The following is a 72,089-nucleotide window of genomic DNA, read 5'->3' as shown; positions in this document are numbered from 1 at the left end:
TAGTATATATTGAATGTATATATGTGTGTATATTTTCAAATTTCAAATTCAAATTAAAACATACAAACTTAGATAATTTGATAAAATTGCATGCTTAGATATTCATAAACATACAAACTTAAATTGATAACATTACATAATTGAAATTTAAAACTATACAAACTTAAAATCTTAAATTGATAAAACTACATAAATAGAAATTAAAAAAATAAACTAAGTTGTTCTTACTAACTTCTAGTCAACTATTGAATGTATGTGAGTATAGTCGTTAAAGATGCATTTTAAATAGCATATATTGAATGTATATATTAGAAAAATATCAAAATTTGAATTATGCATTTGTTTTTACATTTGGACCGGTAAAACAGCCCATTAATCAAATTCAGGTTGGGTTGACTTGGCCCGACCCGATTAGATTGGCCAAAAAGGTAGGTGGGCCGTTGTTGGGCCGTCATCACTAAAAATACTGTTGGGCCCAGCACGGACCGACCAATTAAGTGAGGCGACTGGATCGAGCTCGGTAAAAAAACTGGATCGATGCCGGGTTGATCCAGACCGCCCCGATTGACAAGTTTACCATATTGATAGTGGAAAGGATTTTTCAGGTGCTTAAATATAGTAGCACTTTTTCATGTTGTTAAAGGGTTGAGAAGAAGAAATGTCTCGGATCATTATCGACGCCATCATAGCTCACTCAAGTACTCAGTTCGGCTTCAAATTTGGATATGAATTTTTCATTTATCCAGAGACTATCTTTTTAGATAAAGTTCATCTAAACTAATTGTTTAGAAATTATTCAATCGAAACTTATTACCCAAAATTTTTCCTCCATGTGCAGCCACACAAAGCCTTGTGCAGACCACATGCATAACACACACCAAAGAATTGCATTCAATACACTAATTTGGATGTGCAGCTGATGTGTGGCCGCACAAGTCGATGTGTGACAACATATGCCCCGTTGCTCCCAAACTAGTGTAATTTTTTAGAATATTTGCTTCTTTTTTGAAGCAGTATTTGTTGGCTATAAATATTGATTCATCCTCAAATATTAACTATTTTATTTTCTATTCTTGTACATTTCTTCTACTCTAAAATATGTGATTTGTTGTCGTTAAGTGAGTTCATCGTTCATCAGAATTTGAGGTACTGCTATTCTGCTATAAAAAAATCATTTTATATTGATACAGTATATTCCATAACCTCGGATAATTGAGGAAAGTAATTTCCTTAAGGACACACTGTGAATGTCCCTCGATTTTCATCCTTTCTTTTTGTTTTACTATTTTTTGGAATAGTGTGAACTTTTGTTTTAGGCCTCATTTGTTTGCACTTAATGGAGGTCTGAATCTTAATGGTTCAGACTTCAGACCATTAAGTGCATTTGTTTTTTATTAAGGTTTAAACTCTTAATAGGTCTGAATAGGTCTTAATCATTCAGATTTAGAACCAAGTCTTAATAGGTCTGAAGGGATACTCTGGTGTTGGATAATATTCATCATTCTATTCATAATCAGTAGTTATCACCACTAACCACCTCTGCCACCGTCACCATTTTCAACCACCAATCACCTGTACCATCACAACCATTATCGATAAAAAAATACCACTACCAACCATAATTGTCAACCTCTACCATACCTACTACCTCTTTTATTTTGATTATATTCACCACCACCACTGCCGTCAACAACACCACAATCAGCAACCACTAGCAGTCAATCCTTACTACCAACCAACTCATGTATCACAACTAGCACCACCACTAACTACCACTAATACATCACAACCTCTACACATTCTTTGGCCACCACCACCATTGTCACTAGTAATGCCACCTCTACCACTAATTCAACCAGTGCCATTGCTACAATTTATCTCTACTAACAACTATCTCCGCCATCATAACAAATAATATCTCCAACTAGCATCAACACATCGTCAATCATCATGCATTTATGTTTTAGCCAACACAATCAACACCTTAAACTACTAACATCAAGCAATGTTACATCACAACAACCACCACCACCATCAATCACCACCATCATAACAGTCACTACAGTATCAACCATCACAATTATCACCACCAACAATATTAATCACTAACATCAATCATTGTCACTGTAACCACCATTATAAGCCATCTCCACTATAACTAACAAACATAAATATTTTTTCTCAATCAAATACTAATAATTTTATTTTATTAAATTACATACTTTTTTAATATATAATTAATTTTTTATTTTAATTTTATTTTTTGTTTTATTATGTATACAAATAAATTTTTTTTACACATTCAGATGTTGAAAAATAAATAGCCTTAATCAGTCATTTTTTAGATCTAGAGACAATATCTTAATCATTCGGATGTGCATTCAGATTCAGACGCCTGAATCTTAAAAAGAACAAATGGAGCCTTAGTGTTCATATTTATTTGAATACAAATTTAGTTTGGATAACACTAGGTCTGTCCTTCCTTCTTGACTTCTTAAAGTTGTATGTATTTATGTAAATTTTTATGTTAATCCTTGACAATCTTAGTGTTAATTAACTAGGGTTAATCATAATACAACCACGTTCTTACTTGGGGTGGGCTAGTGAAACCGTGCGTTTTCTCTCTTCAAAATCTCACTAATATTGTCTGTGAATTATGTAGGTATATCTCCTTGGAGTATGTCTTATATTAGTGCTATATATCTGTGAAGAATCAGGCAGCAGTTCATCAACATGACCGCTTCTTCACCTTCTTCAATCCGTGATTTTACTTAATCACCCCTAATTAATTATTATAAGTCATTTATATATATTAAAAATTAAAATATTTATAAAAAGAAAAGAAATAACATTTATGATATTTTTGTTTCAGCTGTTTCAACCCGTGACTTTACCATATCACCACTAATTAATTATTATAAGTTATTTACATATTAAAAAATTAATAATATTTAATAAAAAAAAGTAAATAAACATTTATAACCTATATGTTTCAGCTGCTTCAATTGTGATTTTACTATATCACTTCAAATTAATTATTTTAAGTCATCTACATATTAAAAAATTAATAATATTTAATCTAAAAAATAAAATTGACATTTATGACATATCTGCTTCAGTTGTTTCAACAATAATTTTACTATATCACCCCTAAATATTAATTATTATAATTTATCTATGTATTAAAAAATTAAAAATATTTAATAAAACTGGTAAATAGACGTAAAATGATAAACTAACTCTTGATGTTTTAAATTAACTTGACGTCTTATATGAGGCCCGCTTAAATTTTTTGCAAATATTTTTTTATACTAGTAATTTTGCTATATGACTTTTAATTAGTTATTATAAATTATTTAAGATATTTCTGCTTTGCTTCAATTGTGATTTTACTATATCACACTTGTGCCACTTAAATTGAAATAGAAGAAAAAAATATTATAAATCACAATAATTAAAAGCTTAAATTAATTTTAAAATATAATTAACTATCAATGCCATCAAAATTTTGGACAAGGAGAGTAACATATATTATTTGAAAATTACATAAAACGTATTATATATTACAATTGTTAACAACTTAAAATATCTAAAAAAAAATTATTTTGTTATATATTTTAGAAAATACTTTAAAATACTATAAATTTTAATAATTAACAACTTTGGCTGACTCTCAAAATTATACCAGCGCCATTTAAATAGAAATTGAAGAAAAAGTATTATAAATGATAATAATAAAAAACTTAAATTATTTTTAAATATAATTGACTATGTACCGTATATTTTTTAAAAATTAAATAAAAAGTATTAAAAATTTTAGTACTATAGATAAGTGTGAAGAAGTAGGCAACACTTCGTCGACATGCCTGCTTCTTCACCTGTTTCAGTTGCTTCAATTCATGATTTTACTTTATCACCCCTAATTAATTATTATAAGTCATTTATATATTAAAAAATTAAATATTTAATAAAAAAAGTAAATAACATTTATGACATTTTTGCTTTAGTTGTTTTAAGCTATGGTACTATATCACCCCTAATTAACTATTATAAGTTTTTTACATTTTTAAAAATCAATAATATTTAATATTAAAAGTAAATAAACATTTATAACCTGTATATTTCGGTTGCTTCAACCATGATTTTACTATATCACCTCTAATTAATTATTATAAGTCAGCAATGTATTAAAAAATTAATAATATTTAATCTAGAAAAAATAAAATTGACATTTATAGCATGTCTACTTCAGTTGCTTCAACAATAATTTTACTATATCACCCCGAAATATTAATTATTATAAGTTATCTATGTATTAAATATTAATAATATTTAATAAAAAGAATAAAATAGACGTAAAATAATAAATTAACTCTTGATATGTTAAATTAACTTGATGTCTTATATGAGGTCCAATTAAATTTTTTTCGCAAGTATTTTTTATAGTAAATTTGTTATATCACTTTTAATTAGTTATATAAGTCATTTAAGATATTTCTGCATTGCTTCAATTATGATTTTGTCACACGATGAATATTTGGGAGAGGGTGTGGAGCAGAGGTTGAGAAAGATTGTATCTATTTCGGAGAATCAATTTAGTTTTATGCCTGATCGCTCCACGACTGAGGCAATTCACCATGTGCGGAGACTAGTAGAGAAGTATAGAGAGAGAAAGATGGATCTTCATATAGTGTTTATTGACTTAGAAAAGACGTATGATAAGGTCTCTAGGGAGGTTCTTTGGAGATGCTTAGAGGCGAGGGGGTCCCGGTGGCGTACATCAGAGCGATTAAGGACATATATGAGGGAGTAAAGACTCGGGTAAGGACAGTGATCTGAGCAGTTCCCGGTCTTGACAAGGTTGCTCCAAGGATCAACTCTTAGTCCATTTTTATTTGCTTTAGTAATGGATGTGTTGACGCAAAATATACAAAGTGAGGTGCCTTGGTGTATGCTTTTCGTAGATAATATAGTACAGATTGATGAGTCGCGACAAGGGGTTAATGATAAGCTGGAGTTTTGGAGACAAACCTTGGAGTCTACAGGTTTCAGGTTGAGTAGGACCAAGACAGAGTACTTGGAGTGAAAGTTTAGTGACTCAAGGAAAAAGGAGGAGGTGGTAGTGAAGTTGGATTCTCAAGAGGTTTGCAAGAGGGATAGTCTCAAGTATCTTAGATCTACGATTCAGGGAAATAGAGAGATAAATGAGGATGTCTCTCACCGTATTGGGGCAGGTTGGATGAAATAAAGGCTCGCTTCAGGAATTTTATGCGATAGAAAGGTGCTCCTTAAGCTGAAAGACAAATTCTATAGAGTTGCAGTCCTGCCTGCTATGTTGTATAGAGTGGAGTGTTGGCCGGTTAAGAATTCTTATATCCAAAAGTTAAAGGTGGCGGAAATGAGGATGTTGTGTTGGATGTGTGGATTCACAAGGGCTGACAGGGTTAGGAATGAAATTATACGGGAGAAGGTGAGAGTGGTGTCAGTGGAGGATAAAATGCGGGAAGTGAGGTTGAGATGGTTTGGTCATGTGATGAGGAGAGGCACAGATGCCCCAATTCATAGGTGTGATAGGTTGGCCTTGGGAGGTTTCAAAAGGGGTAGGGATAGGTCGAAGAAATACTGGAGAGAAGTGATTAAACATGAAAGGAACAGTTACAGCTAATTGAGAATGTGACCCTGGATAGGAAGATATGGAGGAAAAGCATTAGGATAGAGGGATAAGGGTATGGATGAGTCGTAGGCAGTATTTAGGTAGCCTTTGGTGTCCTTTGTTTGGCAATGTACAAAAATTTTATAGATGTCGTACCTATGTTATTTTATCATGTTCTATGCTTTTGATGATTTTGTATACTGCCTTTTATCTTTAGTCGGGGGTCTATTGGAAATAGCCTCTCTACTTCTTTAGAGGTAGTGGTATGGTCTGTGTATACTTTACCCTCCCCAGACCCCACTATGTGAGAATATACTGGGTTTGTTGTTGTTGTTGTTGTTCAATTGTGATTTTACCATATCACCCCTAATTAACTATTATGATCATTTAAACATTGTGTCACTTAAATTGAAATAGAAGAAAATGTATTATAAATCACAATAATTAAAAGCTTAAATTATTTTTAAAATATAATTAACTATCAATGCCACCAAAAGTTTGGATAAAGAGAGTAACATATATTATTTGAAAATTACATAAAACGTATTATAAATTACAATTGTTAACAACTTAAAATATCTACAAAAAAAATTAATCTGTTATATATTTCAAAAAATACTATAAATCTTAATAATTAAAAACTTTGGTTGACTCTCGAAATTATACCAGTGCCACTTAAATTGGAATAGAAGTAAAAGTATTATAAATCATAATAATAAAAAACTTAAATTATTTTTAAAATATAATTGATTATCAATGCCGCAAAAGTTTGGATAGGGAGAGTAACATATTTTACTTATAAATTAAATAAAAAGTGTTACAGATTACAAATAGTTAACGACTTAAAATATCTGAAAACATATTAAAAATATGATTAATTATCTAAATTCTATTTGTGTCACATAAATTGAGATAAGAAAATAATATATATTGACACGGGTCAGTCGATATCTAGTAAATAAATATAGCAGAACAAAGAGGACATAAAACATTTATCTATTAAGTAAATAAAAAATATTTAAATAACTAAATTTATAGTTAATTTTAAAATTATTACTCACTACATAAAAGAGCTAGTTAGTAAAATGAACTTTTATGACATGTCTACTTAATCTGTTTCAATCGTAATTTTATTCAGTTGTCTGCTTGCTCCGTAATTTTACGATATTACCCCTAATTAATTATTATACGTCATTTACATATTAAAAAAATAATATTTAATAAAAAAAGTAAAATAGACATTTATGGCATGTCTGTTTCAGCTGTTTCAATCGGAATTTTACTGTATCAGCGCTAATTAATTATTATAAGTTATTTAAGTATTACAAAACTAATAATATTTAATAAAAAGGTAAAATAGACATAAAATGATAAATTAACTCTTAGTATTTTAAATTAATTTGACATCTTATATAAGGCTCACTTAAATTTTTTTGCACAAGTATTTTTATAGCAATTTTGCTATAAAACTTTCAATTAGTTATTATGAGTAATTTAATACATGTCTGCTTCGCTACTTCAATCATAATATTTGGTTGACTCTCAAAATTATATCAGTATCGCTTAAATTGTAATAAAAAAATAAATATTATAAATCATAATAATTAAAAACTTAAATTATTTTAAATATATAGCTGACTATCAATGCCATAAAGGTTTGAACAAGGAGAGTACTATAAATTACAATAGCTAACAACTTAAAATAGTAAATTACAATGTTAAAAAAAATTATAAATTACAGTAGCTAACAACCTGTTTGCAATAATTTTTCGTAGTGCTGAGAATTATCTGCAAGCAAAAATAAAATAAACAAGAAGGAAATTTTATTTAAATGAATCTTGTGATTACAATTCTGTTGTTCTCTTGATTCTTCTCTCCTAAGCTTTATCCGTGATTCGAGGGCCTTCCGTAGCATGTTTCTCGAATGTAGGATGATATGAACCTCCTAGAAATTTGTTTGGATCTCCAGGAATGTCAGACAGCACTTCATCTTGTCGAGTTGATCTCCGAGCAGAACTCCGTTAGTCAATTCTTTGAAGAGTTGTGTAGTCAACGCAGAGCTTTCTCCAATGCTTCCAGAATGACCTCAGAAAATTTTGTAACTCTCCTATTATAGTTGTAGGGGGTAGACAATCTAAGTGTAAATAACCCTTTTTGCCTCATTCTGATTTGTCATTTAGTTTTCAAGCTTATCACAAATGTTATGTGACAAGGTTGCCTGTGTTGGCCAAAAATATGTCATTTGGGACACTTGGCGATGTTTCATTCACTCTTGAACTTGACTTGGATTGCCACATCATTTGATTGTGTGGCCTTGTCTTATTGGTCTTTAATTTGATTAGGATGTCACGTCACTTGACACATGGCGTGAGTATGGGCCTCAATGTGAGACGGACCTTGATGAGTAATAAAATGGGCTAGTAATTTTTTACAGTCCAAAATAATTTTAGACCTAATAAAATATGGATCAAATTCAAATTTTATATGAATTTGACCCAATAAATTTTATGTATCTATAGATGCCCCTACTTCAAGGCTCGTCGAGGTGTTTAATTTGTCAGACCTATTAGAGATAAGATTTGAAGTATTTGTGGAGCCCTCTTTTTTTTTGTCAGACTTTGAGCATTTTGTGAAAATCCGACTCCTTGAAGTCATGATAATTTGGGTAGAATAATGTGAATCCCTTCCTTAGGAGTGGAAATTATGTTTAAAACTAAATATATCCAAATTATGTAGGATTTGGGTATTAGCCTTCTATCAAATTTTAATAGGATTGCATAATGATGTTAACCTACTTCAAAAAGGATTAGGAATTTGACTTATTTTGGACACTTGGATGTTTCAGTTCTTCTTGAATACAACTTGTTTAGGAAATTCCTTTTTGAAATCAAACCGGGGCCCTTTAGAGTCTACAAAAGGACATCACCAGCCTATTAAGTCATTGTAATTTAGCGTGAGCCGCAATTCAACTCGCATTTTTCTCCTCTTTATGCTTTTTTTTCACAATTGAGTTTTTGAGCACTTTGGGGCGTCTATGGGAGAAGCTTCATAATGCATCGTGAAGGTGTCTAAATCATGAATACCTTATAGTGTTGGAAACTAAACTCGTGAAGCTACATTCTACACAAAAATCACGCTCATATTATCTCTAGATCTGTTCAGGTATACTTTCAAAATCAGACCTTCAATTTTGTTTCATCACTTTTTTTTTATTTTGTGTAGTCTCACGAAAATTCTTACATCTTGATTTAAGATTATCAAAATCAGGAGCCATTTTTTGCGTTGAAAACTAGACTCGTAGAGCTACGTCTTACGTGGAAATCACAAATATATTATGCCAGAATCGTCCCAGATATTGCTCCAAAATTAGTCTTCTAATCTTGTATCGCTGATTTTATTAGTTTTGCACAGCATCACAATAAATTTCAAATCTTGATGTAGAAGTATCAAAATTAGGAGCCATTTTCTGCATTGGAAAGTAGAATCGTAGGGATACATCACATATGGAAATCGCAATCAAATTATGCCAGAATCATCCTAGATATTGCTTTAAATCTAATATTCTAATCATGGCTCACTGATTTTATCAGCTTTGCACAACGTCACGATAAATTTCATATCTTGATGTAGAAGTATTAGAATCAGGTGCCTTTTTTGCATTGAAAAGTAGACTCATAGAGATACGTTGATTGCGAAAATACAATTAGATTGTGCTAGAATCGTCCCAGATATTACTCCAAAACCGGTCTTCTAATCTTGGCTAGTTGATTTTATCAGCTTTGCATAGTGTCTCAAAAAATTCTGTATTTTGGTATAAAGGTATCAGAATCAAAAAATGTTTTTTGCGTTAGAATATGGACTCACAAATCTACGTCTCACGTGAAAACCACCATCATAAAACTTCTATATTTTTTTTAGGTACTTTTTTAAAGTTGCAGCCTAAATTTTGTCATGATCTATTTCTCATCAGATTTGGATACTTCATGAATTTCATCTTCTACTTCAAGTTTTGGGCTAAATCACTTGTACAATATGTTGAAGGCCAGACTCGAGCAATATTCAATATAGTACAAGTCTTTTTCATGTTTAGAAGATTTCATTGCTTAGAAGGTAATAATGAATCCTTTTTCTTTAAAGACGACATCTTCAAAGGACTCCACGTATGCATTCAAGATTTATACTTTATTTCTTTTTTTTTCTTTTGTTTTTTTTATATTTTTTTAGAGCCGTTCATACTTTAGACTCATGCGGGCCAGAAATGTTTGACTTCCAGTTTAAGCTCGTGCATCAAAAAGTATTTTGACTTGCAGTTTAGATCGTGTGTCAAGGAGCATTTTTGACTTGTAGTTTAGGTTCGTTGTAGAGGAGCATTTTAACTTACGGTTTAGGCTCATGCGTCGAGGAGCATTTTAACTTATAGTTTAGGCTCATACGTCGAAGAGTATTTTGACTTGCAATTTAGGCTCGTGTGTCGAAGAGCATTTTTGACTTGCAGTTTAGGCTCGTGTATCAAGGAGAATTTTGACTTGCATTTTAGAATCGTACATCAAGGAGCATTTTGACTTGTAGTTTAGGCTCGTGAATCGAGGAGCATTCTGGAAAAAATTCTTGTAATGTAACTTTTCTTCCAACCCTTTGTAATGAAGTATTGTTGCACTTCAATTTGGTATTTATTGCCCATGGTTGAAGCATATTTGCATTTAATTTTGTGTCGACTTTTAGAAGTTGGATTTTAGAAGCTCTTTGACATTTTTTTTCTTTTGCAAGCGATCAATGTCCAAGTATCACCCTTCTTTCTATTGGAAAAGTCATTTTGCATGGATTTGCTTGTTGTTTTCTTCAAGGCTGAAACCCTAATTGGGTCAAAGCTCCCAAATTGTAGCATGCTGATTTCTTCAACTTTTGGTGATTCCACAGAGTGCATGGCTTGTAGAGCTTTTGAAATTAAACCTTTCATATGGTGCAGTTTGGCGCTAACATGATTTGCATCAACTGTATAGCCATCATCAATGATGATCTTTCCCTCTTGCATCAATGTCATGATCTTTTTCTTCAGGATTAAGCATTTTGTAGTGTGATGACCAACAATGCAGTGAAATTTGCAGTACTTAGAATCGTCGACTTTGTTTGACTCTTCAGGTCGCTTGGACTTAGGGAGTTCAATGACTTGTTTGACTAGCAACTTGTCTAGAATCCTAGGAACATCAGAGTCAAAAAAAAGGATATACCCTTGCTTGTAACTCTTTCAAGATTGGTTGATTTTCCACTTCTTGCATTTATGGCTTTGGAGCTTTTTCTTTCAGTTTGTCTTGTGGAGGCCATTTTAGAACTCACAGTTGTTTCCATAGATTCCCCAATTTGGTCCCCTAATGAGTCGTTGAATTTTGTGACTTCTTTTCTAGGATCAAAAATAGGTGACGTCATTCTATGACTAATAGGTGGCATAATTCTATGACTTGCAATGCTTAACTCCATGTCATGAGCGCACATAGCTAATTCTTCAAAAGTTTGAGGCTTAATTCCTTGGAGGATATACATAAGGCCCCAATGCATCCCTTGAATGCAAACGTCAATCGTGGAAGTTTCAAAAAATTGATCCTTACAATCAAAGATCAATATTTGCCAGTGATTTATGTAGTCCACTACAGGATTATCTTTACTTTGTCTTGTATTTGTCAACTCCATCATGCTGACCGTACGACGGATGCTGTAGAAATGATTAGGAACTGACTTTCTATTTGCTCCCAACAATCAATTGATTCAGACTCCAAGTCTGTGTACCAATTAAAAGCATTGCCTTTCAAAGAGCAAACATACTGCTTGACAAGAAGATCGCTATGTGTACCAGCACTGCTATAAGTCTCAACAAAATGAGTGATGTATTGCCTTGGATTTACTTTTTCATCAAATTGTTGAAACTTTGGTTGTTGATATCTAATTGGCATAGGTAAGCCCTCGATTCACTTAGAATACGACTTTGAGTATTCTGTGAAACTTTGTGATGGACCAGCATATTGTGCCTTAATGGTGTTTACAATCATATCTTGCAGTTATTGAACTGTTAGAGTAGCCACTGAAGTAGATTGATCAGTGCAGTGATTGTCACTGAACTTGATGAGAGATTCACCATCAACTTTTTCTCGCGGTGTAAGATTATAATTTGACTCTCTAGGATTGTAGAGATCCAACTTGCTCATAAGTCAGGTGATTTGATGATTTTTATCATCACCAGAATTCTTCCAGGCTTCAATGATTTCCACCACCATTGCAAACTTCTCATCCATGTTAACTACATCAACCATGAAGGTGTTGACTTTCGTCGAAGTTGGAGAATTCGTTAAGTCTTCTTATTCTCCAAAGTTCCAGACAGTTTCAGACGGTTCATCTAATAACATACATGCAAAGTTGCCACCAGGGGTTGTAGTTACAATTGAAATTTGAGATTTTCTTCTTTTTATCTTCTCCAAAAAGTTGAAGTATTGGGATCCATCCAAAGCACAAGTGTTGAGATTGCGTCGATTGATGGACCAATAAGTTTGATCTCAGTAGATGTGCTAGTAATAGACTTCTTGCAATAAACTTTATTGATTTTTCTGAAGTTCATTGCAGTAGTTGAATTTGTGATTTTTCAATTTGTAGAAGAAAGAGATGAAGAGCAGAACTGGTCCCACTGGGCGTGCCAATTTGTTCACAATAAATTTTTGTTGTGCTGAGAATTAACTACAAGAAAAAATAAAATAAACAAAAAAATAATTTTATTTAAATGAATCTTGTGAGTACAATTCTGTTATTCTCTTGATTCTTCTTTCCTAAGATTTTTTGGTGATTTGGGGGCCTTTTGTAGCGTGTTTCTCGAATATAGGATAATTTGAACCTCCTATAAATACGTTTGGATCTCCAGAAATGTCAGACAACACTTCGTCTTGTCGAGTTGATCTTCGGGCAGAACTCCGTTAGTCAATTCTTTGAAGAGCTATGTAATCAATGCAGAGTTTTCTCCAACGCTTGCAGAATGACCACAGAAAATTATGTAACCCTCCTATTTATAGTTGTAGGGGGTAGGCATTCCAAGTGTAAATAACCTCTTCTGCCTCATTCTGATATGTCCATTCAGTTTTCAAGCTTATCACAAATGTTATGTGACAAGGTTGCTTGTGATTAGCCAAAAACATGTCATTTGGGACACTTGGTGATGTTTCATTGGCTCTTGAACTTAACTTGGATTACCATATCATTTGATTGTGTAGCCTTGTCTTGTTGTTCTTTAATTTGATTGGGATGTCATGTCACTTGACATGTGGCGTGAGTTTGGGCCTCAATATGAGATGAACCTTGATGAGGAATAAAATGGGTTTATTATTTTTTATAACCCAAAATAATTTTAGACCCAATAAAATATGAATTAAATTCAAATTTTATATGAATTTGGCCCAATAAATTTTACGTGTCTACACAACCTAAAAAAGCTAAAAATATATTAAAAATATAATTAACTATCTAAATTTTATTTTCATCAAATAAATTAAGATTAAAAAATAACATATATTGGGCCTGCGCCTTGTTATCTATTCTTTAAGATAATCTAGGCCTAAGAACACACTGCTCATATAGGCATTGCACCATGCAAATTTAAAATTTCACCCACATGTTTGCACAATTCACAATAGATGCATAATGCATTGCATTAGACAAATTTGAAATTTCTTCTATATGTTGGTGTGACACACGGACCATAGAGCCTAGCTAACCTAGGACTTTCTCAATCTCAAGTCGCATCATTGGAATTATCCTATGTGATGGTCATCCAATGCATGGTTTGAAAAGAAATCAAAGAAAACAAAACGTTGTTGACCAAGCAATTTACAAATCACTTGGTGGCCACCGATTTGTAAGTTGCTTGGTGTCCAGCGATTTGCAAATCGCTTGGTGTCCAGTGATTTCCAAATCAATTGATATCCAGCGATTTGCATGAATTTTTTTCATTATTAAATGAACATTTTCTTCTTATTGTGAGTTATTCGTTTCAGTTCTAAGCTCTTCACTTCCATTTCAGCTATTCTGCTAACAAGAAACTGCATATTTGATAATGAAAAAAATCCATACAATTCATCGGACGCCAAGTGATTTGGAAATCACTAAACAACAACTTGAAAATCACTAGATACCAAGCGATTTGCAAATTATTCAGCCAACATCATTTTGTCGCCTTTAGTTTCTTTCCAAATCAAGTGTCCCTTCTAAAATTTTTAGTCAAAAAGTTAGCCTTTTTGGCTTCGAACTCTTCACTAATTCCATATCATTTCACGCGTCCTCTGTAAATTTTTTATTAGATCAATTTCGATAGGGAAAATGCTAACCAGAAAGTTGCTGCATTATGAGCCAAACAACATTGTGCAAGCTAAGTATCAAAAAAACAACGTTTTCATTATTCATTAGAAATACAACCCAACAACTAGACAAATAGCTAGCACAAAAGAAATAATAATTGTTTCATTATTATGACTAGATCTTGTAATGCAACAATGCAGAAGTTCCATCTATGCCTCTATTATGGACGTAATTAGTGTAGTCTTTCACTGTGTGGCACGATATTTTGGAGGATTATCTTCTGATAACAATTCAGTAATTGGTCCATACAGCTTGGAAGATTGCCATGGACTTTCACCAAAGAAGCACACAATTGACATTCTTCATTTCATCTTTGTTTGAAATTTCTCTGTGCTGAACACTTACATACTTATCATTCCAAAACAATAAGCTGAAAAAATAGGCAGGTTCAGTACAAAATTAAAGAAAGTGTTTGAAAATGTATAGATGATTTTCAAATGGCTTCAACAATAAAAAAACCATGCATATTTGGGTGCACCAAATTGTTGGGTTTGAAATCGAGAGGGCGTCATGCGGAAGCTATTAGTTACAAACTATCGCAGTGATGATTCAGACGACAAAGAAAAACATACTAAAAAATATATTATTGATGTAATTTGGTCAAGTGACCTACATATTGAAAACTAATATAAAAAAAACATTAAAAACTATTAGGAGAAAATCTCCCCCTAAACAAGACTCTTTAAAGACTACATTGCATATGCTATTGTGTTATAGTATGAGAAGGGGTCTTCTAATTATAGATGTCCAAAACATTTCCTCCAAGAAAGAGGTTAGCCAAATATGGAAAAGAATTATATTTTTTCTTTCAGGAAAAGTAAAAGTAATTATGGTAAATTTTATTTTCCTTCTAAGAAAAAGTAAAACTTAAATATAATAAGATAATTAGGGAAAAAACTCTTAACAAATCTCCCCTTTTTGGCTTGATTTTCTTTAAAATATTCTTGCTCATCCTTCTTCTTGTGCATGATCTTCGTTCTTCAAATATATTCTTCATATATCATTGCTTCTTACCATGATTAAAAATTAATACGGGTTGAAAATTGGAGCCTATAAACATGGGTTAAAAATTAATTTTGGTTTTAAAGATAGATAAGCAGCAGGATTGTTGAAATTTTGTTTGAAATATTTTCTCCACATGTAGTTTGACAAAAATCTTCATTATTATCCAAATTGTTGCAGCTTGATTTTGAAACCTCTTTGAACCTGTTTAATCTCATCTCACCACAACATTGGACCATTGAACCTTAAGCTCTGATACCACTTGTTGGGTTCAAAATCGAGAGGGCGTCATGTGAAAGCTATTAGTTACAAACTATCATAGTGATAATTCAGACGACAAAGAAAAACAAACTAAAAAACATATTATTGATGTAATTTGGTCAAGTTACCTACATATTGAAAACTAATATCAAAATAACATTAACAACTATTGAGAGAAAATCTCCCCCTAAACGAGACTCTTAAAGACTACAATGGGGATGCTCTTGTGTTATGGTATGAGAAGGGGGTCTTCTATTTATAGATGTCCAAAACCTTTCCTCCAAGAAAGAGGTTAGCCAAATATGAAAAATAGTTATATTTTTTCTTTTAGGAAAAGTAGAAGTAATTATGGTAACTTTTATTTTCCTTCTAAGAAAAAGTAAAACTTAAATATAGTAAGAAAATCAAGGCAAAAACCCTAACACAAATAACCTATAATATTAGAAAGAAAGAGTACTGGCCTGCAGAAAATCTCCAATGTTGACAACAAGATCACCAGGTATTGGAGGAACATAAATCCATTGATTCTGGCGAAGAACTTAGAGTCCTCCAATATGATCTTGTAGAAGCAATGTGATCATATCTAGAGGCGGAGCCAGGATTTCAAGTAAGGGGGTTCAATATTCAAAGAAAACTTAGTTGAAGGGGGTTCAACACCTACTATAACCACATAAAAAAATAATTTTAATCATGTATAAGTAGTATATTTTTCCATCGAAGGGGGTTCGTCCGAACTCCCTAAAGAGGGTTGGCTCTGCCTCTGATCATATCAGGGTCAAAATATTGAATGGTGCCCATGGTGAGTTTTGGTTGAGGGAATGGTGGACAATAATTTCATGAATAACTAAGATGACAACAATCCATAAACTCTTTGAGATAACTACGATCGAGACCAAGACCTTTCGACTATAATTCAAGGAAGGAGAAGCCCAATTTCATCATATCCTTGGCGAGTACTCAATTAGTATTTCCCTTATAAATTCATAGAAATAGGACATATCATCAAATATTTGAAATAACATAGTATACTTGATTTTTCCTAAGTTGCACGGATTCTTCACTTTCAATGCCACACCCATGTCGGATTTTTCAAAAATACATTATTTTTTGAGAATTTAATGCTATTTTCCTTCTACGGGTACTAGAATCTGTATTAATACAACAAGAACTTCATAACAAGTTCACATATGAACAAGAATAGTTTTGAAGTTCTTTAACACCTTTTACACAAGATTATTACTAATCTATCCAAGAAGTGTATTAGATATCAGAAAATAGATGAAACAGAAATTTTAGACCAAGTCCCTGAGTTCACGGAGTGTCCTTAAGGAATAATTTCCCTTACTGTACCCGAGGTTATGAAATTTTTCTCCCAGGATAAAATGAGATTCAATCCAATTTTAGCGGTACCTCAAATAATTGAATTCCACGAACGAACTCAACGGTTTGAATGATCACACAAAATATTTTGAAGAGAAGAAGAGTTTTGTATTCTGAAAAATTTCATACCTAAACCTGTGAATGAAAGCAGGTTTATATAGCCAAAACATGCCTCTTCTGGAAAGAGGCAATGGTTCACTTCAAAAGTTGCACCTTTTCTAGGAAATTATGTCTGTTTGTTCAAGGATTATGTCTATTCCGAGCAGGTATATCATTTCTTGAAGCAGTGTGTCATTTCGCTGAAGGATTCCATCCTTCAGAAGCACCAGTTCAAAACTGTGCATCCTTCTAAAGTATTTTTCAGTTCAAAATAGCTTATGCATGCATGTTTCAAAACAGTACTGAAGTGCATATAAATGGAGTGTTAAACACAAAAAATATTTACTGCGTTATTCATTTTCTCTTTGGTATTTTTTTTGAATTCAAATAAATTTTATCCAAAAAGATAGATCTCATCTTTCGATCATTTGATAAATCCAAATCCAAATCCAAATCCAAATCCAAAGCCGAAGCCGAAGCCGAAGCCGAGTCGAGTGAGCGACGACGACGACGGAGCGAGGCATCTCTTATTTCTTACCTCACTTAGAATGTGTAGTAACTGCTTTTTATTAAAAACACTCCATAGTTCCCTTCTCCCACCAATGTGGGAGAATTAGTGAATTTTCCAATTTGGGAGTACACCTTATAAATTGGTGTCTCCTTCCTTCCACCTTTTTCTCTCCATTTTCCATCCACACCATTTATATACATATTCAACCCAACAATCCCTCACATGAATGGGGAATGGCTATTTTTCATAAAACTTTATGGAAAAATATGTGATCATCAAGGAAACACTAATTGCGTCTGGATAAGTGGGTTTCCCTTTGAACATTCGGTAGTGAACATACATCGGATGCACTTGGTCAATCGGTAGATTTGATATCTTTGAACTATCGAACTTTAATGTACACCTAGAAAACACATGTCGTACAACCAGCCTTTTACCATTTATGGTTCTCGTAATTTTTTTCTTTTCATCCATGAACACATCCCGGTTTTATGAGAGCTTAGAGAATAGGCCTTTACTAACATTTTCCTTGAAGCGTCTTCCACTTCGCCCTCACATAGGTGATTTCTTAATGTTCAATCCTATATATTAAACTATTCGGTCAAATCTGCCAATAGATAATCATTAAAAGACCTTTAACCTTAAGTCTTATCCTTGTTTACTAAACATTGTCTACATCATGAGAATGGGTTGGGTAATTGACAATGTTGAACTTGCCAGACACAACTTTGTTTGATCTCCTTGAACCTAGCTCTTGGGATCTCTAGTCTGCTAGGTAGAGTTACTGCTATACTAACTTGTCCTAGGCCTTAAACCCATTTCCTTGGATGTACTTTCCACTCCTTCTCTAGATAGGCCTTTTGTAAGTGGATCCGACACATTATCATTTGATTTCACATAGCTAACATTGATAATTCCACTAAATAAAAGTTCTCTAATGGTATTATGTCTTTGTCGTATGTGCCAAGATTTACCATTGTACTTCATGCTCCTTGCCCTACCTATTGCTGCTTGGCTATCATAGTGTATACATACTGGTGCCACTAGTTTGGACCAATACATAAAATCTTCCAAGAAATTCTGGAGCCATTCTACTTCTTCTCCTGCTTTATCCAATGTGATAAATTCAGATTCCATTGTAGAGCGAGCAATACAAGTCTATTTGGATGATTTCCAAGAGACTGCTCCTCCACTGATAGTAAATACATATCCACTTATGGATTTTACTTCGTTCAATCTGGTGATCCAATTTGCATCACTATTTCCTTCAAGTACCCCAAGATATTTATTATAATGCAAGGCATAATCTTGAGTGTGTTTAAGATACCCCAAAACTCTTTTCATTGCCATCCAATGAGTTTTGTTGGGATTACTCATATACCGACTCAATTTACTAATAGTGCGTGCTATGTATGGCTGTGTACAATTTATTATATACATCAAACATCCCAATACTCTTGCATACTCCAATTGTGAGTCACTTTCACCTTCATTCTTTCAAAGTGCAAAGCTCACATCCAATGGAGTCTTAGCAATACCAAATTCCATATACTTGAACTTGTCAATTACATTTTCGATATAATGAAACTGTGACAATGCCAACCCTTGTGGAGTTCGATGGATTCTTATACCTAAGATCACATCTGTAACTCGAAAGTCTTACACATCAAACTTGCTCTCGAGCATTCGTTTTGTTGCATTTATGTTAGAAATTTCTCTGCTAATAATCAACATATCATCGACATATAAGCATACAATGACTTGGTGATTTAGAATGTCTTTAATATAAACACATTTATCATATTTATTTATTTTGAATCCGTTTGCCAACATGGTTTGGTCAAACTTCGTATGCCATTGTTTTGGTGCTTGCTTTAGTCCATACAATGTCTTAATAAGTTTACACACCTTATTTTCCTTTCCTGGAACCAAAAAATCCTCAGGTTGTTCCATGTAAATTTCTTCCTCTAATTTTCCATTTAGGAAAGCGGTTTTCACTCCATTTGGTGGATTTACGGAAAATATTCCGCAGCCAAGGCAATTAACATTTGAATCGATGTTATCCTTTTTACTAGCGAGTGTGTATCAAAGTAATCAAGTCCTTCTTTTTGTTTGAAGTCTTTTACTACAAGTCTTGCCTTGTATTTGTCAATAGTATCATTCCCTTTCATCTTTCTTTTATAGATCTATTTAGAACCTAAAGATTTATTTTCGGGAGGAAGATCAACCAATTTCCACGTATGGCTACTTAAGATTGAATCAATCTTACTATTGACTGCCTCTTTCCGAAAGGATGAGTCTAAAGATGCAATCGCTTCCTTAAATGTTTGAGGCTCATTTTCTAAGAGAAATGTTACAAAATCTGATCCAAACAAAATAGACATTCTTTGATGTGTATTTCGTCTAGGATTTTCTTCATTATGTACATCCTCACTTGGTTTATCTCGAGATCATTTAGACCCTCCATGAAATTGTTCATGTCTAGTTTTATACGGATAAATGTTTTCAAAGAATTCAGCATTATCTTATTCAATTACTATATTTTCATTAATATCCAGATGTTTGAATTTATGAACCAAAAATTGACATGCTTTACTACTTTTAGCATATCCTATGAACACGCAGTCCACCGTCTTAGGTCCTATCGTAACCCTTTTAGGCATAAGAATTTGAACCTTTGCTAGACACCCCACACTTTGAAATATTTCAAGTTGGGTTTCCTTCCTTTCCATTTTTCATAAGGAATTGATTATGTCTTACTATGGGGAACTCTATTGAGTATACGAATGACTGTAAGGATAGCCTTCCCTATAAGTTTTACGGTAAACTGGAATTATAAGCATGGCATTCATTATTTCCTTCAAAGTTCAATTTTTCCTTTTCGTAATTCCATTAGATTGATGTGAAAATGGGTCGTAGTTTGATGGATAATTCCATTCTCTACACATACTTCGGCGAAAGGAGATTTATATTCTCCGCCCCTATCACTTCTTATCATTTTTATCTTTTTATCTAACTGATTTTCAACTTTATTTTATATTGCCTAAATACATCTATTTCTTCATCCTTACTATTTAGCAAATAGACATAACAATATCTAGTGCAATTGTCAATAAAAGTTATGAAATACTTTTTCCCGCCACGTGATGGTGTTGGCTTCATATCACAAATGTTAGTGTGTACTAAGTCTACAGGATTGAAATTCTTTTCAACAAACTTATAAGGATGCTTTGCCTACTTTGATTCCACACACGTTTGACACTTTGAGTTATTGCACTCAAAGTTTGGCAAAACTTATAAGTTAATCAGTTTTCATAACGTTTTGTAATTAACATGACCTAAACGTTCATGCCATAAATCATAAAACTCAAGCAAATAAGAAGAATTTGGACTTATTTTTATTTCAACATTCATTATATTCATCTTATAAAGGCCCTCGGTGAGATAGTCTTTTTCTAAATACATTTCTCTTTTGCTAATCACAATTTTTTCAAAAATGGTTACACATTTGAATCCGTTCTTGTCTAGGAGTGAAATAGAAATTAAATTCCTACGTAACTCCGGAACATACAATACATTGTTAAGTGTCAACACCTTTCCTAAAGTCATTTTCAAGCATATTTTTCTTGTTCCTTCTACCTTTGCAGCAGTAGAATTAGCCATGTAGATTATTTCTTCTACTTGAGCCGGAGCAAATGATGAAAACAACTCTTTGTTTGCACATACATGGCAGGTAGCACCAGAATCCATCCACTATTCGCGAGGATTCCCCACCAAGTTGCATTCTGAGATAGTAGCATACAGATCATCGCATTCTTTGTTGGATTCAATTATATATGCTTAATCTTTTTTATTGCCCTTCTTCGGGGAACGACAATCTGTGGACTTGTGGCTAATCTTGCCACAATTGAAGCATTTTCCCTTGAATTTTTTCTTAGGTTGATTGCTTTTGTGTTCAACTTTATTTCTTTTCTTAGAATTTTTTTGGTCATCTTCCACAATATGTGCTCCATTAATTGTAGAATTTTCTTTTGACCTTCTTTCGGCATCTTTATTATTCTCCTCAATACACAGCTGGATAATAAGATCTTCGACAGTTATCTCCTTGCATTTATGCTTCGAATAGTTTTTAAAGTCTTTTCATTTTGGTGGTAGCTTCTCAATTATCGTTGCTACTTGGAAAGCATCATTCAGAATCAAACCTACAAAACAGTTTATGTGAGTATTAATAACTTTTTCAAGTTGTTCAACTAAGGTATTTTTCAAAGATATATCTTCTGCTAGGAGATTGTGGATGATTACTTGCAATTCCTGCACTTGAGAGACAACCAATTTGCTATCTATCATTTTGAAGTCCAGGAACCTTGCAACAAAGAATTTCTTAATTCCCACATCCTCTATCTTATATTTTTATTCTAGTGCCACCCACAATTCCTACGATGTCTTAGTTCTACTGTAAATATTTTAGAGGTCATCTTGGAGACCACTCAATATATAATTCCTGAAAAGGAAGTCCGAGTGCTTCTAAGCTTCTACAATCATGAAATGCTCTTTGTCCGAAGTTCTCTCGGGCACCTTAGGAGCATCCTCACTAGTGAACTTTTGAAGGCATAGTGTTGTGAGGTAGAAGAACATCTTCTGCTACCATCACTTAAAGTCAATGTCCACAAATTTTCCGGGATTCTCCGCAAGTGCCATTGGTTGCAGAGCATTTTCTCGACTTGTTGAGTCAATACTAGTTTTCCCCACATTCATAGCCGCATCTTGCATTTGACTTTATTAGTCATTTTTCTTGTCACCATAAGACAGTAATTTATAGTATTTTCAGAATACTACTTATAAAGTTAAGCAACTTTAAATTCTTCTTCTTGTTTCTAGTTAACAATGAAGTTTTAATGACTTCCAATTGTCAACAGAGTAAATTTTAAACTTGTGATGAAGATTTTATATCTTCTAATCACTAGTTAAATTCAAACGGAGTAGAAATCTTAAAGTTTTAATCCCCAAAAATAAGTTATACAGATTCTAAAGATATTCCTTAAGATTGTTTTTTACCTTCTACGGGTACTAGAATCTATATTAATACAACAACAACTTCATAACAAGTTCACGTATGAACAAGAATAGTTTTGAAGTTCTTTATCTCATTCTACACATGATTATCACTAATATATCCAAGAAGTGTGTTAGATATCAGAAAATAGATGAAACAGAAATTTTAGACCAAGTCCCCTGAGTTCACGGAGTGTCCTTAAGGAATAATTCTCCTCACTCTACCCGAGGTTATGGAATTTTCCTCCCAGGATAAAAAGGCCTTCAATCCAATTATAGCAGCACCTTAAATAGTTAAATTCCACGAATGCACTTAACGGTTTGAATGATCACATAGAATATTTTGAAGAGAAGAAGAATTTTGTATTTTGAAAAATTTCATACCTAAATCTGTGAATGAAAGCAGGTTTATATAGCCATAACATGCCTCTTCTGAAAAGAGGCAATGGTTCACTTCAAAGGTTGCACCTTTTCTGGAAAATTATGTATGTTTGTCTAAGAAATATGTCTGTTCTGAATAGGAATATCATTTCTTGAAGTAGTGTGTCATTTCACTGAAGCATTGTAACCTTCAGAAGCACAAGTTTAAAATCGTGCATTGTTCTGAAGCATCTTTTTAGTTCAAAACATCTTCTACATACATGTTTCAAAACACTACTGAAGTGCATATAAATGAAGTATTAAACACAGAAAATATTTACTGTGTTATTCATTTTTCCCTTTGGTAGTTTTTCGAAATTCTAATAAATTTTATCCAAAAAGATAGATCTCATCGATTAATCATTTGACAAACCCAAATCAAAATCCAAAGATAATCCGAGCCACCGACGATAATGACGGCGCGAGGCATCTCTTATTTCTTGCCTCTCTTAGCATGTAGAGTAAGTGCTTTCTATTTAAAACACTCCATAGTTCCCTTCTCCCACCAATGTGGGAGAATTAGTGAACTTTCCAATTTGGGAGTACATCTTCTAAATTGGTATCTCCTACCTTTCACCATTTTTCTCCATTTTCCATTCACACCTTTTTCATACATATTCAACCCAACAATCCCCCACATGAATGGGGAATGGCTATTTTTCGTAAAATTTTATGGAAAAATATGTGATCATCAAGAAAAGTCTAATTGTATCTGGATAAGTGTGTTTCCCTTTGAAATTTCCGTAGTGAACATGCATCGGATACACTCGGTCAATCGGTAGATTTGATATCTTTGAACCGTTGAAATTTAATGTACACCTAGAAAACACATGTCACAAAACCAGCCTTTTACCATTTATGGTTCTGACAATTTTATTCTTTTCAACCATGAACACGTCCCAGTTTTATGAGAGCTTAGAGAATAGGCCTTTACTAACATTCTCCTTAAAGCGGCTTCCACTTCGCCCTCACATAGGTGATTTCTTAATATTCAATCCTATAGATTAAACTATTTGGTCAAATCTGCCAAATTTAGATAATCATTAAAAGACTTTTAACCTTAAGTCTTATCCTTATTTACTAAACATTGTCTACATTCTGAGAATGAGTTGGGTAATTGACAATGTTGAACCTGCCAGACACAACTTTATTTGATCTCCTTGAACCTAGATCTTGGGATCTCCATTCTGCTAGGTAGAGTTACTGCCATACTGACTTGTCCTAGGCCTTAAACCCATTTCCTTGGATGTACTTTCCACTCCTTCTCTAGATAGACCTTTTATAAGTGGATCCGACACATTATCCTTTGATTTCACATAGCCAATAGTGATAATTCCACTAGAGAGAAGTTGTCTAACGGTATTATGTCTTCATAATATGTGTCGAGATTTACCATTATACTTCATGCTCCCTGCCCTACCTATTGCTGCTTGGCTATCACAGTGTATACATACTGTGCCACTGGTTTGAGCCAATACAGAATATCGTCCAAGAAATTTTGGAGCAACTCCGCTTCTTCACTGGCTCTATGTAAAATGATAAATTCAGATTCCATTGTAGAGCTAGCAATACAAGTCTTTTTGGATGATTTCCAAGAGACTGCTCCTCCACCGATAGTAAATACATATCCACTTGTGGATTTTACTTCGTTAGATCTGGTGATCCAATTTGCATAACTATATCCTTCAAGTACCATAGGATATTTATTATAATGCAAGGCATAATCTTGAGTGTATTTAAGATACCCCAAAATTCTTTTTATTACCATCCAATGAGTTTTATTGGGATTACTCGTGTACCAACTTAATTTACTAATAGCGCATGCTATGTCTGGTCGTTTACAATTTATTATATACATTAAACATCCCAATACTCTTGCATACTCCAATTGTGAGTGACTTTCACCTTCATCCAATGGAGTCTTGGCACTACCGAATTCGATATACTTGAACTTGTCAAGTACATTTTCAATATAATGATACTGTGACAATGCCAACCTTTGTGGAGATTCTTATAGCTAAGATCACATCTGTAACTCCAAGGTCTTTTATATCAAACTTGCTCTTGAGCATTCATTTTGTTGTATTTATATCAGAAATGTCTCTGCTGATGATCAACATATCATCAACATATAAACATACAATGACTTTGTGATTTGGAGTGTCTTTAATATAAACACATTTATCACAGTCATTTATTTTGAATCCATTTTCCAACATGGTTTGGTCACACTTTGCATGCCATTATTTAGGTGCTTACTTTAGTCCATACAATGACTTATTAAGTTTACACACCTTGTTTTTCTTTCCTGGAACCACAAAACCCTCAGGTTGTTCCATGTAAATTTCTTCCTCTAATTTTTCATTTAGGAAAGAGGTTTACACATTCATTTGATGGATTTCAATACCATATATCACAGCCAAGGCAATTAACATTTGAATTGATGTTATCCTTGTTACTGGCGAGTATGTATAGTTGTAATCAAGGCCTTCTTTTTGTTTGAAGGCTCTTACTACAACTCTTGCCATGTATTTGTCAATAGTTTTATCTTCCTTTTGAAGATCTATTTAGAACCTAAAGGTTATTTTTGGGAAGAAGATCAACCAATTTTCACGTATAGTTGCTTAAAATTGAATCAATCTCACTATTGACTGCCTCTTTCCAAAAGGATGAGTCTGAAGATGCCATCGCTTCCTTAAATGTTTGAGGCTCATTTTCTAAGAGAAATGTTACAAAATTTGATCCAAATGAAGTAGACGTTCTTTGACTTGTACTACGCCTTGGATTTTCTTCATTATGTACATCCTTACTTGGTTCATCTCGAGGTCATTTAGACCTCCCACTAGACTGTTCATGTCTAGTATTATACGGAAAAATATTTTCAAAGAATTCAACATTGTCTGATTCAATTGCCATATTTTCATTAATATCCGAATGTTTGGATTTATGAACCAAAAATTGACATGCTTTACTACTTTTAGCATATCCTATGAACACGCAATCCATCGTATTAGGTCCTAACTTAACCCTTTTTGGCATAGGAATTTGGACCTTTGCTAGACACCCCAACACTTTGAAATATTTCAAGTTGGGTTTCCTTTCTTTTTATTTTTCATACGGAATTAATTATGTCTTACTATGGGAAACTCGGGTGACTATACAATGGCTGTAAGGATAGCCTCCCCTTATAAGTTTTATGGTAAACTGGAACTTATAAGCAAGGCATTCATTATTTCCTTCAAAGTTTGCTTTTTTCTTTTCACAATTCCGTTAGATTGAGGTGAATACGGGGTCATAGTTTGATGGATAATTTTATTCTCTACACATATTTCGGTGAAAGGAGATTCATATTCTCCACCCCTATCACTTCTTATCATTTTTATCTTTTTATCTAACTAATTTTTAATTTCATTTTATATTTCCTAAACACATCTATTGCTTCATCCTTACTATTTAGCAAATAGACATAACAATATCTACTTCAATCGTTAATAAAAGTTATGATATACTTATTCCCACCACGTGATGGTGTTGACTTCATATCACAAATGGCAGTGTGTAATAAGTCTAAAGGATTGGAATTCCTTTCAACAGACTTATAAGGATGCTTTGTATACTTTGATTCCACACACGTTTGACACTTTGATTTATTGCACTCAAAGTTTGGCAAAACTTCTAAGTTAATCAATTTTCGTAACATTTTGTAATTAACATAGCCTAAACGTTCATGCCATAAATCATAAGAGTCAAGCAAATAAGAAGAATTTGGACTTTTATTTATTTCAACATTCATTACATTCATCTTATAAAGGCCCTCGGTGAGATAGCCTTTTCCTACATACATTTCTCCTTTGCTAATCACAATTTTTTCAGAAACGGTTACACATTTGATTTTGTTCTTGTCTAGAAGTGAAACAGAAATTAAATTCCTACGTAACTCCAGAACATAAAAGACATTGTCAAGTGTCAAGACCTTTTCTGAAGTCATTTTCAAGCATATTTTTCCTGTTCCTTCTACCTTAGCAGTAGAGAAGTTAGCCATGTAGATCATTTCTTCTACTTGAGCTAGAGCGAATGACGAAAACCACTCTTTGTTGGCACATACATGGTGGGTGGCACTAGAATCCATCCATCATTCACGAGGATTCCTCACCATGTTGCATTATTAGGACATAGCACATATATAATCGCATTATTTATTGGATTCAATCATATTTGTTTGATCCTTTTTCTTGCCCTTCTTCGGAGCACGACAATCCATGAACTTATGGCCAATCTTGCCACAATTGAAGCATTTTCCCTTGAATTTCTTATTGGGTTGATTACTTCCTTGTTCAACTTTCTTCCTTTTCTTAGAATTGTTTTGGTCATCTTCTATAATATGTGCTCCATTAATTGTAGAATTTCCTTTTGACCTTCTTTCGGAAGCTTTATTATCCTCTTCAATAAATAGTCGGACAATAAGATCTTCGACAGTCATCTCCTTGCGTTTATGCTTTAAGTATTTTTTATAGTCTTTCCACATTGGTGGTAGCTTCTCAATTATCGCTGCTACTTGGAAAGATCATTCACAATCAAACCTACAAAAATAGTTTATGTGAGTATTAAGATCTTTTTCAAGTTGTTCAACTAAGGTATTTTTCAAAGATATACCTTCTTCTAGGAGATCGTGGATGATTACTTGCAATTCCTGCACTTGAGAGACAATCGATTTACTATCTATCATTTTGAATTCCAGGAACCTTGCAACAAAGAATTTCTTAATTCCCGCATTCTCTATCTTGTATTTTTGTTCTAGTGCCTCCCACAATTCCTTCGATGTCTTAGTTCCACTGTAAATATTGTAGAGGTCATCTTGGAGACCACTCAATATATAATTCCTGCAAAGGAAGTACGATTGCTTCCAAGCTTCTACAATCATGAAATGCTCTTTGTCCGAGGTTCCCTCGGGCACCTCAGGAGCATCCTCACTAGTGAACGTTTGAAGGTATAGTGTTGTAAGGTAGAATAACATCTTTTGCTGCCATCGCTTAAAGTCAATGACAGCAAATTTTTGGGGCTTCTCTGCAGGTGCCATTGGTTGCGGAGCATTTGCTCGACTTGTTGAGGCAATACTAGTTGCCCCCATAGTCATAGCCACATCTTGCATTTGACTTTCGTTAGTCATTTTTCTTGTCACCACAAGACAATAATATTTAGTATTTTCAAAATACTACTTCTAAAGTTAAGCAACTTTAAATTCTTCTTCGTGTTTCTAGATAACAATGAAGTTTTGATGACTTCTAATTGTCAACCGAGTGAATTTTAAACTTGTGATGAAGGTTTTATGTCTTTTATTCACTATTTAAATTCAAACAGAGTAGAAATCTTAAAGCTTTAATCTCCAAAAATAAGTAATACAGATTCTGAAGTGATTCCTTAAAATTATTATTTTCCTTTAATGGGTACTAGAATCTATATTAATACAACAACTTCATAACAAGTTCACGTATGAACAAGAACAATTTTAAAGTTCTTTAACACCTTCTACACAAGATTATTCTAATCTATCCAAGAAGTGTATTAGATATTAGAAAATAGATGAAACAAAAATTTTAGATTATGTCCCCCGAGTTCATGGAGTGCCCTAAAGGAATAGTTCCCCTCACTGTACCCGAGGTTATGGAATTTTCCTCCCAAGATAAAATGGTGTTCAATCGAATTATAGAGGTACCTCAAATATTTGAATTCCACAAATGCACTTAATGGTTTAAATGATCACACAGAATATTTTGAAGAGAAGAAGAGTTTTTTATTCTGAAAAATTTCATACCTGAACCTGTGAATAAAAGCAGGTTTATATTGCCATAACATGCCCCTTCTGAAAAGAGGCAATGGTTTACTTCAAAAGTTGCACCTTTTCTGAAAAATTATGTCTGTTTGTCCAAGGAATATGTCTTTTCTGAACAAACATATCATTTCTTGAAGCAGTGTGTCATTTCTCTAAAGGATTGCATCCCTTAAAAGCACCAATTCAAAACAGTGCATCCTTCCGAAGTATCTTTTTAGTTCAAAACAGCTTCTGCATGCATGTTTCGAAACACTACTGAAGTTCATATAAATAGAGTATTAAACACAGAAAATATTTACTGCGTTATTCGTTTTTCCCTTTGGTATTTTTTTGGAATTCAAATAAATTTTGTCAAAAAAGATAGATTTCATCGATCGATCATTTGACAATTCCAAATTCAAATCCAAAGCTGAACCTGAGCCGAGGGAGCGACAACGACGAAGGCGGGAGGCATCTCCTATTTCTTGCCTCACTTAACATTTGGAGTAAGTTCTTTCTGTTAAAAAGACTGCATAGCTCCCTTCTCCCACCAATGTGGGAGAATTAGTAAACTTTTCAATTTGGGTGTACACCTTTTAAATTGGTGTCTCCTTTCTTCCACCACTTTCTCTACAGTTTTCATTTATACCTTTTTCATATATATTGAATCCAACAATCTTCCACATGAATAGGGAATGGCTATTTTTTGTAAATCTTTACAGACAAGTATATGTTCATCAAGCAAAGTCTGATTACATCTGGATAAGTGGGTTTCCCTTTGAACTTTCCGTAGTGAACATGCATCGGATATACTCGGTCACTCGGTAGATTTGATATCTAAGAATCTTTGAGCTTTAATGTACACCTAGACTACACATGTCACACAACCAGCCTTTTACCATTTATGGTTCTCACGGTTTAGTTCTTTTCGTCCATGAACACATCCCAATTTCATGAGATCTTAGAGATTAGGCCTTTACTAAGATTTTCATTGATGCAGCTTCCATTTTGCCCTCACATAGGTGATTTCTAAATGTTCAATCCTATAGATTAAACTATTTGGTCAAATCTACCAAATTTAGATAATCATTAAAAGACTTTTAATCATAAGTCTTATCCTTGTTTACTAAACATTGTATACATCATGAGAATGGGTTGGGTAATTGACAATTTTGAACCTGTCAGAGAAAACTTTGTTTGATCTTCTTGAACCTAGATCTTGGGATCTCCAGTCTTCTAGGTAGAGTTACCGCCATACTGACTTGTCCTAGGCCTTAAACCCATTCCCTTGGATGTCCTTTCCGTTTCTTCTCTAGATAGGCCTTTTGTAAGTGGATCCAACACATTATCTTTTGACTTTACATAGTCAACCGTGATAATTCCACTAGAGAGAAGTTCTCTAATAGTATTATGTCTCCATCATATGTGATGAGATTTTCCATTGTACATCATACTCCCTGTCCTACCTATTGCTGCCTGGCTACACAGTATATACATACTGGTGCCACTGGTTTGATCCAATACGAAATATCTTCCAAGAAATTATGGATCCATTCTGCTTCTTCACCGGTTTTATACAATATGATAAATTCACATTCCATTGTAGAACAAGCAATACAAGTCTGTTTGGATGATTTCCAAGAGACTACTCCTTCACCGATAATAAATATATATCTACTTATGGATTTTACTTCGTTCGATCCGGTGATCAAATTTGCATCACTTTATCCTTCAAGTACCATAGCATATTTATTATAATGCAAGGCATAATCTTGAGTTTATTTAAGATACCCCAAAACACTTTTCATTGTCATCCAATGAGTTTTGTTGAGATTATTTGTGTACCGACTCAATTTACTAATAGTGCATGCTATGTCTGGTCGTGTACAATTCATTATATATATTACACATCTAAATACTCTTGCGCACTCCAATTGTGAGTCACTTTCACTTTCATTCTTTTGAAGTGCAAAGCTCACATCCAATGAAGTCTTGGCAATAACGAATTCCTTATACTTGAACTTGTCAAGTACATTTTTGATATAATGAGACAGTGATAATGCGAACCCTTGTGAAGATTCTTATAGCTAAGATCACATCTGCAACTCCAAGGTCTTTCATATCAAACTTGCTCTTGAGAAGTCATTTTGTTGCATTTATGTCAGAAATGTCTCTGCTGATGATCAACATATCATCCACATATAAACATACAATGACTTGGTTATTTGGAGTGTCTTTAATAGAAACACATTCCTCACATTCATTTATTTTGAATCCGTTTGCCAACATGGTTTGATCAAACTTTGCATTCCATTGTTTTGGTACTTGGTTTAGTCCATACAATGACTTAATAAATTTACACACCTTGTTTTCCTACCCTAGAACACCAAAACCTTTAGGTTGTTACATGTAAATTTCTTCCTCAAATTCCTCATTTAGGAAAGTGGTTTTCACATCCATTTGAGGGATTTCAAGATAATATACCGCAGCAAAGGCAAATAACATTCAAATAGATGTTATCCTTGTTACTGGCGAGTATGTATCGAAGTAATCAAGATCTTTTTTTTGTTTGAAGCCTTTTACTACAGGTCTTGCCTTGTATTTGTCAATAGTACCATTTATTTTAATCTTTCATTTGAAGATCCATTTAGAACCTAAAGGTTTATTTTCGGGAGGAAGATCAACCAATTCCCACGTATGGTTGCTTAAGATTGAATCAATCTCACTATTGACTGCCTCTTTCCAAAAGGATGAGTCCGAAGATGCCATCACTTCCTTAAATGTTTGAGGCTCATTTTCTAAGAGAAATGTTACAAAATCTAATCAAATAAAGCAGACGTTCTTTGATGTGTACTACGTCTTGGATTTTCTTCATTATATACATCCTCACGTGGTTCATCTCGAGGTCATTTAGACCCCCCACAAGATTGTTCATGTCTAGTTTTATACGGATAAATGTTTTCAAAGAATTCAACATTGTCTGATTCAATTACCGTATTTTCATTAATATTTGAATGTTTGGATTTATGAACCAAAAATCGACATGCTTTACTACTTTTAGCATATCCTATGAACACGCAGTCCACTATCTTAGGTCCTATCTTAAACCTTTTAGGCATAGGAATTTGGACCTTTGATAGACACCCCCATACTTTGAAATATTTCAAGTTGAATTTTCTTCCTTTCCATTTTTCATAAGTAATTGATTGTATCTTACTATGTGGAACTTTGTTGAGTATACGATTGGCTGTAAGGATAATCTCCTCCATAAGTTTTGCGGTAAATCAGAACTTATAGGCAAGGCATTCATCATTTCCTTCAAAGTTTGGTTTTTTCTTTCTGCAATTCTGTTAGATTAAGGTGAATACGGGGCCGTAGTTTGATGGAAAATTTCATTCTCTACACATATTTTGGCAAAAGAAGATTTATATTCTCCACTCTTATCACTTCTTATCATTTTTATCTTTTTATCTAACTAATTTTCAACTTCATTTTTATATTGCCTAAACGTATCTATTGCCTCATCTTTACTATTTAACAATTAGACATAACAATATCTGGTGCAAACATCAATAAAATTTATGTAATACTTTTTCCCACGACGTGATGGTGTTGACTTCATATCATAAATGGCAGTGTGTACTAAGTCTAAAGGATTAGAATTCCTTTCAACGGACTTATAAGGATGCTTTGCAGACTTTGATTCCACACACGTTTGACACTTTGATTTATTGCACTCAAAGTTCGGCAAAACTTCTAAGTTAATTAGTTTTCATAATGTTTTGTAATTAACATGGCCTATACATTCATGCCATAAATCATAAGACTCAAGCAAATAAGAAAAATTTGGACTTTTATTTATTTCAACATTCATTACATTCATCTTATAAAGGCCCTCACTGAGATAGCCTTTTCCTACAAATATTTCTCCTTTGCTAATCACAATTTTTCTAGAAACGGTTTACATTTGAATCCGTTCTTATCTAGAAGTGAAACAAAATTTAAATTCCTATGTAACTCCAGAACCTACAAAACATTATTAAGTGTCAAGACCTTTTCTGAAGTCATTTTCAAGCATATTTTTCCTGTTCCTTCTACCTTAGCAGTAGCGGAGTTAGCCATGTAGATCATTTCTTCTACTTGAGCCAGAGCGAATAGTGAAAATAACTCTTTGTAGGAACATAAATGGCGGGTGGCACCAGAATCTATCCACCATTCGCGAGGATTCCCCACCAAGTTTCATTCTGAGAATATAACACATAGATCATCGCATTCTTTGTAGGATTCAATCATATTGGCTTAATCCTTTTTCTTGCCTTTCTTTGGGGCATGACAATCCGTGGACTTATGGCCAAGTTTTTCACAATTGAAGAATTTTTCCTTGAATTTCTTCTTGGGTTGATCACTTTCTTGTTCAACTTTCTTCCTTTTCTTAGAATTATTTTGGTCATCTTTCGCAATATGTGCTCCATTAATTGCAGAATTTCCTTTTGACCTTCTTTCGGAAGCTTTATTATCCTCTTTAATATGCAGTCGGACAATTAGATCTTTGACAGTCATCTCACGGCATTTATGCTTCAAATAGTTTTTAAAGTTTTTCCACATTAGTGGTTGCTTCTCAATTATCGCTGCTACTTAGAAAGCACCATACACAATCAAACCTACAAAATAGTTTATGTGAGTTTTAAGAACTTTTTCAAGTTGTTCAACTAAGCTATTTTTCAAAGATATACTTTCTGCTAGGAGATAGTGGATGATTACATGCAATTCCTGCACTTGAGTAAAAATCGATTTTCTATCTATCATTTTACAGTGGAGGAAGCTTGCAATAAAGAATTTCTTAATTCCTGCATCCTCTGTCCTGTATTTATATTCTAGTGCCCCCACAATTCCTTCGATGTCTTAGTTCCACTGTAAATATTGTAAAGGTCGTCTTGGAGACCACTCAATATATAATTCCTGAAAAGGAAGTCCGAGTGCTTCCAAGCTTCTACGATCATGAAATGCTCTTTGTGCGAGGTTCCCTCCGGCACCTCAGGAGCATCCTCACTAGTGAACTTTTGAAGGCATAGTGTTGTAAGGTAGAAGAACATCTTCTGCAGCCATCACTTAATGTTAATCCGTGCAAATTTTCTAGGCTTCTCCATAGGTGCCAGTGGTTGTGGGGCATTTGCTCGACTTGTTGAGGAAATACTAGTTCCCCCACAGTCGTAGCCGCATCTTGCATTTGACTTACGTTAGTCATTTTTCTTGTTACCATAAGACAATAATATTTAGTATTTTCAAAATACTACTTATAAAATTAAGCAACTTTAAATTGTTCTTCTTGTTTCTAGTTAACAATGAAGTTTTTATGACTTTTAACCTGTCAACCGAGTGAATTTTAAAAGTATGGTAAAGATTTTATGTCTTCTAATCACTAGTTAAGTTCAAATGGAGTAGAAAGCTTAAATCTTTAATCTTCAAAAACAAGTAATACAGATTCTGAAGTTATTCCTTAAGATTGTTATTTTCCTTGTACGGGTACTAGAATCTATTTTAATACAACAACAACTTCATAACAAGTTCACGTATGAACAAGAACAGTTTTGAAGTTCTTTAACACCTTCTACACAGGATTATTACTAATCTATCCAACAAGTGTATTAGATATCAGAAAATAGATGAAACTGAAATTTTAGACCTAGTACCCCGAGTTCGTGAAGTGTCCTTAAGGAATAATTCCCCTCACTATACCCGAGGTTATGGAATTTTCCTCCCAGGATTAAATGGCTTTTACTCAAATTATAGCGCTACCTCAAATAATTGAATTCCACAAACCCACTCGACGGTTTGAATGATCATACAGAATATTTCGAAGAGAGGAAGAGTTTAGTATTCTAAAAAATTTTGTACCTAAACCTGTGAATGAAAGCAAGTTTATATAGCCATAACATGCCTCTTCTGAAAAGAGGCAATGGTTCACTTCAAAGGTTGCACCTTTTCTGGAAAATTATGTTTGTTTGTCCAAGGAATATGTCGGTTCCGAACATATATATCATTTCTTGAAGCAGTGTGTCATTTTGCTGAAGGATTGCATCCTTCAGAAGCACCAGTTTGAAACAGTGCATCCTTCTGAAGAATCTTTTTTAGTTCAAAACAGCTTCTGCATACATGTTTCGAAACACTAATGAAGTGCATATAAATGGAGTATTAAACACAAAAAATATTTACTGAGTTATTCATTTTTCTGTATTTTTTCAAAATTCAAATATATTTTATCTCAAAAGATTGATCTCATCGATCAATCATTTTCCAAATCCAAATCCGAAGTCGAAGCCGAGTCGAGCGAGCGATGATGATGATGGTGCGAGGCATCTCTTATTTCTTGCCTCACTTAGCATGTGGAGTAAGTTTTTTCTATTAAAAACACTCTATAGTTCCCTTCTCCCACCAATGTGGGAGAATTAGTGAACTTTTCAATTTGAGAGTACACCTTCTAAATTGGTGTCTCCTTCCTTCCAGCATTTTCTCTCCATTCTCTATTCATACTTTTTTCATACATATTTATCCCAACAATCCCCCACATGAATGGGGAATGGCTATTTTTTGTAAAACTTTACGGACAAGTATGCAATAGTCAAGCAAAGACTTATTGCATTAGGATAAGTGGGTTTCCCTTTGAACTTTCCATAGTGAACATGCATCGGATGCACTCGGTCAATCGGTAGATTTGATATCATTGAACCGTCGAGCTTTAATGTACACCTAGACAACACATGTCACACAACCAACCTTTTACCGTTTATGGTTCTCATGGTTTTGTTCTTTTTAGCCATGAACACATCCCGGATTTATGAGAGCTTAGAGAATAGGCCTTTACTAACATTCTCCTTGAAGCATCTTCCACTTCGCCCTTACATAGGTGATTGCTAAATGTTCAATCCTATAGATTAAACTATTTGGTCAAATCTATCAAATTTAGATAATCATTAAAAGACTTTTAAGCTTAAGTCTTATCCTTGTTTACTAAACATTATCTACATCATGAGAATGGGTTGGGTAATTGACAATGTTGAACCTGTCAGACACAACTTTGTTAGATTTTCTTGAACCTAGCTCTTGGGATTTCCAGTCTGCTAGGTAGCGTTATTGCCATGCTGACTTGTCCTAGGCCTTAAAACCATTCCCTTGGATGTCCTTTCCACTCTTTCTCTAGATAGACCTTTTGTAAGTGGACCCGACACATTATCCTTTGACTTTACATAGTCAACAAGGATAATTCCACTAGAGATAAGTTCTCTAACGGTATTATGTCTTCGTCGTATGTGATGAGATTTACCATTGTATATCATGCTCCCTGCCTTACCTATTGCTTCTTGGCTATCGCAGTGTATACATACTGGTTCCACTAGTTTCGGGCAATACAGAATATCTTCGAAGAAATTATGGAGCCATTCTGCTTCTTTACTAGCTTTATCCAATGCGATAAATCAGATTCTATTGTAGAGCGAGCAATACAAGTCTGTTTGGATGATTTCCAAGTGACTGCTCCTCCACCGATAGAAAATACATATCCACTTGTGGATTTACTTCATTCGATCTGGTGATCCAATTTTCATCACTATATCCTTCAATTACCACAGGATATTTATTATAATGCAAGGCATAATCTTGAGTGTATTTAAGATACCCTAAAACTCTTTTCATTGCCACCCAATGAGTTTTATTAGGATTACTCGTGTACCGCCTCAATTTACTAATAGTGCATGCTATATCTAGTCGTGTACAATTCATTATATACATTAAACATCCCAATATTCTTGTGTACTCCAATTGTGAGTCACTTTCACCTTTATCTTTCAAAGTGCAAAGCTCACATCTAATGGAGTCTTGGCAATACGGAATTCGATATACTTGAACTTGTCAAGTACATTTTTGATATAATGATACTGTGACAATGCCAACCTTTGTGGAGATTCTTATAGCTAAGATCACATCTGCAACTCCAAGGTCTTTTATATCAAACTTGCTCTCGAGCATTTATTTTGTTGCATTTATGTTTGAAATGTCTCGAACCGTGATCAACATATAATCGACATATAAACATACAATGACTTGGAGATTTGTAGTGTCTTTAATATAAACACATTTATCACATTCATTTATTTTGAATCCATTTGCCAACATGGTTTGGTCAAACTTTCTATACATTTGTTTTTGTGCTTGCATTAGTCCATACAATGACTTAATAAGTTTACACACCTTGTTTTTCTTTCCTGGAACCAAAAACCCCTCAGGTTGTTCCATGTAAATTTCTTCCTCCAATTTTCCATTTAGGAAAGTGGTTTTCACTCCATTTGGTGGATTTACAAACAATATTCCGAAGCCAAGGCAATTAATATTTGAATTGATTTATCCTTGTTACTATAGAGTATGTATCAAAGTAATCAAGGCCTTCTTTTTGTTTGAAGTCTTCTACTACAAGTCTTGCCTTGTATTTGTCAATAGTACCATTCACTTTCATCTTCTTTTTATAGATCCATTTAGAACCGAAAGATTTATTTCCGAGAGGAAGATCAACCAATTTCCATGTATGGTTGCTTAAGATTGAATCAATCTCACTATTGACTACCTCTTTCCAAAAGGATGAGTCTGAAGATGCTATCGTTTCCTTAAATGTTTGAGGCTTATTTTCTAAGAGAAATGTTACAAAATCTGATCAAATGAAGCAGACGTTCTTTGATGTGTACAACATCTTGGATTTTCTTCATTATGTACATCCTCACTTGGTTCATCTCGAGGTCATTTAGACCCCCCACAAGATTGTTCATGTCTAGTTTTATGCGGATAAATGTTTTCAAAAAATTCAACATTATCTGATTCAATTACCGTATTTTCATTAATATTTGAATGTTTGGATTTATGAACCAAAAGTTGACATGATTTACTACTTTTAGCATATCCTATGAACACGCAGTCCACCATCTTAGGTCCTATCTTAACCCTTTTAGGCATAGGAATTTGGACCTTTGATAGACACCTCCACACTTTGAAATATTTCAAGTTGAGTTTTCTTTCTTTCCATTTTTCATAAGTAATTGATTGTATCTTACTATGGGGAACTTTGTTGAGTATACGATTGGCTGTAAGGATAACCTCCTCCATAAGTTTTGCGGTAAATCAGAACTTATAGGCAAGGCATTCATCATTTCCTTCAAAGTTTGGTTTTTTCTTTCCGCAATTTCGTTAGATTGAGCTGAATACGGGGTCGTAGTTTGATGGACAATTCAATTCTCTACATATATTTCAGCGAAAGGAGCTTCATATTCTCCGCCCCTATCACTTCTTAGCATTTTTATCTTTTTATCTAACTAATTTTCAACTTCATTTTTATATTGACTAAACATATCTATTGTTTCATCCTTACTATTTAGCCAATAGATATAACAATATCTAGTTCTATCATAAATTAAAGTTATGAAATACTTTTTTCCACCATGTGATGGTGTTGACTTCATATCACAAATGTCAGTGTGTACTAAGTCTAAAGGATTGAAATTCCTTTCAACGGACTTGTAAGGATGCTTTGCATACTTTGATTCCACACACGTTTGATACTTTGATTTATTGCACTCAAAGCTCGGCAAAACTTCTAAGTGAATCAGTTTTCATAACATTTTATAATTAACATGGCCTAAACGTTCATGCTATAATTCATAAGACTCAAGCAAATAAGAAAAAATTAGACTTTTATTTATTTCAACATTCATTACATTCATCTTATAAAGGCCCTCAGTGAGATAGCCTTTTCCTACATACATTTCTCCTTTGCTAATCACAATTTTTTCAAAAACGGTTACACATTTGAATCCGTTCTTGTCCAGAAGTAAAACAGAAATTAAATTCCTATGTAACTTTGGAACATACAAAACATTGTTAAGTGTCAAAACCTTTCCTGAAGTCATTTTCAAGCATATTTTTCCTTGTCCTTCTACCTTAGCAGTAGCAGAGTTAGTCATGTAGATCATTTCTTCTACTTGAGCCAGAGCGAATGACGAACACAACTCTTTGTTGGCACATACATGGCGGGTGGTACCAGAATCCATCCACCATTCGTGAGGATTCCCCACCAAGTTTCATTCTGAGAACATAACACACAGATCATTGCATTCTTTATTGGAATCAATCATATTTGCTTGATCCTTTTTCTTGCCTTTCTTCGGGGCACGGCAATCCGTGGACTTGTGGCCAATCTTGCCATAATTAAAGCATTTTTCCTTGAATTTCTTCTTGGGTTGATTGCTTCCTTGTTCAACTTTTTTTCTTTTCTTAGAATTGTTTTGGTTATCTTCTACAATATGTGCTCCATTAATTACAGAATTTCCTTTTGACCTTCTTTCGATAACTTTATTATCCTCTTCAATACGCAGTCGCACCATAAAATCTTCGACAGTCATCTCTTTGTGTTTATGCTTCAATTAGTTTTTAAAGTCTTTCCACATTGGTGGTAGCTTCTTAATTATAGCTGCTACTTGGAAAGCATCATTCACAATCAAACCTACAAAATAGTTTATGTGAGTATTAAGAACTTTTTTAAGTTGTTCAACTAAGGTATTTTTCAAAGATATAACTTCTGCTAGGACATCATGGATGATTACTTGCAATTGTTGTACTTGAGAAACAACCGATTTGCTATCTATTATTTTAAAGTGCACGAACCTTGCAACAAAGAATTTCTTAATTCCTGCATCCTCTATCTTGAATTTTCATTCTAATGCCCCCTACAATTACTTCAATGTTTTAGTTCCACTGTAAACATTGTAGAGGTCATCTTGGAGACCACTAAATATATAATTCCTACAAATAAAGTTCGAGTGCTTCTAAGCTTCTACAATCATGAAATGCTCTTTGTTCGAGGTTTCCTCGGGCTCCTCAGGAGCATCCTCACTAGTGATCTTTTGAAGGCAGTGTTTTGAGGTTGAAGAACATCTTCTGCTGCCCTCGTTTAAAGTCAATGCCCGCAAATTTTTTGGGCTTCTCCGCAGGTGCCATTGGTTGCAGAGCATTTGCTTGACTTGTTGAGGCAATACTAGTTGCCCCCACAGTCGTAGCTCCATCTTGTATTTGACTTTCGTTAGTCATTTTTCTTGCCACCACAAGACAATAATATTTAGTATTTTTAGAATACTACTTATAAAGTTAAGCAACTTAAAATTTTTCTTCTTGTTTCTAGTTAACAATGAAGTTTTTATGACTTTTAACCTGTCAACCGAGTGAATTTTAAAAGTATGGTAAAGATTTTATGTCTTCTAATCACTAGTTAAGTTCAAATGGAGTAGAAAGCTTAAATCTTTAATCTTCAAAAACAAGTAATACAGATTCTGAAGTTATTCCTTAATATTGTTATTTTCCTTCTACGGGTACTAGAATCTATATTAATACAACAACAACTTCATAACTAGTTCACGTATGAACAAGAATAGTTTTGAAGTTCTTTAACACCTTCTACACAAGATTATTACTAATCTATCCAAGAAGTGTATTAGATATCAGAAAATAGATGAAATAGAAATTTTAGACCAAGTCCCCCGAGTTCACGGAGTTTTCTTAAGGAATAATTCCCCTCACTATACCCGAGGTTATGGAATTTTCCTCCCATGATAAAATGGCTTTCAATCCAATTATAGCGCTACCTCAAATAATTGAATTCCACAAACCCACTCGACGATTTGAATGATCACGCAGAATATTTTGAAGAGTAGAAGAGTTTAGTATTCTAAAAAATTTTGTACCTAAACCTGTGAATGAAAGCAGGTTTATATAGCCATAACATGCCTCTTCTGAAAAGAGGCAATGGTTCACTTCAAAGGTTGCACCTTTTCTAGAAAATTATGTTTGTTTTTCCAAGGAATATGTCAGTTCCGAACCTGCATATCATTTCTTGAAGCAGTGTGTCATTTCACTGAAGGATTGCATCCTTTAGAAGCACCAGTTCAAAACAGTGCATCCTTCTAAAGCATCTTTTCAGTTCGAAATAGCTTCTGCATGCATGTTTTGAAACACTACTGAAGTGCATATAAATGGAGTATTAAACACAAAAAATATTTACTGCATTATTCATTTTTTCGTATTTTTTCGAAATTCAAATAAATTAAGCCGAAGCCGAGCCGAGCGACGATGGCGACAGCGCGAGGCATCTCTTATTTCTTACCTCACTTAGCATATAGAGTAAGTGCTTTCTACTAAAAACACTCCATAGTTCCCTTCTCCCACTAATGTAGGCGAATTAGTGAACTTTCCAATTTGTGAGTACACCTTCTAAATTGGTTTCTCCTTCCTTCTACCATTTTCTCTTCATTTTCCATTCACATCTTTTTCATACATATTGAACCCAACATTTGACACACCCGTTGATATTTTTGAAGAGTTCGAGCAACATAGATTAGCTCTTATGGTTTATTGTTGATTTTTTGTCATAAAACATACTATAGTCACTAGGTAAATTAAAAAATAAACACATAGTATATAGTATATATAAATATGTACCCACATCCTGTTGGAAATTCTTGTGGATCGGGAGGATTAGGAGCCACTGAACAGAAAATTATGTCTCTCCAACTTGCAGCTGGAACAGATGGGCTATACAAATCAAAATTGCTAGTATACATCACCTTTTTCCTAGTCATACCCTGACTGTAATACTGTTTCTTAACCTCGGGATCTTGCTCAAAAAATTGTCTAATTCCATGCAACGTTTCATCCAGGACAGATGTTGGAATGCTATGATTAACCACTTGGAAGAAACCCCATGTCTCTGATGCATCTCAAACTTTGTCCACAATCTCCTTATGCTTGATTGGATCTTTATTGATGCCTTCAAGATCTATCACTGGAAAAGTGAACTGTGTTTCATATGTATCAGATGATTCCACCCTGTGTTTTGATGGAAGAATGAATATCTGAGGTACTTTACTGATACCTGAATCAACGAGTCCTTAGACACAGCCTTAGTATCATCTAAGGCTTTTAACTCACTCATTTTGTCATAACTTTTCTCAATTGTGGCCTGAAAATCATCAGTGCTAGAGACTGCCATCTATTTTGCTCCAATTTATAAATAAGTAAAGTTCCTGAGGTATAAACATTAAATAGTTGATTAACTTTATAGCACAAATTTCCAAAATATGGAGATTTCTCAAAATAAGGATGATATAGAAAAATAAAAACAAGAACTGGTAGAAAGAGGGCAGGGCAGTCCGCTATACTAAAGCTCTCACTATTGGTAGGTTCAGAAAAGATCGAACCACAAAGATTAATTATACATAGTTTTACATTGAATTTTTATCATAAAAATTATTTAATGGCTTTAACCTGTGACCTGGTAAGTGTTTTTATGGTGAAAGGTACATAGGTTCCACTTGAGGAATTTGATTGGCCGGGGGATTAAAGCCGTGAGGTATCCCTCTATCTCATAGTTCTAGTACAATTGCTTGTTTGACCGTACTAGAATAATAATGTATAAGTAAAACTAAAGAGAGAAAACAATAATCAAATTTAGAATTCCAAAACTAATACTCCCTCCTTTTAAAAAAATATCTATTTTGATTTGAAGAAAATAAAGAAAACTTTTGAATTTTGTGACCTTATATTAAGTTATGTCAAATGTACCAAATGTCATTTAATCTTGTGATCCTAAATATGTCATGTGAAAAGTTAAAATTAAAGTATTGTCAAAAAAGTAAAGAGGTCATTCTTTTTTAAACGAACTAAAAAGGAAAGCAGGTTATTCGAGGAAGTATTAACAAAGTTAGTTTAGAATTTTAATATTTTCTGAAAGTGTTATGTCAACACCAATCAAGTAATATTCGAAACACATGAGAGCAAAAGTATTAGCATGAAGAGAGAAGGATAGAATTATACCTTCACTAAGCAAAATTCCTTCAAATTACTAAAATCTTCAGCTGATACACGAAACCAACAGCCGTTCAAAGAGTGTTTATATAGAACCTGCGTCGAGTATTGTGTCTGTGTGGATTGAATTAGTGAGGAAGGGGAAAAAATATGTAAAGTAATACATTATTGTGAGGTATAAGGGATAAATGGTTTCGGAATAAAATGAAAGATTATTTAATGTTGTATTTGGTGTGATATTGGTTAGAACTGAAATTATTTATCCCATTATTTACACCATAATGATGGAATAAATTATTTCATAAATATGATTGAATAATTAATTTTGAAATAACTAATTCTAAAATTAGTTATTTGGAATAACTTTTTTACAACCAAACAACCCCTTAGTGTTGGTCATAGACTTCAAAATATATTTGACAAAGTAGATTCAACTGAAGTTTGATGAAAGTGTGTGGTTGATCATAGTTTTTGATAAGTATATTTTATATTTTTTAGTAAAAACGTGAAATATAATTTATATTTATAAATTCTAAAAATTATTAAAATAATCACAAATTTGATAACAAATAATTATTTTTATAATAAACTAGATGATGCTTTATTCAAAACTGATAACATCAAATTTTAATAAAATTCCCAGCTATTATAATTTGTCAAATTGCTATTACTTACGAATATTCATCGATGAAAAAAATTAATGGCAGAAATAACTAGTTATTTTTTTAATATATAATTTTATCATATTTTATGAATAATTTCTTTAATAAAAAGGTATTTAATAAGAAATTGAGTAAATAGAATCATAATTAGAATCATATTTGAGTGTGGTTTTTATCAAATATATACAATTTTAAAATAAATTTAAAATTTTCAAAAAAAAAAAGCCAAAAATTAGATTTCCACCAAAAAATCACTTATGGCTGAATTATGGAATCTCGAAATTTTTTTATCAAACTTGATAAATCTTAGGATAAAAAATGATTTTACCAAAAAGAATTCCAAAAGATTATTTGTAATAACTATCTACGGGTTTTGAGCTAAAAGTGACAAAAGAGTTTGAAAATGAGGTGTAGGTGACTCAAGTCTTAATAATTGAGTGGAGGTGACAATTACTTTATTATGGATTAAGAAAGTTGGGTAAGTTTGAGAATACCCCATAAGTTTTTAAATTTACACTTTGATCCAAATGTTTATCTAATATAACGAAAAACAGAGGGAAAAAAGACATGTTTCTCTCTCTTCTCAGCTGTTGTTGTTTTCTCTCTCTTAGTGATTTTTATTGTTCATTGTTGCAGCTGCTTTAATCATCATTTTCTGTTTCAATCATCATTTTCTGTTTCATTATCATCATTTTCTACTTCATTATCATCTTCATCTTCTTCATGTTGACCATTGTTGTTGTTGTTATTGCCGCTACTACTGCTATTTGACTAGTTTCTTAGGTCAAATTTTTTTCGTATATCACTTTCCAATTTGACATTACTTCATAGGAGACTTTGGTAAGTCAAATTATAATTTTTAGTTGAATTTGTCATCTGGGTAACTGCTATTGTGCTATTTTTTCAACAATAGATAGCACGCGAACATGAATGCAACATAAGAGCCATCTGTTTAAACAGGTCAATCATTTGTTGCGACAAATGAGCTATCTATTGCAACGGAAGACTCATATATTGGATTTATGTTTATGGTTCTAAAGTGTCATAACATGAATCAAACAAATAAGTCATCTGTTGCAACATATGATCCATCTATTACAATAGATTAGTTATCTATTACAACAGAAAAATGTCTGTTGCAAAATATTAGTAACTTGTTACAACAGAATATGAATTCAATTCCAACAGACGTGTCGTCTGCTGCAACAGATTAGTAACCTATTAGAATAGAACCTGAACTCATTTCCAGCAGACGCGTCGTCTATTACAACAGGTAAGACATTTGTCGCAACAGGTTAATTATTTGTTGAAACATGTCATTCATCTGTTGGAATCAGCTTCAAAGGTTTCTTAGTACAGTAACATCTATTCCAACAGGCGCTTCATTTGTTGCAACAGATGTATAGTCTGTTATAACATATAATTCACCTATTCCAAAAGATGACTCGTCTGTTGAAATTATCTTCAGGAGCATAACATAAATCCCAACAGGTAAGTAATCTGTTGCGACTGATCACTTACCTATTGCAACTTATTTTTCACCTATTGCATCAGATTACACATTTGTTGGGATTCATGTACGGCACTATGAAATTACTAGTAACTTTTTTTAACAAATGACTTTATGTAGGACCACTAATAGAGGGATCAATAATAATTGGGGTGGATTGTCATGGTCAATAGATCAAGAAAAGCAATCGATTGTATGGTGTTGGAAGGAGGGTAAAATGCTAGAGACAACAGTTATGACAGTCCAAAGTGATGTTGCGTATGATGATTTTGTAAACTTAATCATCATCTATTGTGGACTAAATTATCAACCGGAAGAACTCATCATCAGCTACATGCACAGCTCATTTGAAAATTAGAGGGTACTACCTTTCAAGATAACTGATCAGGTTCGGTTGCATACTTATCTTAGTGATTCATCAGGCCGGTGTTAAGGGTGTACGTGGTTGAAAAGGCGAGAGAGAATGAGAATCAGAATGTAGAAAAACAACAACAACAAGACATCTTTGATAATAGGTTGGATGATCTAGATATGAATATTCAAGATGATGATCAAACACCTAGACCATTGATGCGACCAATATGGTGGGCAGTTCTTCTTGATCGACAGAGTCTGGCAATCTTTCGGATAACGGGACTGGCTTGTCCAATGGAATGTCATTCAAGGACAAAAACAAATTATCTACTACTTTATTTATTTCTTGTTTGGAAAAAGATTTCAGAATAATAAAGGTGATTAATTTGAGCAAAGTCTTTTGCTACAAATGTGTCAATCCGAACTGCAAGTAGTAGTTAAGAGTGGTGAAGTACTTAAGTTCTGATACGTTTATTATTCATAAACATGAAAAGTATCACACATGTGGTTCGAAGCACATCTCGGGTCAAAATCTTCACGCCACATCAAAGGTCCTCAGTGAATATTTCAAGAATAAATTCCCCGATGGCAAAGGCCCTTCTACAGAGGCTATGACCAATCAATTCCTTATGGAATTGGGTGTCCTAGTCAGTTATTAGAAGATATATATGGCCATGGAGATTTCTAAGGACTTAGTTAGGGGGACACACGAGCATGGGTACGCAATCCTTGATGTCTACCATTACATGCTTGAGTCCACAAATTTTGGAAGTAAGACAGCGTTACATATTGATAAAAACGGAAGGTTCAAGTACTTTTTTGTATCCTATGGTGCTTGGATTCAAGGTTTTTGACATTTGAGAAAAGGCATAGCCGTCGATGGTACCTTCTTGAAGAGCAGGTAAATGGAGTTCTGCTAGCGGCGGTGGTGCAGGATGCGGAGAATCACATCTTTCCTGTCACTTTTTGTGTAGCGAACAAGAAATTTTTAATGCATCTTATGGGTTTTTTTTGAACAACTACGAAGCTGCGACGAAGATACCGAAGAGTTGTATTTTGCTTCGGATAGACATCCAAGTATTCCAAAGATGGGTTCAACTTTCTTCACTTTAGCTTACTTTGGGTGTTGCATCAGGCATCTTGGAGAGAACATTTGGACCAACTTTCACAATGGAAGGGTTGTGACACTTTTTTATAGAGCAGCTAAAGCATATAGTAGAGAGGAGTTTTTAGACCATTTCAATCAAATAGCGGATATGCATCCCAAGGTAGCAGATTATCTCATATATGTCAGTTTTGAGAGATGGAGCCGAGCATTCTGTCAGGCAAATAGGTACATTCTTATGAATCTAATGCCTTATTTGTATTACAAGTTTAGTACAATGTCATACTAAGTGATTCTTTTGTATAGGTACAATATTATAACGTCAAACATAGCTGAATCGGTGAATTCATTGTTTGCTGATGAAAGAGAATTTTCCATCAAGGCACTTTTTAAAATAATAAATAAGAAATATGGCCAATTTTTTAACAAAAGGCGTATGGATTTCAAGGACGCAGGAACCCCATTTGTTCTAAAAGTGGAAAAAATAATATCAATGAACATCAGTCTGGGGAATAGGTTATTATCTCATCAAATAAAAGACTACAAGTTCAGTATCAACGGTCATGGTGATGTTGCCACGGTCGATCTTCAAACAAAATCTTATATGTGCAGAGTTTTTGACTTGGACAAAATACCTTATCCACATGCTATGGCAGCACTTCGAGCTTAAAGTGGTGCAAAATATGGAACTAAAATTTATGAGTACTACTCTCCATATTGTTCGATGGAAAAATATACAATGGCATATAGTGGGCATATTACTTTGGTGCCTCCCGAAGAATCGTGGGTTGTTCCTGCAGAGATTTTGGGGAGATTAATACCTCTTCCATATATTGACCCAAGTACAATCAAATTAGAAAGAAATCCATAGAAGAGGAGACATGGAGTCGGAGAATCATTTCCATCAAGAACAAGTGCTCCGTATGTAAGAACGCTGGCCAAAAAGAACTACATGCTCGGATCGTAATCCATCATGATCATTGTAATTGCAAAAAATTATGTTGTTGTGGACTTGTATATATTTAACTCATTATTGTGAATGTAAATGTTATCATTTATTATATATAAAAGATCTTTTTAAATAATTTGTGCATCAATAAAATGAGGCAAAATATGAACTAAATACAGCAGACCATAAAATTATTTTCAACAGATTATCCATCTGTTGTAACAGATGGACATTAGCTGGAAGAACACAATACAATTCATCAAACTGGAATATTTTCCTTCAAAAGATGACAAATCTATCACAACAAATGGATAATCTATTGACTTAAAACCAACCGATGACCAATCTGTTCCAACACATGGTCCATCTGTTGAAAAAACTTAAAATCCAAAATTGCTCTTGCTACTGGATTCAAAATTGCTCCTTACCTCCAATCGTTGACATGTTAACCTGTATGTTTAGAAGAAGAAATGGATAGAATAAAAATTGAATAAGAATTAAAAAGCCAAAGTCGACTAAAAATAAATTTTTTACTAAATGAAAATAAAATACATTAGGTATATATCCAAAATAGAAAAATTAAAATACATATGCTAAAGTAAAAACACATTCTAATTATTATTATTATTATCATCATCATTATTATTGCCAGTCGGCTAATCAACCGGCAGCAGCAGGGCCCACATCAGCCTCTGTATCTCTTTGAACATCCTTTCTTTCATAGTGACCAACTCCCTCTGCAGGTCATTAACCTGCCTCTAAAATTTTTGCACAGTGTCACGCAGAATAGCTGATTCAGCAGTTACAACAGATGGGGAATTTGATTCATCAGTTGTTCTGAATGTGTTAGACAAAAAGTCACAACTGTTCACCTCTTTTTTAGTAGTCATCACATGCCTTAATTAATCCAAATTGGTGATCTATTATATAAAAATATTTAAAAATAAAAAAAGTCATGACTTGTAGCACTTGTTTGTTTTTACGGGCAAATAGTCATCTGACATTGAAGATGGTTATCCTTTGAGCCTTCGTAGTCTTGTACAATACTTAACGATGGGAAGTGAAGAATAAACACTGTCTGACATTGATAGGGTAAGAAGAATAAAGTGTGTACAGATGAATGGATCCACTTTCATGTGTGTGAGTTATGTATTATTGATTAGGCTATCGTGACAGACACACATAAAGTACAATGATTTTTTGAATATAGTTTTTTATCGATTAGACATTGATCCTTCAAACAAAAACCTGCATTTTACAGTGTAGTTTGATAGGTGTGAAATGATAAGGCTGAAGGGTTCCAAGATGGTGGTGTCGATACCCTGTTACAATTTAATGACGATTCTGCTCATGTTTATGTGTCAAGTTTAGAGAAGGGTTCAAGTTTTTGGAGGCAGTGTAAATATCCAATAGTGACTGGACCGATTTTAATGGTACAATGGACTTTTAAAAGGCCTCTGAAGCTTCGCACTATAGCAAACAAGAATGAAAAACCAATAGAAATTCCCCTAGTCTAAATTTATATGGATGGGTTGCTTGATGAGACTATTATACAACAGAAGGTGCTTGGTAGAATACCTGTGCTCGAAGGGGGAGGTGGAGAAGACCATATATCATCTTAGACCTTATTTAAGAGGAAACACAAGGAAGAAAGTAAGGAACTTCTAGCAAATCTAGCCAATGAAATTGACTTGAGAGATGAAAAAACTGAATGAACTTCAAATATGGAAGTGTATCCAAATATTAAAATCTGTCAGTCATTCTTGAAAAAGAAAATGGCTCAAGAGGATGGAGTTGGAACTTTTCTAGGGACTGCGACTAGCGAGGGTGGCCTCAATAAATACCTATAAAGTGCAGGACCAAAACTCTAAGGAAGCATTTTGGAGAACACACAAAATTGGTAAGATTTTTAGTCAAGAATGAAACCTTAACCAACAACTCCAGAAGTAAAAATAAGGAAGCCAAGGCGTCAATTTTTGAAGTCTAACTTGTATCCCATGCCTTCTATTTGTGGTTCTAATCAGGTCAATGGCAGTAAAAACAAAAAGGTCTGAAGTTGGGCAGAAATCCCATGCCTTATTGTTTTCACTGCCTTTGACCAAACCAGAGCCATAAACAGGAGGCATAGGATGAAAGTTTAACTTTAGAAATTGCCACCTTGGCTTGATCCCTTATTTTTACTTTAGTAGTTGTTTGTTCAGGTTTTCTTCCTGACCGACAATCTTACCTCCATCGGTGCTCTTGAAGCTGAAACCTTAGAGTCCTAGTCCTGCATTTTGTGGGTCTTCATTCAGGCCATGCTAGCTAGTTGCAGTCCCCTAACAAAGTGCCCAACTCCAATCCATTTCGACATTTTTCTTTTCAAAATGGACTGATGGATTTTCATTTTTGGATAGACTTTCACATTTGCTGCTCATTAAATTTTTTCATTTTCATGTCAATTTAATCAGCCAGTTTTGCTATACTTTCTTTGCTACCCTGTGTTTCTTCTTTAATAAGGTCTGAGTTGATATATGGTCTTCTCTACCTCTTTCTTCCCGCATAGTTATTTTTCTAATCACCTTCTGTTGTATAATAGTCTCCTTGAGCAACCCATCCATATAAATTTGGACTAGAGCAATAACAATATTCATTTCCATTCTTATTTACAGCAGTGCGAGGCTTCAGAGGCCTTTCAAAAGTTCATTAAACCCTTAAAATCAGTCCAATCACTATTTGAATATTTACACTGCCACTAAAAACTTGAACCCTTCTCCAAACTTGACACATAAACATTAGCAAAATCTTTATTAAATTGTAACAGGTTATCAACACCACTTACTTGGTCTCTTAGCCTTACCAGTTCGAACCTAACAATCTTAACTGTAAAATTCCATACTTGTTTGAAATATTAACGGCAAATAGGTAAAAAGCCTACATTCACAAAATCAATGTACTGGATGTATATTTTCACGATAGGTTGATCAGTAATACATACCTCCCATATATGAAGTGGTTCCATCTGCAAGCAGCTTATTCCTCCGAACCCATCTTTACTCTAGCCTTTAATACTGGTTGGTAAAAAGTTGATCCAGTTTTACTTCGTTTTATCTTCAAACAAAAGAAAAACATTTGATGTCAAACAAGAGAAGAACAAAGAGAACATTACAAAAGGGTAACACAAAATTAAATGAATCAACAGATGACCTATCTGAAGTAATAAATTCCCCATCTATTTAATCGATGAGTCATTTATTGCAACAAACGATGCATCTGTGGTAAAGCTGGATGACATATTGTAATAGATGGGTCATCTATTGGAATAAATCAAATCAACCTTGCTACTGGTTTGATTTTTTCCGATAGTTGCTCCGTCTGTTCCAATAGCTGATTCATCAGTTACAATAGTTAAGAAAATATTGCAACACCACCAACATTAACAACAACATCACAACAAAGAAATAACAACATATGTTCCAACACCATCAACAACACAAACACCACATGTTCCAACAACACCAGCATCCATTTCCCAACAAATAGGAAACTGGTAATGGGTAAATCAATAATAACAACAGATGTAAGTATATAATTTAAATAACATACAAAGAATAAGACTAGAAGAAAAGAGCAATAGTGAACCATACATGCAATGTCAAAAAGCAAAGGGATCAGAACACCCATTTCAGTCAATCAAAGATATTGGGGGATCGATTAAGATCCGAAAGAATCCTCATTTCAAAGAAGAGAGAAAAGAGAGAAAAAAAGGAAATGGTTATGATTACCCTAAAGAGGACAAAAATAGAATTCTAAATCTAAATAAAGAAAAGAGGTGAGTTGAGTTGATTTATGGCTAAAGAAAAGATAATTCTAGAGATGAGTTTTAAATATTCATTAATAACTTTTGAGGGGCATGAAGAGACGTTGACATTGAAAAGACAAGATAAGACTACTCAAGGAGTAGATTTTTGAGTTATCCAAGTAATATTTTTTACCGCCTTAGTATTTTATCTTCTTTATCTCGAATAGAAAATTAGGAAATTACTTTAAAATAATTAAAAAAAACATCTTAAAACATATAAGTCATCTGTTGCAATGGATGATAATATATTTTTGAAAATTTCCAATGGCCTAGTCATCTATTGCAACAGATGACAATTTCTGTTTGAAAATTTCCAACAGCTCAGTCATTTGTCACAATAGATCACAATGCCTATTTGATAATTTACAACAGATAGTTAATCTGTTACAACATATGACTTAATCTGTTTGATAACTTCCAACAGATAAGTTATTTATTATAATAGATGGCAATGCCTATTTGATAATTTACAATAGATAGTTAATCTGTTGTAATAGATGACTTAATTTATTTGATAAATTACAATAGATAAGTCATCTGTTGCAACAGGTTGAATATTTGTTTTAATACAATTTCAATTGAGTTTGTTCAACTACAACTTTAATTAATTTATCTACGACTAAGCATGAGTTGATAGGGTCAACTACAACTTTAATTGAGTCTTTACAATTGCATGATGTTGGTATTGTGTTCCTCCCGACATAAGTTGTCGATCAATCACTCCGAGTTGAAAAAATTCTTATAAACTCATTATCAAGGTAAAACCTAAATTCATTTAGCTAGAACTAGGGGTGAGTTCATGGGGTCAACTACAACTTCAATTGAGTCTTTGGTAATTACATGATACTGGTATTAAGTTTCTCCCAGCCTGAGTCATCGATCGATCACTCTGAGTTGAAATAATTTTTATTAACTCATTATCCAAGTAATACCTAAATTGATTTAGCTAGAACTAGGGTGTGTTCATAGGGTCAACTACAGCTTCAATTGAGTCTTTAGCAATTGTATAATATTTCTATTATGTTCCTCCCGACCTGAGTCATTGATCGATCACTTCGAGTTGAAATGATTCTTATTAACTTAATTAATTATCAATATAATACCTAAATTGATTTAGCTAGAAATAGGAGTGATTTCATGGGGTCAACTACATCTTCAATTGAGTCTTTAGTAATTACATGATGTTGCTATTGCGTTTCTCCCGACCTGAGTTATCGATCGATTACTCCATGTTGAAACAATTCTTATTAAATTAATTAATTACCAATATAATACATAAATTGATTTAGATAGAACTAGGGGTGAGTTCATGGGGTCAACTACAACTTTAATTGACTCTTTGCAATTGCATGATGTTGGTATTACGTTCCTCCCAACCTTAGTCGTCGATCAATCACTCCGAGTTAAAAAGATTCTTATTAACTTAATTAATTATTAAGTTAATATCTAAATTGATTTACCTTGATTTACCTAGAACTAGGGGTGAGTTCATGGGGTCAACTACAACTTTAATTGAGTCTTTACAATTGCATGATATTGGTATTACGTTCCTCCCGACTTGAGTCATTGATCGAACACTCCCAGTTGAAACAATTCTTATTAACTCATTATCAAGTTAATACCTAAATTGACTTAGCTAGAACTAAGGGTGAGTTTATGGGGTCAACTACAACTTTAATTGAGTCTTTGTAATTGCATGAAGTTGGTATTACATTCCTTCCGACCTGAGTCATTGATCGATCACTCTGAGTTGAAATGATTCTTATTAACTCATTATCAAGGTAATACCTAAATTGATATAGATATAACTAGGGGTGAGTTCATGGGTTCAACTACAACTTTAATTGAGTGTTTGCAATTGTATGATGTTGGTATTGTGTTCCTCTCGACTTCAATTTGGCGTATTGAGTTGGTTTGAAATTTTAGCTTACTTACTTGAATTCAAACTTGTAAATATTTGTTTAGTTTTTTTATTTTCTTTTATTTTTATTTTTTCTCACACCTTTCTTGAGATGTCAGCCTGGATAGATGGTTTTTTGAGTGATAACGATTCTTGTTATTATTGTGGGGGACCACATTATGAGGCTTACTATCCAGATTTAGATGGAAGTGCATAGACGGGACCTTTACAATATGATGCAGACACTATTCTAACTGGGGAACAGACTATAACTTGGCGTTTGGCTTATGGTCAAAGTGATCATTCTGAAGATATGTGTGCTATCACGATTCAAATAGACAAATTGATGAAACAAATTTTAGAGAATCAAGCACCGTTGTGGGCAGATCTGAAGGAGTTACCACTGCCACCATGTCTACAATGGCTAAACAAAGAAGAATATAATGAGGACATTAGCCAATTTGTCATAAAAATTACAACCACTCGATTGTCATTTTGATCTCAAGAATGACATTGAGAAGGTGAATAAAAGTGAAGGTGTTGAGGATATTGTAAATTTTGAAGTAAAATTTGTTGGGCCGTATTCGAAGCATTTTTCTACATTATTTTTAGAGGATATCTTATCAACACACCTCACTTTAAGGTCGGGTGATTTACGACGCTCAATTCATTACTCGACTTCTTAATTTTTGTACCACCCCCTAAGAGCGAGGCAAAAAGATTGACTCTAAGTTGGGGTGAAATTCATATCCTCAAGGTGGAGGAAAAAACTGAGTTGGGTCATGCCACGACACTAAATTAGGTGCTGCTTGGGAGGCAACCCAAGGTATTTTGTTATTTGTATTCGTATTACATGATTGACATCAGATCTTTGCACCCATGGTGCCATAGGTATGCTTCTAACTCTCTTGTTTTGGTTTGATGCATTGGGGATATTGCATGATTTTAAGTTGAGGGTGGGGCTACTTCTGGGTGTTGATGTCCTCCTGGGGTTTTTGTTGTCGTGCCTCTTTTCCCAGGAGTTTTGTTCCTAGTAGAACCGGCATGTTTAGGCGTATTGTGATTTGTTGTAAAATATTGTAGTTGATAAGGAGAAATACAAGTACCTTAGGCAGTTAATATATTTTTATTGATTTTTGAACACCTCTCCAATGGTCTATTTTATAATTGTGTGATATGCATTTATGTGTCACCACTGTGTATCTTGTTATGGCATTAGTACTAGTGACATGATATCGCTTGCTAAACAATTGTATGAATCGAATGGGTAGTAGCTTGTGATGTACCTTATTGCCATGTGTGTGTGAGATACTACCTAGTTCCAGTTATATGTTAAATCTAGAACTTGCCCAATTGGTCTTGCCTTGGTTTTAGGATAGCGGTTAGGAAAGGACCATAGGCCGTTGTTGATATTAGTTCACTTTTAGCCTAAATGACCTTCCATGTGTGAATAATATCCCTTAATCTTGATTTTGAGCCTAAATACCTATCACCGTCCCATTTATATCATAATGAACATGTTTTGGCCAGATCCTCCTTGGACACTATGCGCCTTGACTTAGGCAAATGGCCTAAGTTGATGGTGGCTATAATAGGGGTGCGTGATGTAAAATGAGTATTAAGAAAGGTAGAATAAAAGAAAAAAATAAAAACCTGGGTGAGGTGGAAAAGAACAAGAAAAGAAAAATTGTGAAAAAAAAAGTGATTGTAAGATCCCAGAAGCTAGTGTAGTGTCAAGGAGGCTTAGTCACTTTAAATATCATCGAGTATCATACCATCCTCTAGCCTACATTACAAGCCAAAGAGAAGACCGATAGTGATCCTAGCTGACCTATCTGAAAATCTTGGTAATGAAAATAAGGGCAAGCCTATGGTATTCGGCATACATTGATTAGAACTTCATTTTGAGAGTGAGTGTCTTTTGATTGTCCCCATGGTTACATATGTGATGTCTGATATAAGTAAAGTGGGACTTCTTTATAGTGAGGACACACTAGTTATGTTTCTAGTTGCTAACTTGTTTGGATAGTGTAATCTTGGTACATGCATGGTTGTTGTTACTGAATTGATGCCATATCTTGATTCCTGTGTGTGCATTGTTGTTCTTTAATAATATACACAGTTGTTTTTAAATTGATTGACCTTGGAGATGGTGAAGATGATTTGAGATAATATGAATGGTTGACTACCGAATGTACTTTGTATCCTCTTGGTTGTGTTTTAGTTGCTTGAGGACAAACAACTATTTTAAGTTGAGGGTGTTGGTGTGTGAGCAGATGCTAACACATTTGAGGTTTTTAACTAAAAATAATTGAAAAGTCTTAAGCAAATTTTGTCGTTTTTGATTGTTTTCTCTTTGTTATTACAGGAAAAGTCAAGATGAAAAAAAACCAACAACAACTGAGATAAAAGATTTGAATTTTGAGCAAAATAAGAAGGGAAGTGTAGTTGACAACTTGTCTGATAAGTTGTCAACTCCCTGATAAGTCGTTAGGCTTGTCATTAGGCTTAGATAGAGAATGGGCGTCAGTTGGAATTCATGACAACATATGTGATAGGCCGTAAGAAGTGTGATAAGCCGTCAAGCTCGTCGCCAGGCTTCGGCAGTGCTTGAGAAATTGAAGTAAAGATGTGACGACATCCATGATAAGTCATCATAGGTATGATAATCCGTCACGCCTCATCGTCAACCTAAGGCAGAGATTATCAAAAGTGAAGAGGAGATGACGACATTCCTGATAAGTCGTCAGACTCTTGATGAGCCGTCACACATGTCGTCGCCAGTCCAAAAAAATACTGTGATCTATGATTTTGTTTCCATAATTAGGCTGAAGTATTTAAAGCATATGTTAGGGTTTTCTAATAGGAAAAGAGGGGGTGGAACTTATTCCAGGGGAGTTTTACTTTAGTTTTGGCTCTCTTAACTTAGAATTCAATTTTCAACTCTTTAATTTGGTTATGGGAATTTACTCTTGAGCTTGGAACAGAATCAACTTCAGACATCATCTTTTGTAAGTTTAATTACTTTGAATGATGAATAAAATTGTTGCTATCTCTTTCTTTTTCATATGGCACTAAAACCCACAACTAGGGTTGTGGGATCTATGATTATTCCTCCATGGATTTAATAGTTGATTAGGGTTTGAGTGATTGTGGGGAATCTTGATAATTCCTTTGTTATCATTGTTATTTATTGGTTGCAAACAATAGATCCCGCCTTATGTTGATTTGCTCGAACTGACAAATAAACTAAAGGTGGCGAATTATCAATGAAGATTTGGGAAGGTTAAGCTCCCATCAAATGATTAACATTGTAATAAGATTGATCAACTTGAGATAAATCTGTATGAATAAAATGTTTCGCTAAGTTCGAGAGAATTGGGGAGTTCAACATCTAGGTAGGTTGAGAAACACTTAGATGGACTGTCGAAACTGACAATCTGGTGTTTCCCGTAAGTCATGAGAACCCAATGCTACAGTTATTATTTAATGGGGATTAGTAATCATGGTGATCACAACCCTAGTTTTTCTTTATCATTGATTTGATCTATTGAAATTTTGGCTTTGAGTTCTGAAGCAAGTTACAACCTTAACATTTGTTTGATCATTGAAAACCCCCATTTTATCTTTTCGTATCATTTGTATGAATTCAACTTACAGCTTTAGTTTCAAATTAGTTTAATCACCACTCATATTGTTCCCTGTGGATTCGACCCCGACTCCAAAGTTGGGTAAGTATATTGACGATGATCGCCTAGCACTAAATTGACGTGTAAGTTAAGTGTTATCAGTTATTATTGTTTTCTTCACCAAGCATAATTATTATGATATTTTGACATGATATTGATGCATGGGTTATTATCCCAAGGTTGAATATTATTATTTCAAGAAAAATTATGCTTTAAGAAACAGATGATCAGTTTATTTTTCAGATTTTCAGTAAGAATTTGATCTTTTGATCCTCAGATACAATTTGGAACCTAATTTAAAGATTTATTATAGATTACCGAAATCAGATTTTGCTTTACTTACAGATTGAATCGGATAAATGCATAATTTGTTTCAAAATAAACCCTTATGCTAGTTTTAAAAGTGGATTTCCAATAGAATGAGCATACAGAATAAAGAGAGTAGTATTTAGCACCGAGCTGGAACTGTGGGATTAGTGTGCCCTCACTTCCACAAAACTACGTAGCCATCGTAGGTACAGATTCAGATTATTTCCATTTCAATATGGATGACAGATATAAATATGATCACTTAGATTAGGTTATACTCCTTGGCAAGAGTATGACACCTCTCCCTATCGTGAGGTTTTTCCTATAAGGGAACAAGATATTGGACTCTATGTTAGCTCACATGGTTTTTGTCGGTTAAGAGAACCTCCCTGCTAATAAAAGTAAATAAACAGCATTTGAGTAACTTCCTCAACAGAATAGAATAACAGAAAAGTTTTTAAGAAAACTAAGTGTAAAGGCTTACAGCTTTATTCAGATTATGTTTTTTTAGAAAGATATTAACTACAGACTACAGCTTTTGGATTTTAGATATAGAAATAAGCCCTTTTTACACTTAGACAGTATGATTTATAGACAGAACATTAGTATAGCTTCTAGAACTAAATATTATGACTCACTAGATCTACAAAGTATGACTTGCTATTCATGATTACAGATTTTAGTTTTCAGATATTCCAGCTTATGTGAGTCATTTACATTTAGCATGCATTATTTTACAAACAATGATGATGATTGATATTTTGTTTTACTTATGCATTCACCCCCATATACTCAGTACATCCTCAAAGTACTAATCCACATATACGTCTATGTGCTATATTGTCTCGTAATGTAGTTTAGCTGCTCAGTTTCAGCAGCAAGAGTGATTTCAAGTATCGTCATCTACATCCCGACATTTGGTGAATCCTCATAGTTCAGGGACTTAGTCATTCAATTTATTTTTAGCTTATCAATTTAGATAATTCATTATTTACAAACAGTTTGAGTTAGTTGGGGGTTTGTTAGACTGCTAGTTTACTTTAGATTTTCAGTATTGTTTGATTTGACTTTCGAGATTAGTATTTTCAGATATTTTTAGTTAACTCAGATAGTTTTCTGCTTATAGTATGATTTTTATTCCTATATTCCATTATTATGAGATTCAGACTTAGTAGAAGGCAGACAGGGTTAGTTTAAGGCTACTCATAGTCTTGACACCGTGTGAAATTTCAGGACCTATTTTTAGGGCATTACAATATGTATTATCAAATTCTATAGTGTGTTAGTTTCGCTTTACACTTATGACACCAATTTTTGGTAGTTGGTTGTATTTAATTGAGATATTTCAAATTTATTATTATTATAACCTAACTTCTAGAAGTTTTTTACTTGCTTTATTCCTTCCCTCTTTTATACTTTATATTTTTTATGGCTTTTTGTCTTACTTACCAAGGTTGAATGGGGGTAGGCTCCATCATGACCTAAAATTTTGGGTCATGAAAAATCGATATCATAGTGCTAGGTTTACTGGTCTCATAAGCAAAAGAGTAAGGTGTCTAATAGAGTCGTGCGGATTGATACATTAATGTTTGTATCTCTCTTTGAGAGTCTATAGGGAATTTACTTTAAGAAAACCACTCTAATTTGATTTCTTATCATACGAGTTGTTCATGCCCAATATTCTAAACTTATATTCCATTCTTTTCTTCATAAATGGTAAGGACTAGATCCAGAGTTATTAAGGATGATAAGCCACAACCAACTATAGGAGCCCTAGTCAGAGGGTGAGGCATGGGTCACAATTGACTCAGAGGTATAGGTCAGGAATGAAGATTAGATCTAGGTAAAAGATGAGCTAGAATAGCCTCTCTCAAGACTAAGATCAAGCATGATGAGGAGGTGTATTAGACAAATAAGGTGGGACCAACTCAGGCCCCTCGGGTTTTATTTTTATTTCAATGTTATGGTATTTTCTAATTCATATTTTAAGTTGTTTGGATAGAATTCCCCAAATTGGTATTCTACATGGCACCCCGGATAGTTCACAAACAACAAGAGGTGTTCAGCCGCCAAGGTAGGTTTTTATTATTGGTTTTCAGACTCCCAAGACATAGCCAACTGTTGTTGTAACCCCGTGTGTGGATACTTTGCCTACCAGACTTATTATTCATCTAATTATTCCTGGTCCTGAGATGCTCACTGAGGAGTAAAAGATATTTGAAAGATTTATTTGATTGGATCCTCCAAGTTCAGTGGTGCTATTAGTGAGGTGATTATGAGTTTTTAATTGATTTCCAAGTGAGGTTGCATAACACCAGTTTGCTTACTCCCAGTGTGTTGCTTAAACTACATACCAGTTAGCTGATATGGCTAGGCAGTGGTAGAGATCTTTTGTTAGTTGTAGATTAGCGAGTTCCTCTCAAATGACATGGACTTAGTTTTTTTAGGATTTTTTTGGAGAGATTTGTACCCAATAACTTAGGGCACTAGTTGAGGGATGAGTTTGATCATTTGGAGAAGGGCTCGATGATAATTGAAGAGTATGAGGATCATTTTAATACATTGTCCTAACATTTCACTACTAGTATCTCTACAAAAAATGTGAGGATTAGAAAGTGTGTTAAGGGTTTGAATGGTTTCTATCAGTTGTCTAGAGCTTAGCTGATGGTCTCGAGTGGTTCTTTTTAGAGTATCATTGATCATGCTAAGTTGATTAAGACTATTAGCTAGGGTACATATAGTAGTGGTGACAAGAGGATACGTCATCAAGGAAAGTTCAATGGCCATTCATCCCGAGATAGGGATTTCTCTGGTAAAGGTTTGCATGGTTATCATGGCTGGACGATTTAGGCAACCTTGTAGATTTTGGTTAGCAGGTTCTTAATTTTTTAGGCTTTAAGCAAGAAAAGATCATGGAATGTATATTATGGGTCCTATTCTAGTTCATTAAGTTATGAAGGATGTCCTGGTTCTTTAGGGACCTCTCAACATGATTCAACTAGTAGAGGTTATTACTTGTGAGATGAGTTTCATCACTTAGAGATGGATTACCCTTAAGTTTTATGATTCCTCCTCAGCCAAGTTCTCAGCTTCATCTTTGTTATAATCTAGTGTCTAGTATCAAAAGTGGTACATAGGATAACAGGGTGGTGCCATAGGTACTTGAGGTCGATATTAAAGAGCTCGTGGCGGTGGACATAGGGTTACTTAGTTTGGTAATGTGCTTGATAAATTTATGTTATTTCTGGGAAACCTGGGGGAGAGGCATCTAATGCAGTTATCACAAGCATCATCCTTCTTTCGTGTTAGTTGACCCTGGGTCTATATTTTTCTATGTGTCAAAAATTTTTCCACTAGTTTAGATGTTTAGTATGAACCTCTTTCTATTTTATTTGAGTTCTACCCTCATAGGCATTTCTTTAATGGTGGATTAGGTGTACCGATCATGTGTAGTGACCTTTTTGAGGAGTAGGACTTTCATGGACTTGATTAACCTTGATACGGTTGATTTTAATGTTATCTTGGGTATGGATTGGTTAGATCATTATCGGTCACAGCCCGAACTAGGGCCTGGCCATGACGGCTATCTCAATCTTCCAAGAACCAAAGACCACCCTCGATGCCTAGCCAAATAGAACATAACACACCTTGCAGTGGCTGAATTTGGAATATATAACAAGATAGAAAAGTAATAAACTCAAAGATAGTTAAGTTTGTCACATCAATACCCAATCCACAATAATATCCATAAAGACTCTACTAATTCGAAAGTAATCTAAGTTGGAACATGCCCCCAACTCTAACAATGACAATGATAATATTAATGTGAAGTCTTCAATTCTAAGTCATGAAAGGAAACTGATGAAATAATCAAGTCTTCCAGAGAATGGAAGCTCACCACTCCACTGCAAACAACTGACGAACCGAGCCGATCCATCTAACACTATACAGGAAAAGTAGAAGTGGCTTTGGACCCTGTATCGCATGGTGATACAACGCCCGAACATGATTAGTGGTATGAGCACTAGCATGTAACTCAAGGAAGGGATAAGATAATGTCAATCAAAAGTTCTATTTCAAACTCAATGTACATGTTAACATACATGCATACATATGTAAAATAGATGTTGGGGTAGGGAACAAGGTTTATCATGATAGTAAAACATTATCCTGGAATACGTAGCTCAACTATCATAAATAGGCACCCACAGGCTATAAGGGTTCAGCTCCCCCTACTGAAAGGGCCCTATTGCGTGCTAGCCACATGAACCGTAGGTATCATGGAAGACCAGAGAATGTCCTAACCCCGCATCAATCCAAGATAAAAATATATATATATATCAATAGTGTGAACTGAGCGCACGGTCATCAAGACCAACCCTCACATCGGCAAACATGAGTTTCCAGTACAAGTCATTCAAGACCCACACTTTCACGACTTAACTACATAACCCCTATTAAGCCCAATTAAAAAAAGTTTCATATAACTCATTCATTAACCAAAAAATTATACATTATGGCACACCATAGGTATCGTCATGCTGTACGCTTGCAAGCTTATAATTATGCCATTAATATTCCATTAATTTGGGGGAATGCCTCGACTCCCTTTGTTTGTTAAATTAAAACACAGCCAACAAGACTTTCAACATCCATGTTCATTGTTTAACCATTTATACAATGCAATAGAATGAGTGAGTAAGTCAAACCAAGCAAAAAATTCCATAATTCAAAGCCATTTACACAAGTGAGTTAAGGGAACACAATTATTCAGAATCACTTCCAAGTTCAAAACTTCAATTTGGTGGAATACCTCAACCCTCATTCCAATTCCCACATCCATGCACCCCATTGGTTCAAAACATCAATTTCAAAGCATGAATAACTTATAAAACCCATGGGAAAACAATCCAAGGATCAACCATTCCAAAACCCTCAACCATATGAAAACCCACATTCAAATCCATATAAATAAATCACTTGAAATAAGATTAATATGGATTACATTATGAAATAAGATTTAGGGAAAAGTAACATGCCTGAAAGTCACAATAGTGGAGAAAAATCACCCTTGAGAGCGTTAGTTAATCAACTTCTTGGAAACCCTAAGTACTCTTGACCTTGGAGATTTGAGAGTGTTTTAGAAGTTAATTTGACTTGTTTCAGAGTGATAATGATACCCTAAAGGGGTTTTAAGTCATGGTTCACGATTGGGGAAAGGGGAACTGTCCAAAGTGTGCTTAATTTAAAGCTGAAAAATGGTCGCCAGTGACTACTGGTAACTATACGACTCGTAAGGACACATTACGACTCATCACCATGAGTCATAGTCAAGGCAGTAGCTGAAGGACCCTTCTTTGGTGACCTTACGATTCACACCATATGACTTGTTAAGAAACCCTATCACTCGTAGGGTCCTAGTCATAACCAAGACAGAAACACTTGAGGCACACACTAGTTTGGCTACAGATAGGACTATATGACTAGTATAGAGTCTTTATGACTCGCAACCCCTAGTCGTAGTGATAATAGAAGCATCAGGATAGCACTCTGGTCTATCTATGAGTAGGTCCTTAAGACCCGTAATGACACCCTATGACTCATAAGGAGAGTTGTAGTCTGGGTATTGAATTTAAAAACTCAGAAATTTCAAGGACCAAAATTCTGGGGTGTTACAATTCTCCCCCCTTAGGATCATTCATCCTCGAATGATGAGATAAGTCTTTCATTAGCATGAGTTAAGACAAAGTACACCTACACTTTCCTTTAACAAAGATATTAAACAAAGATATTAAGGAATACACATACCTCAAGCATGATTATCTGAAGCGGCAAACAAGAATGGATATTTGGACTTCATGTCCTCCTCGGCTTCCCAAGTAGCATCTTCACACTTTTGGTTACTCCATAGAACCTTGACCGAAGCCACTTCCATCATTCACAACTGGTGGACTTGCCGATCGAAAATCTCAATCAAGAGCTCTTCATACGATAAGGAATCCAAGACACCAACACTCTCCAAAAGAAAAATAAAGGAACGATCACCAAAGTACTTTTACAACATGAGACATGAAAGATCGGGTGAATGAAACCCAAGCTTGAAGGCAAGTCTAACTCATAAGCCACAGTGTCCACTCGCCTCAAAATATGATATGGACCAACATAATAGGGACCGAGCTTCCCCTTCTTTCCAAATTGCATCACTCCCTTCAAGGAAGATACCTTTAAGAACACCAAATCATTCACATTAAACTCTAACTCCCTACATCTCACATCTGTATAGGACTTTTGTTGACTTTGGGTGGCCTTAAGCCTATCTCGAATCACCTTCACCTTTTCCAAAACTTGGTGAACCAATTCGGGACCATACAACCTATTCTACCAACTTCAAACCATCCAATAGGAGACTTGCACCTCCTACCATACAAGGCCTCGAATGGAGCCATATGGATTCTAGAATAATAGTTATTATTATATACAAACTCTATGAGAGGCAAATGGTCGACCCAACTACCACCAAAATCAATCACACAAGACTTTAGCATATCCTCCAAAGTATGTATTATCTTTTCCTCTTGACCATCCATTGAGGATCAAAACTAGTACTAAGGTTCATCTTAGTCCCCAATCCTCTTTGAAAAAATGCCAAAAATGAGACGAGAACTACGTACCTCAATCAGATATGATAAAAACTGGAGAACCATGCAACTTCATGATTTTCTGAATGAAAAGCTTAGCATAATCCTCTGCCGAATAACTAGTCTTCACTGGTAGGAAATGAGCAAACTTGGTTATCCTATCCATATTGACCCAAATCAAATCAAACTAATGGTGAGACTGTGGAAGACTGATAATGTAATCCATATTAATCACTTCCCATTTCCACACGGACAACTTAATCTCTTGAGACAAACCACCAGGCCTCAAGTGCTCCACCTTCACTTGCTGGTAAACCATACACTTCGCCACAAAATTAGCTACATCCCTCTTCATGTTATTCCACCAATATATCTCTTTCAAGTCATGATACATCTTTGTAGAACCAAGATAAACAACGTATCTCAACTCATGAGCCTCAACCAAAATTCTTCCTCGCATCCCATTAACATTGTGAACACATAATCTATACCATCCTTGATCTGCATCAAAATAGGGTCCAAAACCTATTTCTCTTTGACCTCATCACCAAGAGATGACTTTACCTCCTTTTGCACAATTACACCAATATCTCAGAGTCCAAGAAACGAACTCCAAGATTAGCCAAATGGTGAATATCCTTCACTAAATCTCAATTTTCCTCATCAACATGAGATAAGCTTCTAATGGACAACCTACTAAAAGCATCAGCAACCACGTTAGCTTTACCTTGATGATAATGGAGACTCATGTCATAGTCTTTAAGCAACTCAAGACATCTTCTTTGCCTGAGATTTAACTCCTTCTGGGTGAATACATACTGCAAACTCTTATGATCGAAACAGATGTCAAAATGAACCTTATACAAATAATGACACCAAATTTTCAAAGCAAATACAATAACAAAAAACTCTAAATCATGATCCAGATAATTCTCTCATGCACCTTTAACTGCCTAGAAGCATATGCAACCACCTTACCATGCTGCATCAACACACAACCTAGTCCCAGATAAGATGCATCATAATAAATAACAAAACCCTCGGTAACCTTGAGTAGATTCAAAACTAGAGCTGAAGTCAACTTTTCCTTCAACTTCTTAAAACTACCCTCACAAGCATCAGACTACAGAAACTTTACCTTTTTCTGAGTCAACTTAGTCAATGGGGCAGCAATAGAAAAAAAACTCTCCACAAGCATCTTATAATACCAGCTAAACCCATGAACATCCGAATAATGATTGGATTCATGGGTTTAGGCCACATTTTAATCACTGCAACTTTTTGTGGATTCACCAAGATCCCCTCACTAGAAATAACATGACCCAAAAAAGTAACAACATTCAACCAGAACTCACACTTCAAAAACTTAGCATACACAACATTGATACTTAAGTGTTTGCAACACTATACGAAGGTGATCGACACGATCTACCTCACTCTTAGAATAAACCAGGATGTCATTAGTAAACACGATGACGAATAAGTCCACAAACTGGCGGAAACCCCAATTCGTAAGATCCATAAATATCTTTAGGACATTAATCAAACCAATAGACATGACTAGGAACTCATAATAGCCATACCAAGTACAAAAAGCAGTCTTAGGGTTATCCACATCCCTAATCTTCAATTGATAGTAACCCGATCAAAGGTTAGTCTTAGAGTAGTGTTTAGCTCCCTGAAGCTGGTCAAACAGATCATCAATCCTCGAAAGAGGATACTTATTCTTCACAGACACCTTATTCAATTGGCGGTAATCTATACACATTTTAAGGGACTCATCCTTCTTATGCATGAAGAGTACCAAAGCGCCCCACGGATGAATACTAGGATGAATAAAACCCTTAACAAGAAGATCTTTCAGCTGCTTCTTGAGTTCCTTCAACTTAGCTTGAGCCATTCTATAAAGAGGGATAGGGATAGAATGAGTGTTCGAAAGAAGATCAATTCAAAAATTAATTTCCCTATTGGGAGGAACACCAAAAATATCATTAGGGAACACTTCATGAAACTCACAGACCACAGGGACGGATTGCAAAGAAAGACCCTCTGAGTTAAAATATTTAACTCAGACAAAATAATGGATATACCTCTTAGAAATCAACTTTCAGGCTAAGAAATAAACTTTCCCTTAGGCACTAAGGAACTACCTTCACACTCAATCCAAAAATTAGAAATTGACCATTCGGGTCCTATAATCAAGAGACGTAAACACAAATGGGGCCAATCCATCCCCAATATCACATCAAAATCTAACACGTCCAACTCTATCAGATCCACTAAGGTCTCCCTACCACAGATCGATACTACACAACCTCTATAGACCCTTCTAGATATAGTAGAGTCACCTACTAGGTTAGACACATAAAAGGGATCCAGAATACTTTCAGAACCAAAACCAAAATAAATAGCAACATAAGGGGTCACATAATAAAGGGTAGACCCGGGGTCAAGCATACAATATACATCACGAGAGAAAAGTTTTAGCATACCACTAACAACATCAAGAGATGCCTTAGAATCCTGACGGGTGGCAAGAGCATACAGATGATTCTAACCAGTGTTGGAGCCAGAAGTATCACCCTTTGTTATAGGGGCTGAAGAAGCAGCAGTTGGGACCTTATTAGCCCAGTAAAAACATCGTCTAAAGGATAATTTCTCTGAATGTGGACAGGCTGGCCACATCAAAAACACTTATTCCTCCCCTCATCATGAAAAGCATCGTGCAACTATCCACAAAATCTACAAGGAGGATGTGATGGAGCTGACTAGGCCCAAATGGCCTGAGATTAGGCACCTTGTGCCTTAAATCCATTGTTACTCTAAAAGCGGCGATCACCGAACAAATTAGGATATGGAGCAGTAGTCGTAGAATATGAACTAGAATTTCCCCACTCTTCTTAGACCACTGCTTTCCATCTCTACCAATATTTTACTGGCCTTTACTCTACTCAGAATAACTGAACCTCTTACTTTGCCTCTCCCATCTTTTGACTTGTTTCTTTTTTTCATCTTTGACTTGCTGCATATATACCATAAGCCTGGAGATAGCCATATCACTATTCAACAAAGAGACCTTACACTTCAACACCAAGTCTCGAGACAATCCCAAGGAAAACTTCCTTATCTTAGCCCTCATGTTATACACTAGCTCAGGAGCATAACAGGAGAGCTGATGAAACCTCAAGGCATACTTCTTTACAGTTATCTTGCCTTGCTTTAAATTCACGAACTCCTCAGGCTTCTCCTTCCTCAAATCCTAAGGAAAGAAACAATCTAGGAAGGCACCCTAGAACTCATCCTCTAATGCCAACTCCGCATCATCACCCCTACACTGGTCCCGCTCCATATACCACTGATATGTTATATCCTTCAGCTGATATATGGAAAATTCCACACTTTTAAAGTCAAAAACATGCATAACCTAAAATTTATTCTCCATCTCATCTATAAATCCTTGAGAATCCTCCTCGGCCTTCTTCTCCCTCAATTCCTAAGAAAAGAAACAATCCAGGATGGCACCCTAAAACTCATCCTATAATGCCAACTCCGCATCATCACCCCTACACTGGTCCCACTCTGTATACCACTGATATGTCATATCCTTTAGCTGATATGCGGAAAATTTTACACCCTCAAAGTCAAAAACAGGCATAACCCAAAATATATTCTCCATCTCATATATAAATCCTTGAGAATCCTCCTCAACCTTAGAGCTAGTAAAGGTCAGAGGATTGAGCCTTATAAACTGCCTAACTTGAGTAAGCTTATAAGAACTCAAAGTAGCACTAGAAGGACCTGACCAACATGACTAAGATGTCACCAACTGGGTCAGCAGATGAATAGATCAACGAAACTCGACATTAGAAATATCTCCTTAGGGAGGTAGGGCATAATCATTATTAGCCTAAAGAGCTTGAAGAGGACTAGTAGGGACCAATGGAACTCTATGTGGGGTAGTAGAATTAGGAACTGGAGCCCTAAATTGGGTCTGAACTCTATAAGTCAGACGAGTTTTGCCCATATTGTCCTCAAGTGGGACAAAAGAAGTTCCACGAGCATCAGATCTTAGGGGAGGCATAATCTGAAAAGTGAACAAATAGGACTTAAAGAAGATTTCAACACCTTAGATTCTATAACCCAAAAGTAGATCACAAGAAATAAAAACATTCCTTAATGCCTCGTAGTTTTTCTCTTACAAATGTGCCACGCTATATATCCAAAAAGGAGACACTACTTGGCACGGCTTTGTGGACATCAAATGACACCAAACATAGGCTCTGATACCAACTTTGTCACTGTTCAAACCAGGGTCTAGCCGTGATGGGTATCTCAAGTCTACCAAGGATCGGAGACCACCCTCGATGTCTAGCCAAAAATAATGTAGCATACCTTGCAGCGGCTGAATTTTGAACCTATAACACGATACAAAATAAAAAACTTAAAGATATTTAAGTATGTCAACATCAATATCCAATCCACAGTAATATCCACAAAGCCTCTACTAATCCAAAAATAATCAAAGTTGGGACATGCCCCTGACTGTGACAATGACAATGATAATGTTAACACGAAGTCTTAAATTCAAAGTCATAGAAGGAAACTGATGAAATAATCAAGTCTTCTGGAGAATGAAAGCTCACTACTTTACCACAAATGACCTACGAACCAAGCCGATCTACCTGACACTACACAGGAAAAATAGAATTGCCTTCAGATCCTACATCGCTTAGGGATACAGCATCCGAAGACGATTTGTGGGATTAGCACTAGCCTGTAACTCGGTAAGGGATAAAATAATGTCAGTCAAAAGTTCAATTTCAAACTCATTAGATATTTTCACATACATGTATACATATATATATAATGTTAGGGTAGGGAACTATATGGGTTTATCTCCTCCTACTGAAAGGGCCTCAATACATGTTAGCCACATGAACCGAAGGTATCAAGAAAGACCAGGGAATGTCCTATCCCCACGTCAATCTAAGATACAAATATATATATATGTGAGTGTGTGTGTGTGTTTATTATATATGTGTATATATATATATATATCAATAGTGTGAATGTACACATGGTCATCAAGACCAACCCTTACGTCAGAAAATATGTGTTTTCTGGACAAGTATTTCAAATAAGTTTCATATAATGCATTCATTAACCATGAAATTATATGTTAAGTCACACCACAAGTATCATCATACCGTACTCTTGCAAACTTATAATTAGGCCATTACAATTCCATTAATTTGGGGGAATGCCTCGACCCCCTTTGTTTGTTAAATCAAAACATAGCCAAAGAGGCTTTCAAAATCCATGTTCATTATTTAACCATTTATGCAATGCAATAATATGAGTGAGTAAGTCAAAACAAGTGAAAAATCCATAATTCAGAGCAATTTACACAAGTGGGTTGATGGAACAAAATTAGTCAAAACCAATTCCATGTTAAAAACATCAATTTAGGGGAATACCTCAACCCCTATTCCAATTCCTACACCCATTCACTCCATTGGTTCAAAAGATCAATTTCAAAGCATGAATAACTCATAAAACCCATGGGAAAACAATTCAAGGATTAACCATTCTAAAACCCTCAACCATATCAAAACCCACATTAAAATCCATATAAATAATTCATTTAAAACATATATTTTTTATGAAATAAGATTTGCGGATGAGTAACATGCCTGAAAGTATCACAATGGTAGAGAGAAATCACCCTTGAGAGCCTTAAATGATCAACTTCTTGAAAACCCTAACTGTTATGGGCCTTGGAGAGTTGAAAGTGTTTTAGAAGCTATTTAGATTTGTTTAAGAGTGAAAATGATATCGTGAAGGGGTTTTAAGTCATGGACCACAATTGGGGAAAATAAAAATGTCCAAAGTGCCCTTAATTAAAGGCTGAAAGATTATCTCCAGTGACTATAGGTCATTATAAGACTCAAAAGGAAACATTACGAGTCGTCACCATGAGTCGTAGTCAAGAAAGTCGCTGGAGGACCCTTCTTTGGTGACCCTATAATTCAAACCATACAACTTGTTAAGAGATCCTACGAGTCATAACCAGGACATAAATACTTGGGCCACACACTAGTTTGGCTACGGATATGTAACGCCCTAAAATCTCATCCCAAAGCGTCACATGGTGCTTAAGGCTACAAGTAACACCAGTCTAACCCTTTGAGCCTATTACTATATATAATAACTTATTTTGAGATAAAATAAACAAAACACTGGTACTGTCATATCAAATGATAGGAAATACGAAGAAAATACTAGGTCCAAACGACCACAATATTGGAAATCTCAACATACTAACAATCTGATAACTAGTCTGACAAAGCCTCTACTACTCCATGACTAGAGAGCCATTGGGACAGGCCCCCAACTGACTCAAACTGAACTGAAAGCAATAAATATCTACTAAAATACTGAAATGTCTAAAGATAGGTCCTCGAACCATGAGGACTCACCACTGTGGAAATGTAGACAAAAGTACTCAAAAATCACTGAAAAGGGTGGGACTGAGCACCTGAACCTACATTATAAGATAATGTAGCACATAGACGTATATGTTGATTAGCACTTAGGAATGTACTGAGTATATGGGGGTGTATGCATTTAAAAAATATTATAATTACTCTTTATAAAATCATGCATGTATATTTGAATGACTCACATGGCTTGAATAAATTTGAAGTATAATTCTCATGAATTGTGAATAGTGAAACATGAAATACAAATCTCCTGATTCATTATACTTAACTTTAAAATCTCTACTCTCCTCCTATTCTCAATACTTGGCAGCTAAAGAAACTTTAAACAATACTTTCAAACTCCTACTTTTATCTCATGGAGAGTAAAACTTCTTTAAAACTCAAGGACTCAGAACTTTTAGGAACTTTCAACACTTGGGAACACTAGAACTCCTTTAGACTTGGGACACTTAGAACTCGAGATTATATAACTTTGGACACTCAAGAGTTTCTTCTAACCGACATAAACCATTTGAGCTATGTGGATTCCAACGTCTTGTCCTCCTAAGGAACAAATCTCATATTGGGGAGAGGCACCATACTCTTGCTAGGGAGTATAACTCAACTCAGTGATCACTATCTCGACCTCGGGCCCATAAATCTCAGTCCTATGATGGCACGTAGTTATGGGGTATAAGACCTTAGAATCATACCCAAGTCGGTCTAAATACTACTCCCATAGTCAGCTCAGAACTCTTAGGAAATCCACCTCAAATAACTCAAGGGTCTATACTGAAGACCAAAATGTATTACTATTTGTTTTAATAGAACATCATTGTGGATTCCAACTCTATTAGGACCAAAAAGATCAAATATTTCTCAATAATCTCAAAGTACTCAAATCATAGGTGATTATAGCACAGAAGTTCATAAAAATGTAATTCTCAAGCAGGGCTTGGTGGCCCATAGTTCAATCTCAAGTTAAGACTCATCAAAATGCATACTAGAGATCAGAAGGATTCATAAATCATATAGAAATCTTAAATTTCAGCATTATGCATTAAAATCTCAACATACTCATGTATCTCAAATTCTAAAATATGGAAATTATCATAATCTCAAGAACAACAACAAAGGGTACAAACCCATACTTCAATTTTCATAATAAAACATGTGAAACCATATATTCTTGTAATTTTAAAACAACTTCTTGGCACAAGGACGAAAGGAGTGTCTTTGGTCAAATCCCACATTCCTTGAATTAGATTGGATGAAATCTCACTTTTGGGACTCTATTCGTAATCTTGAATGAGGATTCTTAAAGCCCTTGACTTGGGAACCTTGAATCTTGACTGAATTTAGAAAATCTATGGTGGATTCTTGAGATTCTTGGAAGATGTTTTGGATACTTAGGGTGTTTGTTGAGAGAAAACTTGAGAAAAACTTCATAGAATGTTCGTAAATGACTTTAATTTGGTGTTTGTATGGTTTAAGAAGCTTGGAAAAAGTCTAAAGTGCCCTTTTTAACTTCTGTACGAAGCTGAAAAAATTGAACTAGGAACCCGATTTTATGGGCCACCGCAATGCACCACTATCATGGTGGCTTACTGGAAATTGACAAATGGGAATCTGGGAGTCACCGCGACGCGGAGCCATCACGTTGTCCCACTGGTTGGACCTAGAACTTCAATGTGACACGTCACAATCACGCTAGGCTAATGGAAATGGACTTTTAGGAAATTGGGGTCCTCCGCAACGCACCACTATCACGGAGTTCCACTAAAATTTGACAATCATTAAATAGACTTTCTCCGCGATGCGCCAAGCACTAAAATGAAGTGTTTTACGACTAGGACTTATATTAGCCATAACTTCTTTCCCGAGCATCGAATTTGGGCAAATCTTATATCGACGGAAAGCTTATTAAATTTCTCAAGTGATAAAAAGTCAAAATTAGGGAAATTCTATATGGTTAAAATGATACTCACTTACGAAGTCACTCCTTAACCTTCTCGAGGAGAAATTTAGCTTAGAAAATATTTGGGGTATTACAATATATCCCCCTTGGAAACATTCGTCCACGAATGTCGCTAGTTAAGCTAAGAGCATGAAGGAAATTGAGTACGTAAAGCTGGAAGAACTCGCTAAACTGACTCTATGTCTTTCTAAACTCTTGAATACT

General features: G+C 34.5%; 1 pseudogene; it reads right to left on the bottom strand.

Moving 5' to 3' along the window:
• Positions 1 to 14,155: 14,155 nt before the first annotated feature.
• On the bottom strand, positions 14,156 to 42,913 carry LOC124888547 (annotated as a pseudogene).
• Positions 42,914 to 72,089: the final 29,176 nt, after the last annotated feature.

Source organism: Capsicum annuum, chromosome 11 (genome assembly GCF_002878395.1).
Source record: "Capsicum annuum cultivar UCD-10X-F1 chromosome 11, UCD10Xv1.1, whole genome shotgun sequence".
Lineage (NCBI taxonomy): Eukaryota > Viridiplantae > Streptophyta > Magnoliopsida > Solanales > Solanaceae > Capsicum > Capsicum annuum.
Note: the sequence above shows the minus strand (reverse complement) of the source record. Positions and strands in the feature narration are given on the sequence as shown.